This window comes from Pagrus pagrus (genome assembly GCF_965226575.1).
Source record: "Pagrus pagrus genome assembly, chromosome: 19".
Classification (NCBI taxonomy): Eukaryota; Metazoa; Chordata; class Actinopteri; order Spariformes; family Sparidae; genus Pagrus; species Pagrus pagrus.
In genome coordinates, this window is record NC_140203.1 from 26,143,556 (window position 1) to 26,210,422 (window position 66,867).

General features: G+C 39.5%; 1 protein-coding gene across 3 annotated transcripts; it reads left to right on the top strand.

Annotated features, from left to right (window-relative positions):
• The first annotated feature begins 3,320 nt into the window (after positions 1–3,320).
• syk (spleen tyrosine kinase) lies at positions 3,321–54,662 on the top strand. 3 transcript variants are annotated; one of them, XM_084339752.1, is made up of 15 exons: positions 3,321–3,524; positions 13,256–13,382; positions 25,872–26,331; positions 27,973–28,133; positions 33,128–33,266; positions 33,883–33,964; positions 34,813–34,868; positions 36,119–36,181; positions 37,299–37,380; positions 41,869–42,025; positions 44,303–44,512; positions 45,194–45,383; positions 50,241–50,381; positions 52,564–52,676; positions 54,307–54,662. In XM_084339752.1, the coding sequence occupies exons 3-15, from the start codon at positions 25,930–25,932 to the stop codon at positions 54,377–54,379; spliced, it is 1,869 nt and encodes a 622-aa protein (XP_084195878.1). In that variant the 5' UTR covers positions 3,321–3,524; positions 13,256–13,382; positions 25,872–25,929; the 3' UTR covers positions 54,380–54,662. The 3 variants fall into 3 exon arrangements, with proteins under 3 accessions (XP_084195878.1, XP_084195876.1, XP_084195877.1); XM_084339750.1 differs by having other exon boundaries at positions 3,322–3,524; positions 41,866–42,025; XM_084339751.1 differs by lacking the exon at positions 3,321–3,524 and adding an exon at positions 13,167–13,201 and having other exon boundaries at positions 13,295–13,382; positions 41,866–42,025.
• Positions 54,663–66,867: the final 12,205 nt, after the last annotated feature.

Here is a 66,867-nt window from a genome sequence, read left to right on the forward strand (position 1 = left end):
TTCAAACTTTTCTAAACTAATGAACTAGCATCTTGTGGGTCGACAGAATTCAGACTAAAGAAGTATAGTTGTGTAGCACTCTAGTAAGTAACAAATCCAAGAGCGTTTCCGTGTTTTTATTTCAGATGTAACTAAGAAATTAAGAATCAATTATTTAAACATTAGCCAAATGTCTTTAGTGCCAGTGGTTCCATCATGCTTACTCTCTCAAGCGATGATAGATTTTTTCATGCTGGATCAAGTGCATTCAAGAAGAAATGAATTTTCCCATGTGTTCTCCCCATCTCCCTCATGTCTCCTTCTCCTGTCTGTCTGTCTGTCTGTCTGTCTGTCTGTCTCTGTATCTTTGTGTGTGTCTGTGGGCACTTGGCTAATTCTCCACATGCCTTCAATGAACTCTGCAGTTGTCCTTCCACTCTTAGCCACATTGTTCTGCCTTCTCAGTGATGGGCCCTCTCTTGTCTGCTTAGTATTGTGCATACTTGAGTTTGTTTCTTCGTGTAATTTTTCTTGTGCCTGTTTGCACAGAAGCTTTTTTAATATAATTTTATTTTGTTTGCTCAATATGCAATTTATACTTTGACATCAACATAACACATCAAACAAACAAGGGCAACTCAACCTCAGTATGTCATATCTGGTCCACCTAAATGAAATATGTTAATTGTAAATTAACATACACATACATCGTATATAACTTAAATATCATTGCCCTTTTTTAATCTTTTACCAACTGAAACTTCAGCTAGGTACAATATCATTTAGATTCGGATCACTCAATTGTGATAGAGTAAAACAGATCAAAACCCAAATTCCAACCAAGTTTGGATATAAAGGCCCATTTTATGTACTCAGTCTGTTATACCCTCGGTATGATTTCAAATTGACTTTGTTCTTTTCAATAGTATTTTGTATTGTGTTTTTTCCCTGATCTGTGTCCCCCCTCCTCTCTCCCTCACCTGCTCCTTCCTGTGTGTGTGTGTGTGTGTGTGTGTGTGTGTGTGTGTGTGTGTGTGTGTGTGTGTGTGTGTGTGTGTGTGTGTGTGTGTGTGTGTGTGTGTGTGTGTGTGTGTGTGTGTGTGTGTGTGTGTGTGTGTGTGTGTGTGTGTGTGTGTGTGTGTGTGTGTGTGTGTGTGTGTGTGTGTGTGTGTGTGTGTGTGTGTGTGTGTGTGTGTGTGTGTGCCTGGCTACTGGTTCCTGCTGCAGCAGAGAGACACACCTGAAGTTCATCAGCTCATCACCTCTGGCTATAATACCCTGGTCTCTTCACTCCTGTGCCAGATTGATACCTGTGATCTTGCTAAACCTCAGTGTATTATCTCAGCGTCACCTTGTGGCAGTACTGGCAGTAAAATGCTTACAAGCCAGCCCCAAGCTACTTAAAAATATAAACAAAAACATGAAAATCTAGAGGGGATGCCCAATGTCAGCTACTTGGACAATAAACCAATAAACAAATGCCTCTTCAGGGGATCATCGAAATGTGCCCCAGTCAAATAAAATGTTAAAACTGAAGGTGTATAGGGGCTTGGGTTTCAAGGGGTTCAAGAATGAATGATGTGGGCAGCCAAGAGAACATGAAAGGGCCTAAACAGAGCAGAGTTTCTGGTTGGCAATCTAATGGGATAAGGTTCTCAGTGAGTCAGGGACAGATTCAGAATGAGTGTGAGAGCCACCTGGGTGCCATTCCCCACCTCCTTTAAGCCTTCACAAAAGAGCGTTGCCACACCATGACTGGCTGGGATCCCCACCCTGTGCACAGGTGATTTGAATCCCCTGCAATTAGTCCAGAGGGATTTAGAAAATCAGCACAAAACAAAGAAAGATAGCAAGTCTTAAACAATGGGACTGCTACAACCTAGTGTTTTGTTTGCTATGTGCTTTTTGCTCTAGTGTTTTTTCTATGACTGGACTCCATCTCATGCGTGTGTTTTTCCCTCTCCATATGTGCAGATCCTCAGCGTCTCTCTGCTCAGCGCGTAGCTTCACCTGCCTGCCTGCCCTCCTCGCTCCCACCATCTAACGTGTTTGCCTACACAAATCACTTTTGGAGTTTTCTTCATCTCCAGTCTCTGCATTTTGGGTCCAACAACAACTTCAACCCTTACACCTTTTGTCTTTTCCCTGTTCAAATAATAACACACTTCTTTTTTCAGTGTTCTAGTGTAGGTGGAAATGTGGATTTCCAGTATTTGAGTATTAGTTAATTTATACAGTATACCTGTGATAGCCATGCATGGGTCACTGAATATAGTTCCACATCTGAGACTGTTCCTCCTGTCATTAACTAACATTCTCTTGATCAGTGAGTTCTGTACATTATTTCATATTGGATTTAATGCAAATTCTCATCGACCTTAATATCTGGTTACATTTCTACATTCCCATTTCAGTTAGGATGTTATTTTTAATCTTTTTATTTATAAGAATCACACACATCCATGGAATATTAATGTTTACATTTGGTTTGTGGGCTATCTGGAAATGTTGTTATTTGTGCCTTTATCATGAAGAAACAATGTCAGAACTCAGCTGCAATTTATGGATGAATGGGCAGTTAGAAACATTTAAACTTGTATATGAAAAAAAAAAAAAAAAAAAAAAAAAAAATATATATATATATATATATATATATATATATATATATATATATATATATATATATCCTTAACAACTCTGTAAGGACACTCACACAGAGTTTAAAAGCCTGCCCACTCCCCTCCAGTTAGTTAGAACTGAAGAAGCCTCTTGGATGAGAGGTGAAACATCTTCAAGAAGCTGAAACGAGTCCAGTTGCCTACGATACAGCACAGAGTTACTCTGACCTGGATGACTGAGAACCTTCATCAACATGTGAAAATTGTATTTCTTCTTTTCTTATCATGTGCATTTAGGTGTACTGTTGATGTGGTGTTTGATCGACGTTTTATGTAGGCTGTTTATGTCATCTGAGATGAAGTGAACTGGACTGAAAGGAAAGATTTCAAAGCTACAGTAATCTCCTTGATTTATTAAATGACTGCTTATATAGCAGCACCGCCATCTGCTGGGGATGTATGCTTAACGCATGATGAAGGCTATGTTGATTTTAAATCGGGTGTTATATAATAAATGTATTTATCTGTTTTGACCACAGATAATTAATATTGATGAAAAACAACCAAGAATATGTACAGTAATGAAAATGGACAACATTTAGGCCCTTTTTAGATTAAAAGTACAACAACATGGTGATTTGTTTGGCGAGCGTCATTGGCCGGCTGAATTTGCCCGTCGTTATGGACCAATCGGAAGACACTCAGGAAATTCAGCCACTCCGGAACGGAAGCACCTATCCTGCATCCATAAACCTCTCAGAGGTTTGGTGCCATGATGCTGCTGCAGACTGCTGTCCGTCCTGTTCGTAGAGCGAAGTCAGACTCACCGCGCAGAAATGATGTTAAAGTTTTAAACGACCTTACAGAATAATAACAGTTGTGGGACAGAGACCGGCAGCCTGGATGAAATGAGCCGCAGTCCAGAGGGTGAGTGAACGTTAACGTCGATTCATTTAACCAACAGTTTCATGGAGCGTTTATCTGACATATCATCTGGGCGTACTTCGCATTAAATGGAAACAGACAGTGTAAATGGGACGCTCAGTGTTAATGTCTCATTGGAGAAACTGACGACGTAGGTAATGCGGAGATATGAGACAAACGATATTAAGTAGTAGTGGCGGTGTAGTGGGTAATAAAATACGTCTGCTGACTAAACTGTCCAACGTCCAGTAATGAAAAACTTTATCTGCGTGTACAGCCCTGAATATAAATACTGTGTGTGTGAAAAATACATGAAATGTAGATCCCCCCCCCCCTTTTTTTTTTTTTTGAAATATATGCATCATGTAACAACATTTTCTTCTGAAATGATAAAGTTGTGGATGTTATGACACTGGGCCCCTCCACAAGACAGGGCAGTTAAAGGTGCACTATGTAGTTTTGGAGAAGAAATTCTAATCAGATGACCGTCATTGATTTTCATGCCTTAACAAACTCTCTTTGTTTTCTTGACTGAATAAACAAACTGACCTTGACTGAATGACAACACAAGTTCATACATTTTTACTTTTACTAAGGTGGCAGAGTCTGGGAAAAAAAGTGTTTTGTAGATCTTACTTTATTCTGAGAACAGATAGGGGAATTCAGTTAGGGGGAAAAAAATACAAAAAATTCTGAGCATGATTACCTCATTAATATTGTAAATATGAAAATTCTGAGTTTGAATTACTTATCCAAAACTACATAGTGCCCCTTTAAGATCAGGTATAATGCATGGGCCACCTTCTTCTGCGATTCTGTCGTGCACACCCAGCGCTCAACCGAAAAACCACCATAGAGGAAAAACACACAGTGGGGCATCAGTTCTGCCTCGACTGGAACACACTCTCCATCAGGAAGACCTTTTTTTTTACTTGCCCATGTGACAATTCAAAATAAGGGCTCATTTCCATAATATGTAGGCTATATGTCACACCCCCATTTGCTCTCACATTGTAATCTGCTTTAAAAAAGAAAGGAACATCATAAGGCTCTCTACCTTGCGTGGGGTTGTATGAGGTACTTATACCTTGTCAGTGTATGCATGTTTCCCACTGGACATTTTGGCCATAGATATCTTCATCTGCTGGCCAAAAGTCGGCATATGCCGCCTAAAGTAAACCCTGATCTCACTATCCCTGCTCTATATGCAAATAAAGGCATACATCACTGCGACAAATGGACACAATGTTCTTTACACAATGTTCTCAAAGTTTCCTCTCAACTCAAGAGCTCTCAAAATTTTGCAGTTCATAAGGGAGGCTGGTGATAATGTGGTTCACTGGTTCGACTGGCTGAAACAGTGTGTTCAGAAACATCTGCTAACAGTGGCAGGTTTATAGAGCCCAAACAGGAAATCTCTGTAATCCATTCTGCCTGTTGTTGTTACTTCTTCTTGTTTCACAGCAGCGTTCATTTTGGCAGCTATTATAGATTTAGTCTTATTCTTTAAATGAAAATGCTAATTAGTTTTAGAAACATTTTAGTCATTTCTATCCTTTTATAGTTTTTGTCTAGTTTAACTTGACAAAAACTCATACACATTGTAGTAACTTTTTGTCAAAATGTTTTCTCTCTTTAAATTCATTCAATTGGGCTAATAAGCCTCTGCATAATCAGCAGCCTCATGTTTGCAGATTTCTTTTCGAAACATGCTGACAGTCTCTTCAGGTAGTTTTGTAGGCTGTACTGAGAAATACTACCAACAAAACAATTAGTCGATTAATATTCCCACCTGGCCTTAGAGCTTAGAAATCTTACACAAATATCTTCCAAATAAGATCTTCCTAACCCAGAAACAACACTTTGACTAGATAGGTGCTGCAATACCATCTTCAGAGCTGCCATTCTGATAAGGACAAGTAAGTGAAAACACATTGAGCATAAAAACAAGCTGCTTGTCCAAATATGTAAACAAACCTGCCGGCTATAAGCGTACAGCAGCAACATGTGATGCACACATCAGTTGAGTAGCCAGTCCTTTAATTTGGCCCAGGACACGTGCACACCCACTGCTAAAATAATGTGATCATATGTGGCCCAGCCCGCCCATGAATGTGGCCTGAGTGGTCGGATTGGTTCTCTCTGCATCCTTAATGTGTATTGGGAATGTTCACACAGGTACTTAGAGCTGTCCACTTGTGATAAGATCACTCGGGATGGATGATGATACCAAATCTGAACAGGGCCTCTGTTGTATTGGTGCCAACGCGAAGGTCCTGCTACACTATCTAGAGGGTAATATTATGTCAGTGCCTAACTATCACTAACAAATTATAATGTGTATCCAGTTTGCATATCCATCCCGGACACCTACCACCCATCTCACCAGCAGTCCTGAATGGGCGAGTTTACCCAAAACACAATCTGGTGGCTATTTGATGGTAGTTCCGCTTTGGCACCTCATAACCCTGTCATTCAGGTGGATGACTGCAATTTTTGAGTGAAAGGGGAGAAAAGGAGTAAAAATGTAACATTAAAAATGGTGTGATTGTAGCTGTGGTTAATACTACTGTGATAGTCTCACAGTGGCGAACCAGTATTTAGGCTTGTTGTTAACTACAGATGGAACTAAACAAAACTGACTCATCTCAAGCAAACTGTTTTTGACATGTTTGTGTGTGGGCACTCATGTGCATCAGAGAACATTTGTCATGGTTTGTTCCCCCCCTTATCATTGGACACAGCATTCACCCCCCCCCCCACCCCCCATTTTTTTTTCTCTCACATCATTCACACACAATATAAATTGATCCTGGTATGTTGACATTTAAGAGCTAAAAACTGACTACAAGGAAGCAAGTTGGAACATTAATGGTCCATTTAATCATAAAAACATATTGAGCAGTTTTTATTTTACCATTTAGTTCATGTGCATGGAAATAAATTAGCTTTATATACCGTCTGAGCAGTGTTGTTGACGTTTACTGTATATATGAATCCTTATGCACAGGCTGATGACATACATCAGTGTAGTAATTGTCCAGAACTGTCTGTACAGCGAAAGAAGTCAGTTCAATAAAATATGAACATGAAACTGATCTCACTTGTCATTTGTCATTTTTGATTTTCTCATATTTGATACCTCCTTGTTTATGTTTCTTTTCATGAAATGTTTTACAAAACCAACCACCCTTATGAAATTGAGTGTCGTCCTGTCACGTTTACAGCTCGTATGTTCTGTGCTTTATCAGGTTTTATGTTTTCAATAGGCTATATTAGACAATATCGATAGGGCTGTCAAGTGATTAAAAAAAATAATTAATTAATTACAAGCATTGTGATTAATTGATTGAAAATAATCGCATATGCCAATATTTGGCGTAAGCATTTATTTTGGTAGATGAGTGAATCAATGCATAAGTTTCACAAAACAGTGCTCCTGTCAAAAGTTCCATCTAGGCGTTTTTTGAAGCCCCACTCCAGTGTGTTTTGGTATTTTTATGATCTTTCCTGGCAATGTTTTACAATTTTTGACCAATTAATTTTGTGCTTAAACTAAAAGAAAATTAAGCTGTCACTAAAATGAAATGGTAAACGTTTGACAGTTAGAAACACTAGCTGGAGTAGGACTTTTGCATTCAGTATGCTCAGCAGCGTTAGGTATCGCCACGCAGGGGCACTGAAGGTGAGCTTCGCCCAGGGCGTCATGCAAGCTAGGGTGTGCTAGCTGTGGAACGTGTTCAGTGAAGTAATGTCAAGGGGTGTCATAGAGCACAATTAATCTGCATTATTTTTATTAACTACGGTAATTTGTTGTTTGTTGTTGTTAATTTTGACAACCCTAAATATCGAATATCAAGATATTTGCCGTCATGCAATATTTTTCCCAATATCAAATATCCAACAGCCGTTGTAGAAAAATGCACATGGAGCCGTTGTGGCAGGTTTGGGAGGTTACTACAGGTTAATTGGTGTTACGTAGGCATGCACGCAGGCCTTTAACATACAGACATGGAGGACTTTGTTTCGAAGAAGAATGCCCGCTCGCCAATTTGGCAGTATTGCAGGTTTAATGCGAGATACAATGAGAGCCAAGAGACTACAGGTTTTCTTTGCTGTAGGCAGTTGTTAACTAAACAGGGCAAATTTGCGGATTGATCTCCGTGTCCATTTCCCATTGGCGTTCGATTGGCTGGACTTGCAGAGTGAACAACCAATGATAATACTGTCTATCACAATATTAAGGCAGGACAATATCGTAATATAACATTTTGGATATCACCTAAGCCTATTTTACAAGGTAATAACTTGAACTGCCTTCGGTGGGTAGCAAACTGATATTAGTTGAAGGGGATATAGGGATCATAAAATGGGTTAAGAATAAATTACTTCCTACTGTTCACTGGAGACAGCACTTCTGATCTTAATAGTGAAAGGACTATAAGAAACAAAATTAAATAGTAGATAACAATAATTTAAGTATGCAACATTAAAATTTCCACCCAGTAAAATAGAGGAAATATCTTTAAGGAATGCATCAACACAACATTTTGACAATCATTTTTTAGATCTCAAGAATGCTTCATTGTTAATTAGATTAAAAACGTTTAGCTAAGAATTGAATGGTCCATTTATATTTTCCTCATTAGAAATGTTATTGGCTTATAGCATCCAATGCTGTAATAATTTCCTGAAAATGTAGTTATGCCAGACAATGTAATCAAATTTACATAAAAAATGTAACAAAATGTCCTGACTAATTACATTTTTAACAAATTCCTTATTACATATTTGAGAATTTATTACATTTTAGGAAATTGTTTTGCTCTCCATTTTGTGTTTTAAGAATGTTATATACTTTGACTTTAAAATGAAATAATGACTTTTAGATTAAAGTGCAGACTTTGAGCACTACACAGCCATATGCACATGGACAGAAACTCAGGGACATGTAACCAGACCCTGGTCGTATTGAGTGAGTGATGGGCTACTTCTTCGGGAGATCTCCATTCATGGATTCACAATTTTCAGGTCAGATAAGCTTCTAAACTGTACCCCAAACCTTCCCCTTCATTCTCTATACTATTTATTTCCAACAAGAAACTGCCTAATGAAAATAACCATTCAACAAATAGCTTTTTGCACTTCATTTTAAGGCAGCATACGTAAGCATTATTAGCACTTAGCTACGTACACAATGTGTGACCTCTGACATAAACATACATAAGCAGTCATAAGTATTTGTTCCACCTTGTCATAAAGATGATCAGATGAGGCAAAGGAGAAACTTGATTCAATAACAATCTCTTTTGTCTCTGATGGAAAAGAATATTCCATGGGAATTTAATTGTATTGTCTTCATTGCTCACTTGTGTAATGTGAGCCATCCTCTGCAGCTTTTGCCATCTTGTGATTGTGGCTAATCTCAGATCAACTCTGGTCAATTGGATGACCAGTCAGCATGGGTATGGAGGGCTCATTTCTCATTGATAGATATTTTAGTTGCATCTTAGCCTGATAACAATGAACCACTTGCCATCTGTTGTAAATTTCAAAATGTACATAAAAACAAGGGTTTACATTTCAAATGTCAAATGTTAGTGTTGCCAGAAGGGTGACACCAACAGTGTTATACATTTTGTATTCTTGGACACTATACATTTCAAAGAAAAAAAGCAATAACAATATCAGTCAGGACATTTTATTTCATTGGTAGTCAAGTTATTATGTTATTGGGTTTATTTTATTTTTCAATCAAGTTAAATGCAAATTGTGTGACATTTTCGGGCATTGTTACATTATTGGGGGTTACATGGCAGTGTTGTCTAAAATATCAAATACATACAATCACAATATATCGATGTATTGAATATTTGAAATGGTTTCAACAGTCATATTTCACAGTATCAACACACCTGTACCAGCTGCGTATTTTTGTTCTCCTCTCCAACACTGAGTTGACACATGCACCGCTGCAGTGCCCACATAGCACTACCTCTTCCAGAAGTACATAAACTTAAATCAAGCCCCGGGGAGAAGCGCCAGGCTCTGAAGCCAGTTTTCGTAGTGGCCACATTGTGTAATGACATCGTCACGTGATGCACTGCAGCCCAAAAAGGCTTTTTCCTATAAGCTAACATGGTGAAAGAAGGGGCTGTAAGACGGAGGATACATTTTTTTGAGTGACAAAACCCCCACGAAATGATTCATTTCACTGTCATAATTTAAGCCATTCGGTCCAATAACATTTGGAAAGTCTAGGAGAGCAGCACGATTCAATTATTCTATCCTCATTCAAGTTAGCTGAGCACTAAACAGGAACATAGCTGGTGGAAGTCTCTAGTATTCACGCTCTATGGACTGCACAATGTGGAAGCTATTGGGAAGAACCCCGGCCAGAGCATGGCTGGAAGTCGAGTGTTTTTGGCTTCATGCGCCACTGATAGCAGTTTTCATAGGAATGAACGGGGCTCCGCCTCGAGGGCTGTGTCCAGTAATAATAGGTCCATGACTTAAATGCTGTTGTTTTTAACACAAAGCACAAGCCTTGTTATATTTATATGTGAATAGAAATCTAAAATATCATGCCCTTAATGTTATCTCAGTGTTCCCCATGGGACAGAACCTAGTATTGAATTTCGATATTTTTCAAGGTGTTGTATACAGGCTAGAAATCTTAGTGTTGTAACAACACTACTGCATGACTCCTCTCCACAAAGTACACCTTGTACCAAGTACTGTATCTACACTGATTAGCCACAACAGTAACACTCCTGACAGGTGATGTGAATAATAGGCTTTATACGATGAGGATTTTTGGGGCCGATCACCGATCACCGATTACTGAGTTTAAATAAACCGATCACCGATCTGATCACGTGAGGGAGCAATATGTATATTTAAATAACTTGTTAATTTACTGTATATACTTATGTACTGTTTACTGAGTATCAACAAAAGTATTCTCAAGCATTTTTGCCAATGTTTAACAATCTTTGCCATGCCCCAAACTGACAGAGATGCAAGGGTAAAACATCAATGACCTCTAGAGGGCATTCAAGGACTGGCCAGACATAAGTTCAAAGTTCAGTCAGGTCAAACCAAAATAACTTGAGACAGAAATAATGGGCGCAAGTTTAAGTAAGTTTCCTTGTGCCACCCCTTGCCTTCTCACTGTCACAGCAATAGGGACGGGTACTGTAGTTTTAAGTAGTTTGCTTTAGCATCCGTTTCGGTGTTTGTTTTTCTTTTTCCACGCTCTGTTTCTCGAACTCGGCATGCTCCTCCTTGTGTTCCTTATCCAGGTGCCTGATTAAATTTGTCGTGTTGAAACATGTTGCAGATGCTCCCCCATGAGGTACTCTAGTGGTGTACAGATTGCAAATAGCTTGAGTTGTATCTGTCTCATTCACTTTGAAGAAGTCCCACACCATCTGACAGCTAATGTCGGACCATGTCGGTGGTGTGGAACTTATTCGGAGTAAATGAGACAGATAAAACACAAGCCATCTGCAATCTATGCAACAGGAGCATCTGCAATAGTTGCAACACAACAATGACGTCATTGATTGGATCGGCAAATAAAGACATTACAGCCGATCTCACAAATTGCATAAAATGCAAAATATCGGCCGATCCGATATAGCCGATCAAATCGGCGGAAAACCTAGTGAATAAGATTGATCATCTCATTAAAATGCAATGTTCTGCTGGGAAGCCACTTGTCACGAACCACCCATCCAAACACTGTTGTCGACCAAGTGCAGCCCCTCATGGGCTCCACAACGACAGTATAGAAGAAACTATACTTATGGGTAAATGTAATCTTACAGGGAAGTTTTGTAATGGGAAAATCACGTCTTTAAAAAAAAAAAAAGAACTCCATCTCTAAAATTTCTGCAGAAAGTAAAACTGCTGAATGTAGAACTAGGAGTCAACAAAGTCATAAAATTTCTCATACCTGGATGTACTAGTATGGCTCTAAACAACTGCAAGAGACCCCTAATATGATTTTTTAAAATTGAGACCTACATAGCCCTTTAAGGCCGCATTTCATGAGGTTAAGAACAGCTGAGGAAGTGAAGATAGCTGACTTCCTTCTGTGTGAAGAGACGTGAGCAGTTTGACATAGTTACAGAAAGGTGACAGTACAAAGACCACAAAGTATGAAGTAGAAATCATTTGGGGAGATTTTCCATTCCCCAGTGCATCAACTCCAAACAAACCTGAGCGTCCTCACCTTATTTAGTTTGAAATGTCACAGTGTTGCAATCTCTTTCATGTTGTGTTATAGATAGCACTGCTGTTCTCCTTTTCAGTTTTACTCTTACACTCATATCATTAAGGTATACATTTTACATTTACATAAAAATAGAATGGTGAATTGAATTGAACTAAACTGAAACTACATTTAAGGATACAAATAGCAGTTGCCCAAAAGCTGCAGCTTTTGGGCTGGTGCATGTGTTTTATTTACGGTATGTTGTGAGTGTGAAACACACCAACGCCAGATGGCACTTCCTGAGTGGTAAACATGTTCTGCTTGTGACACATGACTGACTATCTGCCCCTGCTAATGCTGTGAAGTGCTAACACTCCAACACACACACACACACACACACACACACACACACACACACACACACACACACACACACACACACACACACACACACACTCATAATTAATAGCTTGTAGTCCTCATTTAAAGACCTGTCAAAACAAGTTGAAACTGTTGTTTTTTGTATTGCCTTGTCAGCCAACAATGGTTGATGAAAAAACTTGATCGAATAAAGAAAAAAAAAAGAATCATGGAGGAGAAATACAATTACTCCAGTAATTCCAGTACAAATTTGAGTCTAGTTGAATTCAACTTCCTCTTCATTTAAGAGGTGATTATTGTACATTATACTACACTACAGTTGTCTGACAGCTACTGTATAGTTTTAAGTTACTTTTCAGATTCACATTTTTCATTCAAAACATTAAAAGCTTAAATTATGTATTACATATTATGTGTGCACTTTAGAGTACCCAACTGTTTGTAAAAATAGTGCCATGTTGAGCAGCTACTACATGGAAAAACAGCTTATTGATGCGTCAGGAATATTAATAAGTCGTTGTGTACCATCTGTGCCATTTCATTCACATAAAACAGTAAATTAGGAAAATAGGTAACAACAACTTTCAGCAAAGTTAAATGACAAAAATACAATAATAGTATGTACATCATACCTTTGAACCAATATGGAACCAGTTGACAGACGTTTTGACAGGGAAAAAAATCATTAACAACATCTCAGCATTTTATTGGAGCTTCAACTGTGTGTTGAACTTCCTCAGTCTTTTTTTCTGACGATATCTTTTTGTCCAGCCCCTGTTTTCAAGGTCAACAATAAACTTTCTTTTAGCATTTTAAAAATATGATGAAACTCATCTAAATGATCATTGAGTTGGTGCCGTTACTGAAATAATTAGCAGTGCCACTTGTGTCATTGCAGTTGTCATTTCCTGCACACATGCTGGTCAGTGTTCAGATAAAAAAAAAGGAAGTTAAAGACTTAAAATGTCAAGGAAGTAGTTGAAATGAGGAAGCTTAGGTGCTCCACCACCTCACTGTGTGTCAGTGCATAGACTGACTGTTAATCTGCTTCATCTGGAAAACACAACTGGGATCAGATGTGGGTGATTAACTGTTTTAATGTGGTTTTGACGGCACATTTTTTGTTCGTCAGGAGCTGGCTGAATTTCTGACGACCTGTTCACATGTTCAGACTGCTGGCAGCTGATATGCTCAAGTCCTGAAAGAACAGAGCTAGAAGAGGATCAACACTCCGGAACTACTTCACCACACTGTGTACAGTAAGTGTTACCAAGTTATTTATTCTGTCACTTTGATGACCTATTTTTGATAAAACCAATAAACAAACAAAAAAATGAATTATCTAAAAGATAAACATAGATGACAGAATCAGTTAATGTGTGTCCATGACAGATTAATTGCCCTAGTTTTTTTCTTGTATAGTCTTTTCTTAGAATATAATATGATATATTTTTGGACTCAGATGACTAGAAGACACTTTTTGTCTCCAGGTCTTTATTGCAGAACATATCAGATTATATAAAAATAGGGTTAAAAAAAGAACTTTAGTTTTTCCCTTTTCTGTTACTAAACATCTACCTAACCACACTTAAGGGGACAATGTTGTACTTTTTACTCCACTACATTTTTGATAGCTGTAGATTATGAGATACAATGCAACATATAAGACTGAGTCAGAGTTGTTAACCCTTACAACAAAAGTGTCTACGTATGTCACATTTAAGATGTCCTTCAGTTGTTAGCAGTTCCACCAAAGAGACATTTCCCCTAAACCCATGTTCAAAGCTTTTGATCATATTCCTTAATATTCCTCTGTAGATAGAATTGCCAAGTTGTGATGAAATTATGGATGTTCAAATTTGTATATTTCTGCACTTTCTGGACAGTTTTTGTCCTACTTAGAAATATCAACATTTTTCCAGTCTATGAATATCAATTTTCTTGTATTTATTATTATTATTGGAATTGGAATTTTATTGGATATAATGTATACATGTATATAATATAGCTGAATGATATATACTGTCTATGAGGACCAGGGTAAATAACTTTTAAATGATCAAAAATCTGACTGTAATCTTACAATGTTAAAATTTAATAGCAAAACGATAAAACAGATTCAATAAATCTGAAAATCATTGTGGAACTACAAATAGTATGATTTATTTTTATACATTAAAGACTGTGTTGTGCTTTCTTAAAAACAAATTCTAACTTCAGAAAAGTCAAGTCAATTTTATTTTTATAGCGCCAAATCATAACAGAAGTTATCTCACAGCAGTTTTTACATACAGAGCAGGTGTAGACCATACTCTTTATATTATTATTTACAATATTATTATTATTTATTGAGCAAGCACTTGGTGTAAGTGCTAAAGAAAACCTCGATTTTAAGAGAAAGAGAGAGGCAGAGAGAGACGTAAATTGAAAGGGAAGACAGAAAAAAATATGTTGTCACTGTTCAACAGGTATAGTTGAGACAAGGATGCAGCCTCCGACAATGTTGAACATTCATTGAAATAAGGAACATTTACTTTAACAATTTGTTTTTAATATAAATAAAACATAAATAAAAATATTTCAATGCAAATGGATTTTGGGTAGATGAGTGAATCAATGAACAAATGGACATTCTAAAATTTAAAAGGAGGTGAGATTGGTATGGTATGAAAGCTTCTTGCTGCAAAATAGTGCTCCTGTCAACAGTTCCATCTGGGTATTTTTGTAAGGCCCCACTCCAGAGTATTTTGATATTTTTATGATTCTTTCCTGACAATGTTTTATTATTTTTTTGACAAATACCTTCATTTTGTGCTTAACCTTAAAAAAAATGAAGCCGTTGCAATAATGGAATGGACCACAGTAGAATCTGGGACTTTTATGTCATCCAACAAGCTTGGCTTCTGGTATTATAAATGGGACCTGGCTCCTTTTAAGAATAAGGCAGTTTGTAGCGTGTGAGTGGAGAGCGACGTGTGGCTGTGGCTGAGCTATGAATAGACAGCTGATAGCCACCAGAGCAGACAGAGAGTTTAGCAGTAAAGTTGTCTAGTGACAGTAAATGTACAGTACAGGTTACAGTTTGCCCATGAATAAACCCTGCAGCTCCTTAATACATACTTAATACATTCCGACTATTAACCAGACCCCATTCTCGGTTTGGAAAAAAAAAAGTTAACCGTTAGAAAGGGAGAAACACTGGCTCGATAGGGACTTCTCCATTCAGTAGGGCTATGCTCAGCAGCGTTTAGTCATCTGCCTCCATCATGTTAACAGAGCTACTGTGGAGCGTGAAGGGAACATGTTCAGTGACAAACAGGGTAAAGAGGCGTCTTAGATTCCATAATCTGCAACCTTTGTATTCTACAAATTTACTAGCATTAAGTCCAGCAGTGAAGGCGGCCTCTCTGCTGCACTGCTTCAGGGGTCCACAATTGTACAAGACGCTGAGCAGGTGCAGAGTTTTTGAGCTAAAACAGACTAAGCACCAGACTAAGCAGCAGTTATTTTTCTTACCCATAGAGTTTAACTAAGTTGTTCAATGCTGCAGTGTGTGTTGATCAGCTGGTCTCGTGGACTGCTGCTTTGCCCAACAGGAGAGGGCAATCCACTGCTTTCCAGCAGAGAATCATCACACTCGGCTGCAAACTGCCCAGTGGCTGCTGGAGGTCACGGACAGAAGAAGCCAACAATGGCGCCCAACAATGTCCAGAGCCTTCAGCATCTCAGGGTGAATCTCATCCGCCCTTGGTGCCTTGGCACTGGGGAGCTTCTTAACTATCTCAGTGACCTCTTCTAGGGATATGACAAAGATCAGGAGCTCCTCAAAGTGCTCCTTACACTGCCCAATAATATTCCTGAGTCCGGTTCAGCAGTTCTCATCGCTGACTGACAACAGCCTGGGCTAAGCCCCTTTCCCCTTGCACTTAAAATTTGAAACAAATGCAAAATAGATGCATTTTCACAAGCGGTCTCAGACTTTCCGACCCTATGGTATGTGTGCATGTGTATGAAAAATGTATTAATTGAGTTGTGGATGGTCTCATCTGAAATGTTAATATAATGTGACCTAACAGAGGGAAGAAATATGGAAAATGTGATAATTGGACTAACAGCAACATGCTATCCAATTGTCCTGCTCTATTCATTGAATAACATCAGTGGAAGTAATAAGGTGAGATCGATATCATTTATTTGTTATGTTAAAACCCCAGGATGGCACAATAAAATCTAAGTCATAGCCCCTTTATGCTCCTCACATACTGTAGAACAAATGTACAAACATTTTAATAAGAATAAATTAAAAATAAAACAATATATACAGCTATTTAAATACATACAGTGCATTCAGAAATGTCTAAAATTCTGTTTCTGCTTTGTCATTAATGGTGTATTGAGTGTATATTGATAAAAAAGAAATAATTCAAATGATTTTAGCACAAGGCTGCAACATAACAAAATGTGAAAAACGTGAAGGGGTCTGAATACTTTCTGAATGCACTGTATATTAACATACATATATACCTATACACCCAGATAGGATACAGTATGTGTAATATCAGTGTTAAGTAGGGCTACAGGACATAGAATGTATGATGTCGGGAAATTAACTCAAACGCGTCCTGCTACAACTTTTTTAGCTGCTTGATACAAAAGGAAAAGGAACACAATTATAATTTTCCATAAATAATCTACAGGAAGTCTGTTTAATACAACATACTTTTGCAGTATGCAGGCGAGATGTTTTACTTCTAAGGTTCTTGAATCATCATATCTGGAAAAAAATGTGTCTAATTCAGAATTTTATTAAATAATAATAATAATTATTAATTATTATTAATTAAAAAAAAGAAAGTTTTCTGGATGTTGTCTGGTAAGGTATATGATCTGCTTTCTATTGTAACCTGATTTTCTTGCACATTTGTGACATCAAACATGTCACAGGAAAACATACACAAAAGGACGTGCACATTAATTTTGGTATAAAATGGTATATGATGCTGATTCCCGGGAACCTAGAACTGTTCACTTGCTTTACCCCAGCTCCGCTGTAGACAGGGTGTGCCTTTGCCTCCCTTTACCTAAAATCAATGATCAGATCATTGGTTTTGCTTACGTTAAGCAAAATTATCTCTGCATCACCCTACCGAACTGTTAATTTCCACCAGATATGAATTCCCATATTGTTTGAAATCTGGAACAACAGGATACTCTCTCTCCAGGGAACCCAGCCCTGGAGGTCTCTAGTATTGAGTGGAGGCGATATTACTGCCAATCCAAATTGTCTGGAGTCTGTGAGGAAATCCAATATCCAGTTAGAAAACCCTGATTCCAAAAAGGTTATGGCACTGTGTAAAATGTTAATTAAAACAGAGTACATGGGGTGCCCTGAAGCTCAGTTGGTAGAGCACTTGTCCCCTGTACGGAGGCTTTGTCCTCACTGCAGTGGCCCAGGGTGAACCAGTGAACTGTGGCCAAAATAAACAAAACCCAGCTATCTTCCCATTAACAATCCTCGTAACCCGAAAGGAGCAAAGAAAAGAAACGAAGAGACATCCACTGAACAGTGCTCAAAGAAAATGTCAGTTCACCCCTATTCTTTGTGCTAAATATGCATCTTTATAATGTGATTACTATTTACAACATGTTCAAAAGAACTGTTTGTGTAACTAGTTACATTATGATGATATAACGACAAGCACAATTGCAGCAGTTTATTATCTATACAGGAACAGAACATGTACCAGTCAGTGATAAAGTTGACTCTCTAAGGGAGCTCACACACAGCACACTACAGTGGCTAACTAGCTAACTCAGAAAGTGCATTTTGCCCTTAATTGAATATTTCCATTCTTGAAAAGTACAGTGACCCACTCGAAACATGTATCATAAACTGCACTGGACAACTCACCTCAAGCATGTCTCTCATTAACTGGCTTACAACCTCTGAGGGAGGGCGCCATTGAGCCAACATTTCTTCACAAATACATCCTTATCAGAATATGATAATAATGGCAAGTGGAATGGTATACCCTCCAAACACTCCCCCCTACTAAATTCCACTTGCACCAAAAATGACAAGATGCTCAAAAGGGAAATAAAGAAAGAGAAAAAAAATGACCACTACAACATACAAGGTACAAAAATCACGATTGTTCGATCCTTTCTCTCTTTTCCTGCGTCAATGATGAGGCCACAATTACAGTCACAAGCACCCAGTCCAAAGACCACTTTTTCAGGAACAGTATGGGAAGGAGTTGGCCAGACCCTATCACCACACACGGGGAAAAATATGCCTGTTACATATTCCATATACACCGATCAGGCATAACATTATGACCACCTGCCTAATATTGTGAAGGTTCCCCTTGTGCAGCCAAAACAGCTCTGACCTGTCAAGACATGGACTTAAGACCTCTGAGGGTGTCCTGTGGTGTCTGGCACCAGGGCGTTTTATAGTGGATCCTTTGGGTCCTGTATGTTGGGGGTGGGGCCTCAGACCTGCTCCAGCACGTCTTACAGATGCTCAATCAAATTGGGATCTGGGGAATTTGGAGGCCCGGTCAACACCTTGGGCCCTTTATTGTGTTCCTCGAGCTGTTCCTGAGCATTGTTTGCGATTTGTCAGGGCACATTGTCCTACTGGGGGGCCACTGCCATCGGGTAGTGTTGTTGTGATGAGGGGGTGTACTTGGTCCACAACAGTGTTTGGATGGGTCGTGCGTGTCAAGTGGCATTCACATGAAGGCCAGCAGAACATCGCATTGTGATGAGATGATCAATGTTATTCACGTCGCCTGTCAGTGGTTTTAATGTTGTGGCTGATCAGTGTATGTCATGACTATAAATTACCTCAGTACAAAAATAAAAACAAAAGATATTCACTCAAAACTCATCTCTCACTGACAAATGTTTGGTACGAATAAACAAAAATATCCATATCAACGCTCCAACAAAAAAAGAAATCAATACTCAGAAAAGTCTTTAAAATACCACCTCTGTTGTCTGATGCATGAGTTCAATAAGTCTGGTAACCCGGTTTCAACAATGTCCCTGCTCTGGACCTGGCTTGGCTCCTAATCTCCTTGACTCTAACAGAAGCTCTAGTGCTGTGCAGAGTAGTGTCAGCTGGGCTTTGTATGCCTGTGCATGGAGGAGGATCACAGACCTCTTCCATTGGGGGATCAGGCAGTGATGGGCTATAAGATGTCTGGCTCAGTGTCTCAGGCAAAGTGGTGTCAGTAGATAGGACAGGTGCATCATCAAACTGCTGTTCAAACCCAATGTTCTCTGACTGATCAACATCCTTCGGGTCTGCCTTACTGGAAGTCTCAGATGGCAAGATAGACACCCACACCCTAGTCCTGTACTCTGCAGAGGCCACAGAGACATCAGCAGCTGCCTCCCCTCTTGGCATCAAGAACCACAGAGCTGGACAAAGAGGACACTTCCTCCTTATCCAGGGGAGCAGCATCAGGCAGAGGGAGAAAGTTCACTGGCAATATTATGTTTCTATGTACCATGTCTCCTGCTCAGTGGAGGCATGCTGGATCTTAAAGGTGTGGCTCTCCTCGCTCTTTCTAACCAGGACATAGACAGCATTCTCCCAGCAGTCAGCGAGTTTCCTCTTGTTGGCTAGCAACACATGGTCACCTACATCCACCAGCACTCCACATACCTTTTGGTTATATAGGTCAGTGTGTTGCTGCAACTGCTGGGATGCCACAGCTTGAGCTATGTCCATGATCTCTGAAAAGTCCCTCCGCAGTGACTGGATCAACTGATCATAGTCTGCAGCCTCTTTGTTGTCAAGGACAAAGCTGAAGATGATGACAATGGGAAGTCTTGGCACTCTTCCAAACATGAGTAGGAATGGGGCATAGCCTGTTGTTTCATGGACTGTGTAGTTGTAGGCAGACATCATGAACATCTTTAACTCTGTAAGAACACACCCACGCAGAGTTTCAAAGTCAGCCTACTCCTCTCCAGTTAGTTAGAACTGAGGAAGCCTCTTGGTTGAGAGGTGAAACGTCTTCAAGAAACTGAAACAAGTCCAGTTGCCTACGATACAGCACCTAGATTTACCATGACCTGGATGACTGAGAACCTTCATCAACATCATGAACATGTTTTCCAGTGTCCTGTTCATCTTCTCACAGGGGCCATGTCCCATCGGATGATAGGGCGTTGTATGGGACTTTTTGAAACCTGCCACACGGGGAGCTCTCAAAGTTGGCCTCTTGGTCAGAGTGTAGATGTTTGGGAAAGCCATAGATGCAGAAGTAGTTATGCCACAGCTGATCTGCAACTGCTTTAGTAGATTGGTTGGGGCACAAAAAGGCGTGCGCCATCTTTGTATTGGTCTGTGACAATAAGCACATCCAGTGACCTATTAGGAGAATCTTCAGCTGTCCAGAAGTCAATGCACAACAGCTCAAGAAGCTCCAATGTTCTGATGTTTTCAAAGGTGCCCTTGCTTCAGGTTCTGGCAATTTGCTCACAATGTTCAGTGTTCACTGAACAATGTTCACTGTTGCCCCTGGTGGCCAGCCTCATCATGGACACCTTTCAACACCTTGGAACGCAGCTGCCACTTCATGTAATGTCAGGCTGACAGTGGAGAAAGAAATGACAGGCTGGCTGCCCTCTGGGTTCTTATAGATTGGGTGAACAGACCAGAGGAAATCCTCTTGCACTCCGTGTGCACACACTAGCTGCATTCACACTGCCCTTTGAGTGCGGGGAACCTGCGCCAATCCTCCGCATCCTCCTTTGTGTGAAAGTCTCAGATGCGGCGAGGGGTGAAATTTCGCTGCGGCGCTGATGCACCTCGGGAGGTAGTATCAGAGGTGCAGCAGAGGCGAACCGGCGTCTGTGTGAATGGATAAGCCGGCGGCGCGGAGCGGGGGCGTGTTGATCTGATGGTGTTCACAATCTAATAACTAAACAGATTCAAATAAACGAGAAATGACCCCCAAAGCAACATTACAGGACCAAACAACAGTAACGTAGTAACTGATCGTGTCTTTGGCAACTTATACGAGGAAAAAAATACAGCAGTTATACTTGGAGAAGTGTCTGTCATCCTGTCTGTCCTACTCTCGTCACATTTCTGCCCGAAAAACAACTGCAAGTGTTTGCCTCCTTCCACTATTGTGTTGTTGTATTTAATGTATTGAAAAAAATCACCGCGACGGTCAGCCCTCCCCACCGAGACTTCGGTGAACTTTCCCCCTGAAAACAGCATCCCTCCCTGCGAGTGAGTCAGACAGCGTCCTGTTTACTGATGCCGATTATGTAATTATGTAATTTAGAGCAAAAGATGTAACTTTGTCACTTTCCAGGATGCATGGTGGGTCAGGATCTCAATCCCAGCACATTATAACATCATCCATATGATTATAAACAGTTAGCAGGTACATGTTTAGATTAACAGGAGGACACTGGGGGAAACACGTTGAAAAAAACACACAGACATCATCATCATGACGTGTACCATCACGTCTCTTTTGGATCCGCAGCACCGCTTTCTGTATGAATTACACACTGGTGCAGCTTGGTTCTGTGTGAACAAACAAAGGAAGAGAATTGGCGAAACGCCACTGCGGAGATAATGCAGAGTCTCTGTGTGGAAAGGGCTCCTGCTGCAGCCTCAGCCAAGGTCCTCAGAGGCAATGTTGGGGGTGACTTGTTACAAAGTAATCTTTGTAATGGTCTCTGGCAGTGACAGAGCTATAATAACTTCATCCAATCAATTTTAGCAGCCCGAAGGTATTGTCGGGACAACTTACCTGTCTATCAATCTGTCCTTACCTGCCCACCCTGTGCTGACTCCACCCACCACTCACTGCACGTGACCGGAGTCTATGCAACGCACTGCTGGAGCTGTGGCGGAGTGAGCTCATTCTTTACAGACAAGAAAGACGAAGAAAGTACAGCTGCACTTTTCATTACCAGCTGTACCTACAGCAGCTTGTACTGCCAAACAGAGCAAGAAAAGAAAGAACGAACTGGAGAAGGCGACAAACAAAAAGAAGTTGGAGAGCTCAAGAGGTGAAACGAGAGTCAATATTGGAGTGGCTGTTCAACGATGGAGACAACTGATGGAGACGAAGGCCTGAAAATGGATGCCATGTTAGCTGTGTCTCTGTTGGACAGGTAATGAGCTGGTTTGTTATGGTTGGGGAAATGTATTATTACTCTGCATTATGTAGTCAATGCAGCTAACGTTAGCTCCTTATGTTGCTGTCGTATGTATTAGCCCAACACTAGTATTAGCAGCTTGTAGCTAATGTTAGCTAGCTAGCTATGATAGACTACTGCCATATGAAACATATTTACATGTAACATCATCGTTTACACGCAGGCCAACGTTTATATGTACTGTGGATCTGATCCATACAGCAGTGGTCACACATGCACTGCTACCCTGGGCTGTTTGGACATTAGCCAGACGAGCTGTATGTGAGGGGCGCACTAATTCTTGTGTGCTACACGTGTGAAAGGCCAATTCCACTGTTTGGATGTCATGGGAAGATTGCGTAGTGAATATGGTTTACATTGTAGTTGTGAGCAGATGTTGTTAGATGGTATTTATATGACATTCATTCATATAGACTTTGAACTGGACGTTTTACAAATGTGCTGATGTATCCTATTTCTGTGTTCCATAGTTATGAGGGACGCATCAACTTTCTAAGTGTCAGCCTTCTAAGTGTCAGTTCACAGCAGAACCATGCCCTGATGTTTCCACTGCAGTCTCTCTCTGACAGGTGAGTGCAACTTGATGATGATAGCAACATGGATCAGACCACTGTTATTCATGTGATATGTGTCTTTGATGGATACATTTCATATATATGTGTCCTTATTTCATATCAAGTTGGTTTGCTTTATGTGCATGAATGTGCTCCTTAGCACAGATACAATACAAAAATAAATGGTATCATTTCATTAGCTGCACCAGGAAAATGCTTCAAGTACTGGTCCTAGCAGTCACATGGTAGCCTACCGTCTGATACTATTACATCTTAGTAAGACATTCTTTGAGAAAATAGACTTTGCATTTCAAGCAGACCACAGTAGAATGTGGGAAACACTGACAATAATTGCTGCGTACAATGCACCCACCATCCCTTTAAATAATCGCTTGCCACCTATCACATTAGCTTCCCATCACCCACCTAACCCCACCTAAACATTTTTTTGTTTACATAGCAACAGTCCTGTGTTGTCTTTGAGAGAATCAATAAAATGTTCTATAACCCATAAACACATTCAGATGTAACTTTATGTCCTGTACATACATTTAGTTCTCCATCCTCATCCAGTTTTCTGTAATTATTATGATTTTTGCAGAGATGATGACGATTTTTCAGTCACAGGAGTTGGACAAGTAAAGTTGTAATATTTAATGTTTCACTAAGCTGGAACTCCTTTCTCTTATGCCAGGTACTACAAGATGTAAAACAAAAAGTGCAGAAAACAGAGCTTGTACACATTATTGTCAAGAATAAAAGCAATAAAAATATGATACTAATTTCTCTGAAAGTGACATTTTGCTAACACCCCCCAAATAGTAGAATCGGTAAATATGAAATGAACGTAAATGTCACAATTCTGATGTGAAAGAGGCAACTTCTGGTTGTTGTCTGGAATATTTGTTACTGCATAAAATGCATCCAAAGTTGTGGTGTAATTTCAAGGTCCTTGAAAAAGCTGTATTTACTGTCAGATAAGTAATTGTGCTATTCTTTCTACAGGACAATCACTGCCAGAAGAGTAGAGGATTAAGACAGCACAGACATCAACAGCCTCACCTGTTGGCCAACACTGATCTGTGTTTATAATCAGTCAAGAAACCTCTGGGTGTCCTTCCTGTATAGAGTTGTTTATGCTAACTGTACTGTATATTGTTTAAATGATAAAATGCATTCTATTTTTGTGGTGTTATTTATTTACATGTGTTCCAAAAAATCTAATAAGCAAGAGTCTTACCTAATTCAGTTGTTATTATTAGTGCATAGGGGTGTGCAGAGCAGCCGATATTTGTATCTGTATTTGTATTTGTTGAGGGGGGGAAAGTATTTGTATTTGTATTTGTATTCGAGTAAAATTCAAAATAGGCGTAAAAATATATTTTTTTTTGAGTTACATGTACACTTCTAATTTTCGTTACAGTGTAAGTATTCTTTAATTATCCATTATAATAATTATGGATATGCAATATTGGTTGATGTTTTTCTATAAATCCAGCAATGAACATATAACAAGGAATGTGATTGAAAAGAAAAAACATAACAGCCATTACCTCATCCATGGTTAAACCAACAACTAAAACAATATCATTGTGAACATTATGAACCCCACCACCACCCGTCCTTGCTGGAGGACGTTGAACAGACAGAATAAAAACAAATAATACTTAAAAGAACTGTTCTTTCTAATGCACAGAGCTCCAAGAACTAAACTTGATCTGTAAATAATATGACATAGTAGCCTATAGCTAACGGTCATTATGCTTCTGGCCTCTACCTGGTCTTTTTACTAAACTTAACCAACTCCTTTCTTCATTGCCTAAACCACAAATAAACAGGTGTCAGGCAGAGTTCCAGCACTTGTGTGATGTGATTGCTCCAAATGTAGTCATTGAATTCTGGCCTGCAAAGCAACAGATGAGCAACATGATTAGATATTTTTATGGAACAGAGCTCGACTGTCCTCAGCATACTGTGAACATATACACTTTCAATGGTCAATACTTTATACATTTAATATTCAATTAAATATATATCCAGTTAATATTCAATTTTTTTCATTTTATCTATTCGTGCTTTTGACTTTAAGTACCAGCCCTTTATTATTCTTTTTTCATTTTTCTACTTACTGTGTTTATTGTTATGCACCAAAACAAAAACAAAAAAAGTGAAAAAAATTGGCAAAAAATGTGATTCTGATTAGGGGACTTGTGTGTCCAAGTTACATGCCTGGTCAATATACTGTACAAACACAAATAGTGTGTGGTGTTTATCAGAAAAAAGCACCAGTAATGTTCTACTTTAGATGCTGACCTGCTCATGTGCAATCCTTTGAGCTTGAAGATCTTCTACTCAACGTATGAACATCTGCTCCTTGACCTTGTCCTCTCTGACGTGATGATGTGCTTCGCTCTGGATGTACTTGTCACGAGTCCAATACAATATTCACGTTTGTCTGTGAATCACTGAGGGAAATAAAACAAAATAAAACATGTAGCAGGCCCACCTCTAATCTTGATGTTTTACCTTTGCCATTTCTAATGTTACCATAGCCAGCTGCTGCTAGCTAACCAGCAATAAGTTACAACATTAAAATACACTTTCAAAACAATGTCTGAATGCTAACAAAGCTAGCTTTACAGCTATCAGTACAAGCAATGGCTATGTTGGTTGTTTACGTTAAATAAGATAATAGTAGGTGTTTACTTACAGGTGATTGAGACATGAGGTAGCTACTTGTTGTTAGATGTTGTGATGACAACGATGCATCGATACACTCTCCTTCCCACCACTCGTGAGGACTTTGGACTCCATCAGCGGTATTCGCCAGTCGTCAGACAGTGCGCGTTCATGGTTTGGGGGCTTAGGAGAGAGGCCTGAGTGCAGAGGGTGGGGTTTACTGGCTGGATACTTTAAAGATCTAGCAAAAAAATAGTTATTTTTTCAGTTATTAACCTTGATTCTTATTTGGTTCTATATTTTTTCTCTTAGGTCTATTGCATCCTGTTGGCTGAACTTTGTGAGGGGACATTTCCTTAAGGGAGACAACATGGCTGACAATGTGAATACATTGCCATTTTTCTATGGCAACATCACCAGGGAGGAGGCCGAGGACTACCTGCGGCAGGCTGGCATGGGCAATGGCTTGTACCTGCTACGGCAAAGCCGAAACTATCTCGGGGGCTTTGCACTGTCTGTGTCATATTCAGGGCGCTGCTACCACTACACCATTGAAAAAGATCCCAATGAAACATATGCTATTGCTGGTGGTAAGAGCCACAGGATCCCTGTGGATGTGATTGATTACCATTCACAGGAAATGGATGGCCTTGTGTGTCTGCTAAAGAAGCCCTGTAACAGGCCCAAGAACATGCAGCCAAAGGTGGGGCCGTTTGAGGACCTCAAGGAAAAACTGATCCGAGAGTATGTAAAGCAGACCTGGAACCTGCAGGTTAGTTTCAACTGTATCCTCCAAGTACAAGGAAGGTCATTTATATATCTAAAATATGAAGTTGGTAGAGTAGGAATTTAAAAAGCAATACAGGTTTAGAAGCACAATAAGCACAGTAGATCATCATTGAAGCAGGAATGGTGGATGCTTACAATGTACTATTTTGGTTAAAATGTTAGTAATGTGTTTCTTGATCCATCTGACTTCTTTTTAGTGTTGCTGCTGTGCTCCCAGATCTCAGTAATTACTTTGGTTATTCCAACTTTGGTTATTTTTTGCTTTATTTAAGAACAATAGTCATATACAAAAGAGAAAGGGAGACAGGTCTCTTAAATGAACACTAATTGGTTTTCCTAGTTTTATTGCCTAAATTGTGATATCTGTCACTGCAATGTTTTAAATATTACTATATTGTTTCTAGAGCAGCAACAGTAATATACAATAGCAAAATCACTATAAACTCAATAATATATGTAAACAGACCAAAACTGAATTGATTGATCAAAAGGCAGTGCTTTTATGTGTTGTTTTGTTATCTAGAAAATAACTTGCTCCAGAGCAGGTTAGATGTACAGCATAAGTTACCATTGCAATGTACCCTGGTAAGAAGTGAATTGCCACTAAGCCCTAAGGTAACCCTGAAGTTGCCTCACTAACCACAAATCCTGCTTTGTAGTAGATGTCTCTGGTCGCTAGTGGTGCGAACCTAGACAACCTAGTTGCTCTTACCTTTTCTTTTGTGCAAATTTAGCCATTTTAATGCCAGGACTTGTCTCCCCACATGCAAAACAAGTTACCCCACTGTTTTGTGGGCACTTTTAGCACAAGACAATGGTGATTTGTTTTATAGAAATACAAACACACCTCAGGATTTCCCTCACATACCAAAATGAGAGACTGACACAGCACTGTGGAAATAGGTCTGGCCATGCAAGACTAGACCGAACTCTTCCTGCTTCATGTTAGCATTCATGTAACAACCAACAACAGTTAACACAACTGCTTGTGGCTTGCAAAGGTGTGTTTTTCCCCATTTTCTTATCCCCTGCTGTCCATGCACAGATCTTTTATCAACATAAATTGATCACTCTTACAGTATGTCTACACAAGTAAAACACATTCTTAACACACAGAAATACAGTTAGCCCCTCTGCAGAGAATTATGTATGCCTCAATACTTGTGAGAGGATCTTTATTTTTCATATGTTACAAGCATACAAACAATTGTGTTACTGGTCTTTTTATGTGATTAATTTAGGTTTGCAGGTAAACATGAACAAGTGACTTCTTTCAATAACATAACATATAGCTGTGACGGATACACAAATACACAAGTATAGATATTAATCATATTAATCAAAGTAAATACTTTTCTTTTCTCTTAATAAATTCATAACTCAATTTGATTGCAAAACAGCTGTACCATTATGATATAGAACTACCACACACTGGTAGGATATTTCTGATCAGTCCATTGCAAAGTAAACAAGAAAAAAAGTCATCATGGTTTTAGCTGTGTTAACTGCTTCCTTCCTGTGTGTGTGTGTGTGTGTGTGTGTGTGTGTGTGTGTGTGTGTGTGTGTGTGTCTGTGTGTGTGTGTGTGTGTGTGTGTGTGTGTGTGTGTGTGTGTGTGTGTATAGGGAGCAGCTCTAGAGCAGGCCATCATCAGCCAAAGGCCTCAGCTAGAGAAGCTCATTGCCACCACTGCACATGAGAAAATGCCCTGGTTCCATGGAGCAATAGCAAGAGAAGACTCCGAGTCCAGGCTTCAAAATGGCTCCCGTACAAGTGGAAAATTTCTGTAAGTTAAATTTAAGTTAAAGTTTTTACAAGTGTTTTTGAATAGCTTTTGGCTGTTATTGTTTTAAATGGTGTTAAATAAATTGTAAAATATATCCAAATTTTAGGGCTAAGCGAGTACTTGGCTGAAATGAGTATCTGGTACATAGATAATGATAGATAGCTAATGTACAAGTATGAGTATCATAAGAGTAAAATTTGTAAGTATCCATGTGTGATGAAGGAAAGTCTTCATTGGGCATAGTGACAAAAGTTTATTTATTGAAGTTTATAAAAAGCTTGTTCCGTAAATAGTTCTATTACTATTGTGATTAAGACCATTCATCTGAAGCTTAATACTGAGGCTGTTTTGTAAATAGCGTTCTCATGAATAATACATTTTGCTACTTCTGATCAACGCTCATCAATTTCAGGCTTAAATTACCAACGTCTGGGTCGTCCGATTTTGAGTGCAGATATGAATACAGATTATTTTGTTGATTAAACAAATCCAGATAGTGGTGTATTTGACCAATTATTTAAATATTTTTTTGCATCCTGGAAATTTCTCCAGAGCTCACATTATCCAGAATATTGTCAGAGAATATACAGATCACCATTCTCCCTACTCCCATTACTCCCAAGCAGTATAAGTTTCCCAACAACTTTCAGTAATTCAAATAACAGCAAACCATTTGCCTCAACCCGTTACCTCAACTGAACATCTGAAGAACATCCATCCTGGCTTGTAAGAAAACATGTGGATTTGGGTTATCAAAAAATAAATTAATAATAATAATTTTTATGTGAAATGAAATCATCAGCTACCACTCAAATGTTTGTGCTCATTTAGACAGAAGTGGATTTTCTCAGGGTGCACAGGACATGGCCAACCATTTGCTGCTCCCAATCCAGAAGAGAGATCTCTGTTTCCCATGAGCCTTTTTTATTTGCTGTGTACGAGGCAGCTCTCAAGCCTGCATGCACACCCTACTCTGATGACAGTGCACTCAAAAGTCTGGTTACAGATACTGAGTGACATCATTCTCGTATGTTAACCTACTTACAGTATGTTACATAAATTAAAAACAAATCATGCTTGACTCTTGGTCACAAATGGGAAGCAAACCCTGGTCTTTGAAGGGAAAGTGAATTACCCACCCAACCACTCCAGCAAGAATTTTGGAACCAACATTTTTATTGTTGTAAACATTTTAAGATTGAAAGTTTGTTGCCCCAGTTTTGCACATGGGATGTCCTTGTCTAAACTTGTGAGAATGAGTGTATGTCACTTCTGTGGATACGATGATCCAAGTTTAAATCACCAGTTAGCCAAGTCCAACACTGTGGCAATTTATGACTGAAAGCCACTTGTCGCTACTCAGTGCCAAAGGACTTGAACCCACAAAACTGCTGCTTCCAGCAGTATTTTTTCTTTGAAATATAGCTGGTCACGATTTGACCAAATTAACACTGGTGTAGTGTAGAGTTAGAGCTGGCTCCACACATTAGAGAGCCAAACAGTTGTTTTTAGTAAATATTTAGCTTTCTTGGTAGTGAATTCATATTGACAGACTTTATTTTATCACATGAATGTTTCAGCTTTAGTTCAGCCATTTAAAAAGAAAGAAAAAAAAAAGAAATGTCTCAAATTCTGTGTCAATAAGAAATATATTTCAAAAACATATACTGGAAAAAGTACTTTGTACAGGTTTGTTTTTGATGAGGACAGTGACATTCTGTCCAGGCCCACAAACACAAACATTTATTATTTATATTATACAAATTTACTATAGTGACTCATTAAAGTGAAGAAAATGGCGACAGTACACCTAGAGTTACAACTCTATCAGTGCTTGAGAGTGTTGCATGCTCTGGCTCCCCATGCATTTCTGTTTTATTCAGAATATGTTTCAGCCCTCAGGCCTTCTGTAGGATCAACATAGTGTTCCTTCAATGCTGTCATGTATATCTGCTTTGTAACTGTGCGAGTCAACAAATAAACAACTAGAGTAGTACAATATTGCTTTATAATATATTTATTTAAATATATTAAATGTTCAAAATGTGTACGGTGTAGGCCTTCATGAGAAAAATTGTATTGTGATTTGATGCTATAGCAATAAAATTGACTATACTTGACTCTTTTGCTTTGTGCGTTTAAACAAAGCAGGAGTAGAATATTTATAGCAGCAGACGCTTCAGTTGAGAAGCAGTGGTTTCGGCTGAAGGAACACACACACATACTGTGGCTTCCGCTCTGACAGTTTGCGAAGGGCTTCCTGAAGTGGCCGAATAAGAGGAAGAATGACAGTAGAGCGAGATGTGACGGTTCTGTCCCTTTTCTCACGAAGCACTTAGAGGAGACGTTGTATTTGCACTGAAACGCAGCCTCAGCGATACGTTTTATCTTTATAGTAATTTTTCTGAAAATATTCCTAACACTCTGTATCCATGGTTAGAATATGCAAGAGTCTCCTGCAAGGTTAGGCTCTGGCTCCCAAGAGTGGATAGACAATTTTAGCAATTTTTAGAAATATTGGAAAATATCTCTAAAAACGCACAGCAGATCTGGCGTTTAGGTACAGTTACAAGGGGTTACACAGGGTTCAGAGGGTACTATACCAAGTACCTCAATTGGAAACGCAGCTTAAGTGTATGATTACTTAAAGCTGTGACATCTGTATGCTAACCTTTATTCATGTAGAAGCAGATTTCACTTCTCCTGGTCTTTACTGATAGTTCCTTGTTGTGCGATCCAATCAGAGGATGTTTTTCATGTAATTTGTGTTTTTACTAATCCAGTATCACACCAAAGCCTGTAACAGACCCACCAGTACACCATGTGAGTATCATGATTTGCTTTGCATAGGCAAAGTCCACATCCTCATTCTGCGGTCAAGTTATCAAAAATAAATATGCAACAGCTGGTTAGACTTTCAAAATAGATCTTGCTGAAAAACATTTCAGCTGGCAGTTGCAGTTGGGTTAGGTTTAGGCACCAAAGCTATGAGGTAAAGTTTTGAAAAGATGATGGTATGTGACATAAGTTAAATATGTTGTATACGTTTATGGTGTTAAGTTTGTACATGACGTGCATCAACCACACTGTGTAGGTTAACTTACATATGCATGTTCATTTTTTACTTGTGGGTTCACAGTCCTATACAGACTTTCTCACTCTTTATACTATGTTCTATACTGCACCTTCATACACCTATGAACTTTTCACACCGAGGCAAGGCAGAACGTAGCACTGACATGGTATCCTCTTGTGGATCGGTGGGTCCATTTCACACTTTAAGACTGGGCTGGTTTTTGCATGTCATGTCTTACATTTCCCACATGAAATATCTTAAAGTCACATACATACATATACACACGCTTATAAAAGACCCAGCAATCCCCGAGATGATAGCATGTGAATGTCATGGTTTTCCTGGCCTAACTGTGAAAAGTATGAAGGCACAACACCAACAGGGGGTGATAATGACAGGATCAATGGAGAAACGTATTAAAAGCCAAAAGGTCAGTGTAGAGAGGAGGTTGGAGTGGATGGGTGAGTCAGTGACATGACCTTCACACAGGACACCAGGGTTTCAATCCTGTGTGTGGCCAATAGAGAATGGTGATTTTTTTTAGGGAGTAATTATCCTATCTCCTGTCTTTCCTCAGTCTAACCAAGTAGTTTTGATGCCTTTATTTTCAAAGTGTTTCAGAAGTTGATATGTATCATTGCTAAAATGGCCATGTAACATAAATTACCAGCCATGGGACAATTCAGATGTTGTGAATTGCCACTCGCATTTCAGTTCAGTGCAATTAACTGGTAATAAACATCTTATTTCAAGATCTTAATTATTAATCATGATATTTTCAAGCCGTGATAAATGGCTTCACAAAAGTAATTTTCAAATTATTTTGGCAAATCCAGCTTGGGATGTTGTTGCAAAAACTCCATGGGGAGAGACCTAACAGAGGGAGAACTTACTTTCTCTAATAACTTCCTTGAAGAAAACCTGCCTGCATCCTACTGACTTTTCTTTACTAACACACAATTTGCGGTTGTTTGGATGACGGGTCAGTAGAATGTTATCCAGATTAGCAGCAACACTCTGCGCACCACAAACTCAATTCCACTGACCACTTATGTAATGGAGTCGGAAATCTCAGTGACAGATATTTCAATAACAGGATGACATCACATCCCACTACAGTGAAGTAAGAAAATATGTTTTTCGTCATTTTGAAGAAGTTCAGTTTCTACACGTGTTGACATTTTCTTGACTTACCATGACATCACAGTTACATTTGCACTACTCATATAAACCATGTGGATGTTTATTGGCTCAGCTGTGATGGAAACACAACACCCAGGTGGACACGCTAGTTCTATATAAAAATAGTAAGCACCATTACATTATCAGTGGCCTTCGTGTCACTACTCAGATCTTGCCAGCTGATTGATTGGTACTGCACATGTGCAGGCTGTGTTTCAGTGCAAATACAACGTGTCCTCTCAGTGCTACATTTGTACTTGTTTGTAGTAGATTGTGGATTGAGAAGACAGAAAGGATATCTGACTCATAGTTTGCATTTCTAAATATGGTCATGTGAACAGGGTTTGCATTTTACTAAGGTATGTTTTGCACCTCCAGAACATCATTCACATCTATAAAGGAGAGATTCACCATACTGACATTTCATTATTTTGTTATCTAACCTTTATTTTACCAGGAATACGCCCATTGAGATCCCTCTTTTACAAGGGAGTCCTGGCCAAGACAGCAGCACAAAAGGTTTCACATAAAGGAACAAGCAACAGCTTAAAATTAACAACATACATGTTTTACATAAAAGAAAAAAAGCAATACAAACTTAACAATATAAAAAGGCTTATTTGCAAACTAAATGTAGAAGTTGTCTTCTCCAGTGCCAAGATCCTCATCATCCTCCTTCTACTTTGTGACTTTTGTCCTATTTTTTTCTCTTCATTTCTCCGTCTTGTCTGTACAGGATCCGACAGAGAGATCTTAATGGATCCTATGCTCTGTGTCTACTACATGAAGGACAAGTCATGCATTATCGCATTGACAGGGACGGGATTGGCAAGCTCTCTATTCCAGATGGCAAGAAGTTTGACACCCTGTGGCAGGTTAAAACACAATTATTGTCATATTTCTGGATATTTTCATGTTGGTCTACAACTATGACTCTCAAAATTATATTGATGGTTTCTTCACAGGTGTCTGAACCTTTACTCAGTGACTGTAACCTTTTCTATTCTCTCAGAAATAATATTATCATGTATTTTATGGTTGATACCGTTAAATGGACATCCATTATGCACAGGGCTGTGACCAGAAATGTAGAAATAGGAGGTTAAATTCAGGAGTCCAAATTCCCCCAGCTCATTCTTAAATAAATTAATATACATGTCAATTAGTGAGCTTTGGAGGCTGCAGTAATTGTATTTCTGAACGTTGGAAATGGCTGCGTGAGCTGTTTCCCCCTCCTGTCTTTATGCTAAACTAGGCTCACCATGTACTGATTCCAGATCTGTGCTTAACACAAAGACATGATATTAATATACATCTCACTCTCAGAAAGAAAGTAAACATATCATGCCACATGAACTTGACGTCCTTAATTATAGTTACAGCAGCTTTCGGCTTCTGAGAATGCTGTGAAATACATTTCAGTTATTTTTAATGCATATACAGTCCTCACCATCTTGACGTCTCATATGTGAACTTCTCTCTTTATCACAGCTGGTGGAGCACTACTCATATAAACCAGACGGCCTGCTGCGAGTGTTAACCGATCCCTGTCCAAGACCTGATGGAGAAATTGGTAAAATTGAACAAAACTAATCTAATTGACTGAGATTAATCTTAGACCCTTTTCACACTGCACAAAAAACCCACCAACAGCCACTAACATCTGACTTTTGTGTTAAATGTGAATGGGCACAATCGGCATTCACTCCTGCATCAGATGACTCTGCAGTAGTCATGGATGTTTATTGGCTCAGCTGTGATGAAAACACAACACCCAGGTGGACATGCTAGTTTTATATAAAAATAGTAAGCACCATTACATTATCAGTGGCCTTCGTGTCACTACCCAGGTCTTGCCAGCTGATTGATTGGTACTGCGCATGTGCAACTAACGGCAAAGATGAATTTGAAGTCACCCTAGCTACTTCAATCATCAGCTACAGAAAAACAAATGTGTCCAATTCAGCATGTTATTGATTAAGCCTTTTTAAAACAATTTTAACGTCATCTGGATGTAGTCTGACCTGCTGTTTTCTGCTGTTCCCTGTTTTTCCAGCGTGGTCGTGATGATGAAAGTGACACACAAGAAAAAAAAGAAAGAAATGAACTAGTCTCCTGGTAATAGGAAAGGAGCCTGTAGCTTTTTTAGTGGATTTACCTGCGTTTAAAAAATGTAAAAAAAGTTATTCAAACTTCATTCAAATCCACTGCATATTCTTTACAATCTAATAATGGAAAGTCTAAGAATATGCTCAAATCTGATCCACATTTGTTTTCATATTCTATCTGATGTCGGTCCCATAACTATGTTGCAGTGTATAACATATTTATGTATCAACGTATTTTGTGAGTTTCTGTACGGACATTTTGTACGGACATTTCCTTGGAAGAGGACTGTAAAGAATCTATCTGTCCTCATAGGGCTGATAGGACGGCCAGCACTCCCACGTGACCATCCTGGAATAAGTTCTGCCCTTGTAAGTTCTGTGTGTGTGTGTGTGTGTGTGTGTGTGTGTGTGTGTGTGCGTGCGTGTGTGTGTGTGTGAGTGGTGTCATTTGCATATTCTCATGCTGCTTTGCCATATGTCCAAAAAACAGAAAGTAAGGTTATCAACTTACTTTTATGTCCCATATGATTAATGAAAGGAAGGAGGATGCTGCTTGTATGAATCTTTATTGTTTGGATTTTTTGTAAATCACAAATTTGTGTCTGAGATGGTTTTAAATCATTTAGCTGGATATTCTATGTTTTCTGATTTCAATATTGACATAATTACATAATTATGAGTAAGAATTTCATAGAAAGGTTGAAACATGTCTGTTCTCCTTCTTGCATGTTATTTATTCATGCAGATAGTTTTGGGTTTATGTTTATTCACATTAATTACTTAGGATCATTAGCTGGTAGCGCAAGAATACAATTTAGTGATTCAAGAACATGAATTATTCATATTAGAGCAGGGATGATTGATTTTTGTGAACTAATTATGTATTTAAACACTAATTTAAAGATAATTAATAAGTTACTCAAATGACCAAATAAGTTATTTAAGTGCCGAATTTATCCTTTTAAAACACACAAATAATCTTTTTTCCAAACACCTGCCAGACCCTGCACAGTGCAGTGGAGGCAAACAGAATCTTTTATGATGCTCAAAGCATTGAAAAATGATTATTGAATATGAATGTATATTTAAAGCTCAGCATCAACATGTCTTTCCAAACTCTGATCTCTGGATCACCTACACAGAATGGACTGTAAGCAGTTTTCAGTGGAAATACTTTCTACCAAAGAAATAGTTCTCATGACAGACTTGGGATGGAGGCAGAAATCTCAAAGATGAATATCTCAGAACCTGGGTGAATATTCTATCCACATGGATAGATACCACTAGGGGGAGGTCAGCAAAAATATTGTTTTTTTAGCAATTTGTGGGAGCAACCTCCAAAACCTTATTTTTATCTTCTACCTATTAGGCATACTGTTAATGAACATGGAAAAGTTTGATACTTACTGTAGTTCATGCAGTGTCTCTGTGCTTCCTGTAGTCTGGAGCTAAATGAGTCAGTAGGATGACTCAGTGTACTGTATATTCTAAAAGATAAAGTTGACAAATCTTTGTTTGGAGCCTCTCCCCTTAATCTGTCTATACTGTAATGATCACATGCATGACTCTCTCATTACCAGCTCACCGTCTGATAACCTCTCTGACATTTTGGTTTCTAGCAAAATGCTGCGGGTGGAATTCTCTCCAGACTCAAAACTGTCCCCATACCTGGCCGAAAAAAGGTGCATTGCTACTCCTCCTGTGCTTTGTATAAACTCATTGGTCACAGTACTGGGCAACTGGCCCTTAACCCTTCCCTGTGTGTGATTTTGCTTCAGTGTGGATTGCTACTCTTTAACAGGCTCCATTTGATCTTTGTCATTTGCTTTATATTCTTTCTCCCCGACAAACCCCAGATCAGAGCTGATAGTTTCACATTTGTTTGACACCACAGTAGTTGCCCTACTTGTGATTACAATCTAACACCCCAGAGATGTTACTCACTGCAGTTACATTCTGAACAACAGCCCGAATACTGTGTCCTTTTCTGCAGCTCCCTCATCATGTCATGATGGTTCAACATGTCCTATACCAAAGTCTTCTCCCCAAGTTATATTTACGTATAAAGATTTGGAATTTGTTGGAATTCTAGTACCTGCTGTGGCCACAGGCAGACTATACATGACTAATATGGCAGGTCTGGATGACTCATGATTTTCTTTAGCTCCAAACAGAAAATTCTAATCACAAGAAAATAGGTGAATTTCACCAGTTCTCCCCTTCTACAGTATGTTCCACTTAAAGTGGAAACAGACAACTAGAGATGGGCAGATGATACAGAAGCTCTGAAGCTTGTTTCACTCCTGTGAAGCGCACTACTTTAATACATTGTGCCAGAGCTACGGTCAAATGAAGACTCTCACATGACTGATGATATCCTAAGCTTAAAACATCACTGGTGGTTTGGAAAGCTACTTCATTCAGATTTGACAGTTTTGAAAGTTTATAGCTAAACGTTGGGGTTGGCACAATAGTGGGATAAGAAGAGAGGAGAGAAATTGAAAAAATGTTGGAATGTACTCCTTTGGATGAATGAATTAATGAGAAGAACTTCACATCAAATTCTTATATTTGAAAGAATCTATCTTCAATGGACCTAAACATTCTGAGGGAAAGTCTATCACTGTAATACAGGTTCCAAAAAAAAGAGTGGCACGCTGCTACATAAAAGTACTGAGTACTGAATTAATTTACTCATTGCAGATTACATTTTAGCAGTGTGCCCAGTGAAATAGGCATTCTGAGTTTTCTACCTTTATGTTCCCTCAAACATTGCCTTCTTTTATGTACTGATAATAGAGCCGCGGATCTCGACACAACACCACGGATGTTCTCAATCCTTATGAAACCAGAGTGCCCAATAATCAAGCAGGCATCAGAGGTAAGTTCTTTCAAACATAAACCTGTAAGTACACCCTGTGTTTAACGGAAATGTGCGTATGCTGTTGTTCAGTTGCTATTGCTAACTTGCTCGCACAGGACAAGCTTCCATACACACTCATTTTAGTTTCTGCTATTACATAGATTTTTGTCCAAATGTACTGATACATATTCTCTTCCCCATTCAACCTTCCTTTAAAGAGTCAGTCTACCAAAATTAGAACACATTGGCTTTCTTACTCCTTGTAGTTTAATTTGTTTAAATTTCAGTTTGAGCACCACAACTGTGGAGCCAGATCAAGGCCAAAAGGTTTGTTAATTTGAAAACAATTTTGATTGAATAAAATAAAATTTGATTCGAAAGATCAAGTTTTGATCTTGAATTATAAAGAAAATGAAAACATTTTCAAATAAAAAATAAGTGTAGGAGAAGGTTCATTTCAATCTAAATGTAATTTTGATTTAATTCTGATATTCATTTGAATAACTTATTTATTTTAAAATTTCATATTTGAGGTCTTATTTTTGTCATTTGCAGATCTTTTTTTTTTTCATATTCAATCAAATTTTTTTGGTCGCAGATTTTTTTTTCACTTTCAGATCCTATTTTTTCAAGTTTCAGAGTTTTGGCCCTGATATGATGTGGCATCAACTGAGGGGGGCGTGGGATTGTGAGTGACAGCATAATAAAGAACGCTCAGGGCCGTCCCCGATTATGTTGCCTTCAGCTAATGTGGGTACTTTGAGAAATATGACTCAACGCTTTCTATACACTGTATTCACCTGATTAGCAGTGAATTAAGTGATGCTCAGGACAAAGTTACATTTAACAAGCTGTTTTAGACCACTCTTGGCAATTATCAGTAGATAACAGTAGAACAATAGAACAGTAAAATTTGCCAGATTGTGAAGTGTAACAGCCATGCTTTAGAAATGGATGGTCCCATTTGCACATAAGACTGTGAACGCAGCGCAGTATCATGGATTACAATGGCGTCCTCCTCACCAGGATAACCTGCTGGTGCAGGCACACAGGTATGAAATGCTATTGTTAGAAAAGGGACTGGAAAATTATATGAAATATTGTGATACTGGGTAATTTTTGAAACATAGCGACATACAGAAAGACGTCTTTATGTCAATCAATCAATCAAACTTTATTTATATAGCACTTTTCATACACGGCTGTGCAGCACAAAGTGCTTTACACATAAAAGACACAACAGTGGGGAGTTTGTCAAAGCTGTAAGCTAAGCAATTGTTTTTACATTTATTAACCATATCTATAACATAGATCTGGGATCTAACACTCACAAAAAATGTATTAAAGCTATTTATCACATCGTCCATATTATAATTTTCATTATCATTATCAATAAAATACTATGGATAACTTATTTGTTTAGAAACATTTCTAATAATACTATTTAATAGATTCCATATGCCTTTAACATTATTTTTATTATCATCTAATATGTTACTGTAGCAGTCCTACCTACATCTCCTTGTAATATTAGTTTACTTATTCTTATATTTTTTGTATTTATTTTCTGCCCTTTTAGTTCTCTGTCTTATGAAATCTTTGTATAGTGTATTTTTCTTCTTGCAGGCGTTTTGTAATCCCCTGGTGATCCATGGATGATTTCTATATTTAGGTTTTCTGCAATATTGTTTTATGGGACAATTTAAATCATATAATGATCTGAATATTCTTAAGAATGTTTCATATGCACTGTCAATATCCTTTTCCTTGTATAATATTTCCCAATTTTGTGCCAGTAAATTGTCCTTTAGTGAGTTCATTAATTCCACTGTCTGCATTTGTCTGTATTCTGGTTTTCGTTAATTAATAGTCTGCTCATTGTATGGCTTTCTTTGTCATGAGTGAATATGTGATCTATCAAAGTGGCACAGTGGGAGGTTACTCTACTGGGTCTGTTCCTTTTTGGAAATTGGCTCATACTCTACATTGTGTTAATGAATTCTTCAGTCATTTTTTGTTTATTTGGATTCAACAGATCAATATTGAACTCCCAACAAATGAAAAGTAATTTCCGACTTATTTTTTAAAACATTCCCTCCATCCAGCCCCTGAAAGATTCAATACTAGACCCTGGTGCCCTGTACATACTTAACTAATTATTATATTTTTGTTTTTCTCTATGCAGATTTCAATTGTTATACTCTGATAAGTTGTCCACCACAATTGCATTCTAACACTATATAATTCAGATTTTTGTCTACATTCATAGCCACTCCTCCTTCACTCTTATTTTTTCTATTTATATAACTGAATTCTTATCAGTCTTATTCAAAATTTCTTTCTTTATCAGGGTTGAGCCAACTCTCAGACATGGAAATTACATGGAACGTTTGTGTAAATTGACTTCAGTATTCCTTGATGTTGTTGAAGTTTGCATACAGGCTTTTGTGGATTACTGATCATCTGTTAACTATCTTAATGGTTTCATTATACTGTTCCTCAGTGTAGTAGCAGCTATTATCATTAATGTTACAGAGGAAATTATTGTCCAGATCGATATCAATTTCCATGGTCTGTAAATTGTGGTGACTATTTAAGAACGCATTTTATTAATCTAGAAAAATAACATAATTCATATGAAAATGAGATGGTTACCCAATGTTTGACCTTCTGCTTCAGTTGAAAGACAGTCATTATTCAGCTCACAATATTTTTTGAATGACGGTGTGAAGATGCTCAATTGCATGAGTCTCACGGTCAATGCGTGAGACCTCGCAGCTCTGGTGCTCACACAGAATCTCAATACTTATAACCACTGCAATAATTTAAAGTATATTAAGGACCGTAACATTCATAAACAGCAGCTAACAGCATAAAGCTAGTTAATTCTAACCATATGCTTAGCTGACAACCTTTGACAAACTCCCTACATAAAGACATCTTTCTGTATGTCCCCATGATTCTAGCATTACAATATTTAGAAACATTTTCCACAATACCTCTTCTAAAAATAGCATTTCTTAGCTGCATGCCTGTCTAAAAGTAAAGAGGCGATCTGTGATTTCTGTTCATGTGTTCATGGAACAACCTCCATTATACATAAACTTTCACATAAATCAGCATCATATCATTTTACTGCTGTTCATAAATCATTTGAGCAGACCTGTCCCTCTCAGACGACATTAATAAAAGGAATACATTAAAAGTCACACACAAAGGAAAAAAAAAATACAAGACAATAGCTTTCATTATAGATCTGTCACATATTTATATTGTCGAGGCTTCACATCTGAATCCTCAAAAGTCAGACACAAATCTAACCATCATGATTTGTGCGGCAATCATGGACCTATTATAGCGGCAATCACCGCTGATCAATTCTGCGCAGGCTGACCTAGCTGATCTCAATACTGCGCTGTGTTCACAGTCTTATGTGCAAATGGGAAACATCATTTTTTAAAGCATGGCTGTTAAACTTCACAATCTGCCACGAGTGGTCTAAAACAGCTTGTTAAATGTAACTTTGTCCTGAGCATCAGTTCATTTACTGCTAATCAGGAGAATACAATGTATAGAAAGCGTCATATTGAGTCATTCTCAAAGTACCCCGATTCCTGAAGGCAACATAATTGGGGACGGCCCTGAGCCATCTTTATTATGCTGTCACTCACAATCCCACGCCCCTCTGTTGATGTCACGTCCTCCACACCCTCCACGCCACATCAGGGCCAAATCAGTGTGTGTGTGTGTGGGGGGAAATGCTTTTTTCAAACTGTTTCAGATCATAGACCATAGCTTCAAATCGAAATTGACTTTTTCCTTCATTTATTTTTATTTTGAAAATGTTTTTCTTATGATTCAAGATCAGATCTTGAACTTTCAGTGTCAAATTGTATTGTATTTGTTTTTCAAATTAACAAACCTGTTGGCCTTGATCTGACTCCATACACAACCACTGTACTGTGGTGATCACAGAGATCTGAAAGGAAGTTCAACACCTCTGCAAATTAAACAGAATGTGACTGCAGAGTGTGACTGCAGAGCGTCTTTATTTGATGATTTGGGAATTAAGCTAAAAAATCTCCTTTTCTTACAAATAGCACCTTTAAAAGACTGACCAGACATTTTAACTCCTGATTACACAGTTGTATAGCACCGGTTTTTATTTTATTTTTATGTATTAAAAAAAGATATAGGCATATTTTTTTTTAGGAAATAATTACCCAGGTCCAGGCCTCTCCTGTACCACTGCACAACCCTACAGGTGATCTCTGCAATGCCTGATTTGATCTCAATGATGCATCAGGCTTAATTTAGACCAAATCAGGTGTAGCAGCGAAAACGCCGGTCCTCACAATCATTTTGAGAGACATGGTAGTGCATTTAATTTTATAAAACGGACGGCCCATGCAAACTTCGTAGATTGACAATTTTGTAGGGTGCGCCATCAACACCCTACAAACATAACAGTAACAATAATAATAATAATAATTTCTCCATCAGAAGCAATGCCAATGGACACGGAGGTATATGAGAGTCCATACGCAGACCCAGATGAACTGAGGAGCGCCACAGTGAATCGCGAACAGCTGTACCTGGAGGATGGAGAACTAGGCTCTGGGAACTTTGGTACAGTCATGAAGGGCATCTACAAGATGAGAAAGTACGCTAAATCACATCACACTACCTTACATCTTGCAACAGTATTAACTAACAACTAACAAAATACAAAATGACAAAATGACAAAAAACAATATGTTAATATAAAACTTGTACAATCTCCTAAGATCCTAACATAAAAGATCAACCATATGCTAGACGCTATCTTTGGGTTGACACACATGCATTCTATAAACAGACAGAATAATCAGTCTTACCTGAGATGTGCTGCTTAGTGGGAAACAATTGTATCCAAGGACTGATAGACTTCTTTAATGAAAGACAATTTACTGTAAAACTGTCTCACTATCTTACCTTAACCTTGGTTTCCACAAAAACAGGGCTTGTTTGTTTTAGGCCATTAACTGTGAAGGAAAATTCCTTTACATAAGTGATGGTGGACAAAATCCACAGTCTTTGTTTATACAAATGTCTCTCTTTTCATACAATGTGTTAGCCGCCGTTACCGCGGTGACGTTGCAACGGTAAAAGGGGAGGGGCTGCACTTGATAACTGTAGACACTAGGTGGCAGCAAAGTGCTTGAATCCTGATGATGACAGTAAAATCCTCATGACAGCATTTTACTTTATACCCCTTTTGACCACAATATGCTCAGCAATGGCAGAATGGCGCTGTCCGTATTTCGGCTGGTTGACTCCACAGGACGTGGATGTATGTAGTGTAACAATATGTTAATATGACTGCTTCGGCTGATATTTAACTTTAACAGCTCTTCTGTAAACTAAGTTCAATAAAATAAGAATCTCAATATCACTATCGCCGTGCTGATCAATGAGAAAAGGGCACAGATTGTGAATCTGAGAGCACTGTTTGCAAATCTGGATTTCCACATCCCATTTTTTTTCCTACCATGTGACCCTAGAGGGGCTCTATAGATATGGAGTAAGTCAATGAGGAAATAAAACAGCGCGTCTGGTTCGAGAGGGAGGAGAGAGAAGCTCAGGGTCCTCGTGTTCACTGAAATCTGGATTGCTCACATGTTCCATCTGGTGGTTGTTGGTGCACACTGCAGCTAATGAAAAATCAGCTGGATAAAATCAAAGTTCCCCCTCTCTTTTACTGCCATGTCGCGGCACCTTTAACACTGTGGTAATGGTGTCATCTGAAAGGAGAGACATCTGTTAGATGCTTCAACAGTACAGTAAGAGTTGACCAAATCCAGTGGAAATCTTCCAGAGTTAAAGGATAACTACCGTTTTTTACAACCTGGACCTTATTTCTAGCAAACTATATGGTCATTTACTCACCCAGATAACTTTGGTGTCATTTGAAGTCGTTCGGACGAAATTAGATCCAGCGTAGCGCCGATATATCCATATAATGCGAGTAACGGGGCATCAACACACAGCCTCTATAACGCATTATCTGCCACGAAACTAGTTCATTTCACCAATATTTTGTTACGATATGCTAGTGCTATTCCCCTCTGAGTCCGGGCCCGTCCGTTATCAACATCCGGGGTCAAACTAGCAGTAGCAGCTACAGGTAAACAAGCCGGGCTGTCGCGGGTGCGCGCGCAGCTCAGAGACGACATCTTCCAGGTCAGAGGTAGTAGGTCAACCTACAGACCCCGGATGTTGACAACAGACGAGCCCGGACTCAGAGGGGAATAGCACTAGCATATCGTAACAAAATATTGGTGAAATGAACTAGTTTCGTGGTAGATAATGCGTTATATAGAGGCTGTGTGTCGATGCCCCGTTACTCGCATTATATGGATATATCGGCGCTACACTGGATCTAATTTCGTCCGAACGACGCCGAATGACACCAAAGTTATCTGGGTGAGTACATGACCATATATTTTGCTGGAAATAAGGTCCAGATTGTAAAAAACGGTAGTTATCCTTTAATCTTTTTATTAAAAAAAATATATCTCTTTGTGTTTCCTGGTAGCATACACAGAACACTTAAAAACTTTTAAAAAGGCATGGTTTGTCCACTCTGCCATCACAGTTCCAATATTCCATTGTAATCACAAGAATCTATCCATTTAAAAAACAAACAGCAACTATGCCAGACAAACTCAAAGTATATTGTACCAAGAGATGTTGTCTTTATTGTGCCAGCGGTTTCCTCTTACTGCTTCTTCTATCATCATCACTCCACAATATCAAAGCAGTAACACACCCCAAAATGTAAATCTGCTCAAACAGCCATTACCTATCTTGTCCACTCTGCAGCATAAATGTCTGGAAAGCGCATTTATGAGTGTCCATATGCACAATCATCCTAACACTAATCCTCCCAATATATTAGGACAGAGAAGCCAGTTGCAGTCAAAATCCTGAAGAATGATGATAACAACCCATCAGTGCGTGAGGAAATGCTGCGAGAAGCCAATGTCATGCAGCAGCTGGACAATCCTTATATTGTCCGGATGATTGGTATCTGTGAGGCAGAGAACCTCATGCTGGTCATGGAGCTGGCTGAGCTGGGACCGCTCAACAAGTTCCTGCAGAAAAACAAGTATGTACTTCAACTGGATCCTGAACACTTGTACATACTGTACATCAGTATGATAAAAAATACCTAAAATGCCAGAAACTATCTTTGGGAAAAATGTATTTGACATCTACTCTTAGTTTTTAGTTTGGCCCATGTTCTATCTGCTTACATGGATAAGGAGGTGTTAATGACTTATACTGCAATCAGCAACCAGGGGGCAATCAATTATTTGGCTTTACTTACGTGGAGCGGTCATCTCATCCATCTTTATACACAGTCAATGGTCAGCACATATGCCTTACAGCCATAGGTCCTACAGTCCATGCAGGTCAAGTGGATTGGTAACTATAAATGATCTGTCAATGTGTGGTCTTTCTATAAGTGATAAACTTGTGACAGACTGATTACCTGCCCATGTTTAATGGAGCCCTCCACAGATTAACAGTAGAGTTAGCAGTGACAGGAACTGCAGTAAGAATTCCAAATTGGGAGAGAATAGGAAAACAACAAGAGATTTGTTTAGAAATGTAAGTTTCATTGTAGTTATAGTTCATCTTAAGATGGTGGTGGAGCAAACATTTCAAGTTCAAAATGATATTATTATTTGCACACGATCAGCCAGTGCTTTATATCACTGAGGTTTACAGTTAAACTAGAATAACAGTGACTTCCATAGGTAAAATAACAATTTATCAACAACAGGCAAACAGCCATAAAGAACATCACAGAGCTGGTCCACCAGGTGTCTATGGGGATGAAGTACCTGGAGGAGCATAACTTTGTCCACAGAGACCTTGCTGCCAGGAACGTGCTGTTGGTCACACAGCACTACGCCAAGATCAGTGACTTCGGCCTGTCCAAAGCTGTCGCTGAGGAGCAAAATTACTACAAGGTAACTGCTGACCTTCATGGATACAGTTTATTTGTTATAGATTGTTGTGGCATTTCTTGTGAACAGAGGACTGATCACAGGAGAGAGTAGTCTTTGTTTATTCACACTTGCAAGTGGATGCTACAACCATCAACATGCAATGTTTCTGGCTGAAGGCGCAAAACATCCTCTTGTGGGTTTTCTTATATACATGCACACAACCCAAAATTAAACCCACATCTGGAGTCCATACATCAACACACACAGTAATTATCTTTTGAGGTTCCAAGCCAAGGATGAGACAAGGGGGGTTGGTAACATAAGAAACACAAAACCAGGCATAACTCCTTACCACTGTCCATATTGCCACCAGGATTATGTCCAAAACAACATTTCTGGCATGACAGGTGATGAAGAGTAAGTCGCTTTAAAGATGTCCCATGTGCAGTATTTTTCTACTACATATATCAAGCATGAAGCATCCAGGCCCATGGTGCACGGCTGCATATTTAATTAATTACTATGACTAAAGAATATCCCAATATTTATTAACCTCAACAAAATATATTTTTTAAACAGATTTTATGCCTCCATGCCGGCAATAACTGTCACAGGAGACATTATGTTTTCTATTTGTCCTCCCATACATCCACACAGATGTACATCCCAAGTACATCTGTATGCCCATTCTTGTGAACAAGGATATTTCAGAAATGCCTCCAGGAAATTTCCTCAAATTTGGCATAAGTGTCCAATTGTATTCAAGAATGACATGCTTCAATTTTGGTGGTGAAAGGTCAAGTTCACTCTGACCTCACATCGTTCCAATTCTAGTGAATGCAATATCCATAAATATAGGCTATGGCAAACCTTTTTAACATTTATTAACAAAATCTGACTATCTGGAATTAAGAATACATATATCAACGTCATTTTGACTAGTTGTTAATACATTATCACTAGTCAAAATTATTATTCAAGATATCTATGACGTCACTTTGACTAGTCAAAACAACAGAGATTTCAAATTGAGTTTTGACTTGTCTACTACTTTGATAAAAGTAGCAGATATTTCAAACTTCATTATAACTATTCTTCCCATTTGATACTGGCCCAGAGAAAACATTTAACAGTATAAGCAGAAGAAATGCTGGTTCCAGATAAGATAGTAAGAAAATGCCATGAAATAAAAAGAGCTTGTAATCAAGGAATTTGTACCAAATGAGAGCTTTGTTCATTCACACACAAGGGTTGTGGTAGAAATGTACTGCATATTGCAAATGTTTTGTCTCCAGAAACACTTGAGGACCTGCACCACAGCTTGGATAGTCTGAGTACACTGATCTCTCGGTCTTGAGTAACAATAACTGAAAATATATGGTTTACAGCCCATTGAATTAATTAATGCTATTTCACGGGCTGCAGCATTAAAAACCTTGTCAAAAATACTCAGTGTGCTCTGACATCCCACTACAATGGCTTGCCATCGCAGTACCATTTACAATATAGTACCATAGACTGTTAAGCTACCCAGTCCCCAGTGTTGCCAGATTGGTCTGATGTTTTCCGGTCCAATAATGGCTCAAAGTCCGCCCAAATTAATAAAAAAAAAGTCCAAATATTTGAAATAGTAAATAACGGAAATGAATTCATAAACAATAGCAACAGTATTGTTGTTCATCACAAGTTTTCAATATGAAATAATAAAATAACGACTTAGGAGGCTATATTGTACAATGCACCAATTGAACTATTTTCCATTTCTTCCCTCTGCCTTCAAGATAAAGGGACAGCTCAAACTACAACAAATAGGCTTTATCTAACTTGATAAACTGCAACAAGCCTTGACAGTAAGTTCACTTAAAGTGTCCCCCCCCACACACAAACACACAAAAAAAGGAAGAATAAAGAGGAAGCAAGCTACACGCAATCCCATGATATGCCATGATTTCAGAAAGCAATACAAATAAACAAGCACAGAGGTTTATGTTACAATGAAAATACAGATTTGCAAAATCTAAGCTACTGGTTCCACCTCCCCTGCTGTAGCTTCTTACATCACTACAGATATCTGTCATCCGTCATTTCACCTAGTCAAAATTCCCATTCGAGATATCTATAATTACATTTTGACTAGACAGAATTAAAGAATGAAACTTTTCTCTTGATTAAAGATATCTCTCTGATCAAAATTAATTTCAAGATATCTATAACTTGATAATAATAATCTACTATTGCTAATTCTAGGTTGAGATATCTACAACATCATTCCGACTACTCAAAACCTAATTTAAGATAAAAAGGACCACGCAGATATCTTGAATTGAGAGAAATTAAAGATACCTTGGACAGGAATAATTGATAGGCAGAAATCAATTGTAGATACTGTATCTGAAACTGAAATTATAACACGTCTAAATTCAGTTGCAGATAACCGTAATTCACACTGGATGGACTATAATCATTTAGTGACCCTGGATCAATGTGAGGTTTCTTAAGTAGTGGCTTAACCACAGCGGTCTTAAAGCTAGTAGCGATGGTCCTGGTCATAAATGAGACCAATATTCGGCATTGTTGGTCTCAATGATGGCCAGAGATACTTTAACAGTTTTGCCGGCAGGGGCTCCAGGAGGCGGGTAGTTGATTTTGAGGCTGGGACCAGATTAGACAATGTCTCAAGAAAGATACTTTCAACATTTTTAAGAACTGAGACTCACTGGGAATCAGCATAGGATGTTTTACAAACAAATTAGCAAAACAAGGTGGCCAGCATGGAGTAGCCACACTTTTCACACTGCCACAACATTCATTGTTACTACTTAGCTTTGTCCAGCTCCAAGGTATAATTTGATATAACTGAACAAACACACTGTGTAACTATCTGACAAAGAAAAATGACTTCCAAGTCCAGTAAAGGTGAGCAAAGGAAGGAAGACATGACAGGCAACATGGACATGATGGTTCTAGCCGCAATGCTAACACAGTGTAAGGCCTTGCTCTCAGCAGAGTTCAACTTCAACAGATTTTATCTGCAATTGCATGTCAACACGACTAGTAAAAGTGTGCAGGCCTTGGAGACAACGCCAACTACTCTGACCTAAGACAACGCTTTGCGAATGACCAAAATCACTGACCTGGAGGGCAAAAGTTAATTCATATCATTGGCCTCCCAGAAGACATCAAGGGTCCTTGCCCAACACCATTTTTTTCACAGCGTCTGGTGGAAGTCCTAGACGAACAGATGTTCACTTCACCCCCATTGCTCGACCGCGCTCACTGTGCCTTGACCTAAGTCCAAACCCCAGAAAGAAACCCAGATCTGCCGTGATGTTTCATAAGTTTCAGATTCAAGAGGTGATAGTGCGTGAAGCTTGCAAACTGAGGGGTACACTCGGGACACCCCGATCCACATCTTTGAAGACTACAGCACACTGCAGTTCTGAAGCATTCACATCTTATGTTCTTCTATGCACGGAATTCGTTATTATCATTCTGCTGCTTTTTTTGGTTTGCAACTCCTTCCACTTTTTCCAACAGAAATGTCAATAGAAACATCATTCAAACATCAAAATGTTCAGCTCAACTAGGACATTAACTTTATCATTCAAAATTTGTAAATCTTTTATACTTTCAGAAACATTCAATGTTTTCTCCGAGTTTTTCCCCATTAAAATGAACGGCGGAATTTCAGAAATCCCACATTTTCACACTTTCTCAAGCATTTTCAAAACTTAACTCATTCACGCTTTCAGCTACAAACTAATTTTAAACCTTGAAAAATCATTTTCAAACCCTTCCCACTCCTTCATACATTCACATAGAAACCCCATTCAAACTTTGAAACGTGATGAACATGAACAAGATTAGGACTCTGCCATATCAATTCAGCTTATTCATATCATTCATACTTGTAGCACAGTCACAGTTAAATAAATAAATAAATAATAAATAATCTTTTTTTGAGCCATTATCAGATTTTTACATTGGTGTGTATAGGACAGAATGTTGACAGCCAGAGTGGAGGACTCAGCTGAGAGGAGCTCCAAAAACTTCTAAAAACCTTGTCTTCAATTCACTCCCATTCCCACAATGTTAAGACCACCATGGTCAACTTGTAGAAAAATGTGTGCTGGTTGCACACGTGCCTCTGGCAGACCAACACTTTTGGCTCTGTGGGCTTTGAAATGACTGGAGCACTGACCAACTGCCAAGTCCCTTTAAACCGAGAGGAAAAATATCTGGAGGTATGCAAACACATCCCCTTTTCTTAACTGCTCCACTAGCCACATTTTTCACATAAAATTTCACAGTTCCATTTAAGTGAGCAGTTACTGTATTTCAGGGATATGAATAACACATGATAATGTGAGGCTAAAAACACAATTAAATCAACTTTCTTAGTTAGTTACAAAGACCAACTTAGTTACCATCACCATGGCAACCTTTGATTCCAACTGGGGACCTGAGACAGATTTGCCATCGAGTGCATTGAGATTAACACACAGGTGCACACACAAGCACATGTGTGACTCATTGACTCATTCTCACTATAAATTCTCTTCATACTCCATCAGCTGCTTCTCAACACAAATTCAAGCCAGCATTGCACACAGCATATAGTATATTTTTGAATCCATCATTCTCACCCCACTAGTATGACTCTTTATACTCTTCAGACACGACTTCAAATATGTTAAAGCCAGCAGTTCAGTTTGGCGTCTGCTTTCCAACAAACCTTAAAAAAATTCCACTCATCAGAAAAGAAGAAAGAGAATAACTGACGGAATCCCCTCTGCGTAATCAGGCAACTCTGATTCTGCAAAATGACCAACATAATATATTATCACACCTGCTGATGTTTCGTGTCTCCTCTTCCAGGCTAAGGGTCATGGGAAGTGGCCCGTGAAATGGTACGCTCCTGAGTGTATAAACTACTTCAAATTCTCATCCAAAAGTGATGTGTGGAGCTTTGGGGTGCTCATGTGGGAGGCCTACTCATATGGCCAAAAACCATACAAGGTAAGAACGATCTCTTACCAACCACAGACATGATGACACTTAATTCAATCATTGAGTCATTCACTCAAGTGCAAACTAATGGGGTTTTATTTCCTTGTACAATTTAGAGGTAAAAGCTGCTACATAAAGGCACACCTTACATCAAAACACTTGATGAACATCTTTATATTTGTATTTCACTAGTAGAACCCAATCACCAGTCAATATTAGCAATGCATGTTTCTGCAAACCACAGATATGTTAAAACTTTATATTTGATATGTTGATAGGAACTTTCCATTTCTTTATGTTCAATTTTCAATTTCATGTTACAATACACAATACACGCTCATTTTTGTTGCTTCTAACACGGCTGGAAAATGTCCTGCAGCTCATAAAAAATATTCAGTGGTTACGCACTTACCAGGTTTGAAATGCCTTCTCAGACAGTGGCACTAAAATGGCAGCCATCTCGCCCAGCTGTCTTGCACTACCAGCTCCTCCTCCTTCTGACATGATAGTCAGCTCTAACATGATATACTTGAATACGAATACTTGAACGAATAGTATAAATGTTGATATAATACAAATTTACAGAGTCTGTAGAAACTTTTTTTATTATATTTGTATACAATCTCATCCAGACATCAAGATATACAATTATCTTGGAAAAAAAGGAAAACAATCCGTCATCTCTGGCAGCGACAGGGCTGTAAAAACTTCATCCAGTCAATTTTAGTGACCGAAGATAGTGTATGGATAGCCTATCTGTCTATCAATCTGTCCTTACATGTCCACCCTCCACGGACTCCACCCATCACTCACTGCGCGTGACTGGAGTCTGTTCACCACACTGCTGGAGTTGTTCACAGGCAAGAATGGCAGAGAAAGTACAGCCACACTTTTCATTACCAGCTGTACCCTACAGCAGCTTGTACTGCCAAACAGAGCAAGAAAAGAAAGACTGAACTTGAGAAGGTCACAAACAAAAAGAAGTTGGAGAGCTCAAGAGGTGAAACGAACTTCAACATTGGAGCAATGTCCCAGTTCATATACATTTTTTTTAGTGTACCAGCCCTTTATCTTTCTTTACATTTTTCTACAGACTGTGTTTATTGTTATGCACAAAAACACAAATTGAAATGGTGAAAAACTACTTGGCAAAAAATGTGATTCTGATTAGGGCACTTGTCGGTCCAAGTTACATGCCTGGTCAATATACTGTACAAACACAAATAGTTGTAGGTGGTGTTTATCAGGAAAAAGCACCAGTAATGTTCTACTTTAGGTGCTGACCTGCTCATGTGCAATCCTTTGAGCTTGAAGATCTTCTACTTGACATATGAACATCTGCTCCTTGACCTGTCGCCCTCCCACGTCCACGGCCTCTTCCTTCACTTCATCGGACACTGCTGGTTGCCCTCCTGTCGTCCTCTCTGACGTGATGATGTGCTTCGCTCTGGCATGTCTTCGTCATTAGAGTCAACGATGCTCTCATCGTGTAACATGCAAAACATCGTATCATCATGAGTCCAATGCAATATTCATGTTCGTCTGTGAATCACTGAGGGAAACAAAAAAAACGTGTAGCAGGCCCACCACTAATCTTGATGTATTAGTTTTTCCATTTCTAATGTTACCATAGCCAGCTGTTGCTAGCTAACCAGCAATAAGTTACATCATCAAAATACACTTTCAAAACAATGTCTGAATGCTAACAAAGCTAGCTTGACAGCTATCAGTAATAGCAATTATAGCAATAATATTAGGTGTTTACTTACAGGTGAATGAGACATAAGGTAGCTACTTGTTGTTAGATGTTGTGATGAAAATGATGCACTGGTACTCTTCTTCCCGCTGCTCGTGAGGACTTGGACTCCGTTGGCGGTATTCGGCAGTTGTCGGACAGTGTGCGTTCATGGTTTGGGGGGAGCGGCTTTGGAGAGAGGCCTGAGTGCAGGGGGCGGAGTTTACCGGCTGGGTACTTTCAAAATCTAACCTGGGCTTGACGGTTTTCCAACTTACCGACCCCAGCTTTAAAGGTTATATAATGAGCAACCTTCTCGAATACTGACAAAAAAAACAAACCCACAACATACAGTATAAGAAAACTTCCAGAGAAACTATTTGATATCAGTTCAACCATTTTTCCTTTCAGAGGTACTCAGTAATAGCTTCCTGATGTATGTATCACTGTCTACAGGGAATGAAAGGAAATGATGTCATGCAGATGATTGAAGGTGGACAGCGTATGGATGCCCCAGTGAACTGTCCACTAGAGATGTATGACCTCATGAGAACCTGCTGGACATACAAGTAAGTGACAAGTTGTCTCTAAGTCATTACAAGGTTGGATCATCAACAGACCGTCTTACACTAGATAGTAGGGGTGTGACCTGCCACGTGTGTCGCAATATTAAAATCTAACGATATTTCTCGTCGAGGTGAAAAGCTGTCTCGCGATATCAGTACATAACAGAGGCAGAGCAACAACCAGCATGATGGACTCTGACATTGAACCGATATAATATTACGTCCTTGCATTGAACTCAAAATTAGCATAGAAGATGCCCCCGCAACTTTTAAATTGTTTGTATGGTAGCATTTTGGGGACCGGTAAATAAAGGGTGACAGACTGACAGACGAGACATGAACAATATGTAAGCACTGAAAGAAAATAGTGGCGTACACTGTGGCTAACAGGAGCACTATGCAAAGACACCCACAGAACCACCACAGCTCTCTACTAAAGTCAACCGTGGCTGTGAAGAAAACACGGAAAGGTCAGACAATGCTGACAAATGCTTGGGAAATGGTAAATGTTGTACTTTAGACTCGCCTATTTTCAAGTCCCACACAGGGGCAAACATAGCCGAAGTTATCCAAGCAGCTGTCACCGACAGAGAGCTTAAACAGGCAAACCATGGCATCGCTATTGTGACTGACAATGCCTGTAATAGCCCAGAATATCTCAGGCTAGGCCTTGTAGTTGTATCAAGCTCTTAGCTCTGTATCATGCTTGAAGAAAAAATTTGTCAGTCTCTGTTTGTACTGTAAGTGTTGAGAGTACTACTTTGATTATTGTTTGCACTTAAAAAAAAAACAAGTCAAAGAAAAACTTGTTATTTATTTTTGTTTATTTATACTGTTTTTATTTTTTACTTTTTATTTGTGGAAAGGAGTTCACAGCTTCAATTAGAAGTTAGAAGCTCACGCATAGTTCATGCACACTTATCAGGTCTGAAGAGACTCATGAGAAATCAGACAGGAGAGAAGCCACTCAGTTGAGTTTGTGGCAAAACCTTTTACATTGCTTACCTATTGTTTGTGTCTTTTACTTTATATGATAATTCATACTCAGTCAGAAAGTAGAACTGAAGTGACATTGATTACAAGATGATTACTAGTGTTGCGCTTTATGCAACCTTATTAGGGAATTTGGGTCAAATTTGGCTATCAATAATAATAAATGATTATCACGGATAATTATTAACTATGATAAATAATAAGATCCAATTTACATTAGATCACCTCAAGGGCACCACCCTTGGAGAAGGACCAATTCATCAAATCTGTCACCCTGACCAATGTTAGCTCAAAGCTGGGACTCTTGGCAGTCTTTGCACCTAGGTGTGTGTGTCCATTTTGAAATCAATGAATGACTTCATCTGTGGGTTCCAACACTAGTTAAAACATTTCAAAATGGACCTGCTTTGTTTTGCATTTTATGACTTTAGATTGAATAAAAGACTATTTTTCCAGTCACATATTTTCGTCATTTGAAGTTTTCTTGAAAATAGTGTTAAAATGTTGTCTCTTCTCGTTCTCGTGAACCCAATATCGAGCTGAGTGTATCATCACACCCCTACTAGATAGGAATAATAAGGGTAGTGCATGTTGGGATACCCCATTTCTAATTACTACTTGTGGTTTTCATGTCTCACAGGGCAGCTGAAAGGCCTGGATTTTCTGTTGTTGAGCCAAGACTACGGGATTACTATTACGACATTTCACAGTGATTCTTCACATTGATGTTATGAGACATCAACTATTGGTTGATGAGAAATTTGCATTTAATCATGTATGAATGACTGGAGATGGTTATGATTATAAATGCTGTTGTAATATCTGGACTTAGTATTATTCAAACTTTTAAACATATGAACAAACAATTATGTAACAGCTAACAAACTACACAACTGATTTGTTTGGTAGATGTCTTTTATACTGCAAGTGCATTATATGTGTTATAACTCCACAATTGCAATGTCATTATAGCTAAACCAAAGATTCTTGAATGACGGTCTGTTGTTTGTGACTGATTGTTTCAGTATAATGGACTGATAGGACAGTCTTCTGTCGTAAAGGTCCTGGGGTTATCAGTAGTAAGTGTTTCTGTAGCCTACTCACATATGAATAAATTTGGTCACTGTGACAAATAATTAATGGTACAACCTGTCAGAATTATGCAATTTATGGACAAAGTTGGTTTCCAGAACATCTGCTGATATTTTAAACAAGAGTAAAGTTACTTCAACAAAGGAGGCCTTGTTAATGTTTCAAGCTTTCGGGTTACCAGGATACAGCCCTATTAAAGGAATAGTTCACTCTAGAATGAAATTCAATCACTATTGACTGACCCTCATGCTGATGAGAAGTCCAGTGTAGTTTCTTATTCCTCAAAGTGCAGCTGGAGACCCGCGGGGGTACCCTCCTGCAGCAATAATCCATATAACAGGCGTGAATGGCGTCCGAGACGAAAAGGTCCATAAAACTACACAAAAACTTTGTAATATTCCTCCAAGTGAAGTGAAAGTTTACTATCAGATATTATAATGTAGTTTAATGTCCACATACAGAAAACTCTTTCCAGTGTCAACATTCTTCCTGGTGTGGTTGGTTGAATACAGAAAACAGATTTCAGTGTAGAGGAACCTGTTAACCTGACTGTGATGGCTATATATGATCTGAATATTCTTAGGAATAATAATAATGTGATCTCAGACAGAATTGAATTTGGCCTATTGTTAAATTTTTGTCGCATTTGTCCGATAGACTGATTCATTCAACTGAGTCTCTGAGAATTCAGGCTGGAATATTGTTCACACCACAGACTTCATTGTCTGTTAAAAGTAAGGGAGCCAGGTTGAATTCCATTTAGGTAATAATAAATACTAATAATACATTCTTTAACTTGATTATTAATGCAGTACTGATGCTGGAGACAATATCATTTTCCTACTGTTTATCAGCTAGCACAGAAGACCAAAACAATTTTGCTACGCAAAAAGTGACATAGTTCAAAGTTTCTGATGTTGCTGTTACTGCATGTTTTATTCTGACTATCACGTTCTGCTTGTAGGGCAGACAACTTTTATCATTTGTTAAAGTTGGCTCAACATGTCTGTATTTGTGCCGTGTATTATAATGAAAAAAGCAAAAAATTTGAACAGGTAGATTGTTTTGTTAACATGTTAGATACCATTTCAATAATGAGAGACTGGTATGTAGTTAAGAAAATGTTTTTTACGACAGATAACATGTGGCAATGAGTCTTGTCAGAAAGTCATGTGCACTGGAGGCGCAGCAAAACTGTTCCCCCCTCTCCGCACAGTTTTGTTGCGGCTCTGATGCGCCTCCGGAGAGGTCTGTGTGAATGGAAAAGCCGGAGCGCGGATCAGGGGTGTGTCTGTCTGATGGTGTTCACAGTCTGACAGCTAAACAGATCCTTCACTCATCAACTAAAAGAAAAAATGACCCGCAAAGCAACGTTACAGGACCAAACAACAGTAATATGGTAACTGGTAGTGTCTTTGGCAACTTATATGAGGAACGAAATACCCCAGTTATACATGGACAGATGTCATCCTGTCTGTCCTACCGACTCTTTTTCTGCCCGAAAAACAGCGTCTGTCCCCGTCACCAACTCACCATGTGTTTGTTTCCTTCCACTATTGTGTTGCTGTAGTTACTGTCTTGAAAAAAAACCACAACGTCAGCCCTCCGGACTGAGACTTCAGTGAACTTTCCCCCAGAAAACAGCATCCCTCCCCGAGAGTGATGGAGCCAGACCGGGTCCGCTGTTTACTGAGGTTGATTGTGTTATTATGTCATTTAGAGCAAAAAACACAACTTTGTCACTTCCAGGATGCATGGTGGGTCAGGATCTCAATCACAACACATTTTAACAGCATCCATATGATTATAAACAGTCAGCGGTACATGTTTAGATTAACAGGAAGACACCGGGGAAACAAACAAAAAACAAAAAACACATAGATCTCAACGTCATGACGTGTACTGTCAGGCCTCTTTTGGATCCGTAGCGCCGGAGTCCTGTATGAATTGACACACTGGTGCAGCTTTACGCTGGAGGTGCGTGGTTCAGTGTGAACAAACAAAGGTGGAGAAATGGCGAACCTCTGCTGCGGAGATAATGCTCTGTGTGAAAAGGGCTTCAGACTTTTAGGGAGATTTTGTGATTTAAGGGGCGTCTGCAAGTGACGGCTCGTCAACAGGGCGCCACCCCACCTGTCTCACATGAAGAAGAATTATATAGACCTTTGTTGAATAAGACTTTATATTTTCAAATGAGCAACCTAAATATATAGAGTTTGTGAGTAAAGATTAAAAATGTTTTACTGGAATCAATGAAATCTCCTTGCACAGCCACAGGTAGTCAGGTGCTGGTAGGCAGCAGGAATGTGTGTAATAAGCTTGACAAACAAATCCTCCGCATAGACTTTACTATATCAAATCAAATCAAATCAAATCAAATTTTATTTGTATAGCCCAAATTCACAAATCACAGTTTGCCTCAGAGGGCTTTACAATCTGTACAGAGACGACACCCTCTGTCCTTCGACCCTCGATTCGAGTGAGGAAAAACTTGCCCCAAAAAAACGGCCCTTTTAACAGGGAAAAAAAATGCGGAAGAAACCTCAGGGAGAGCCACAGAGGAGGGATCCCTCTCCCAGGACGGACAGACGTGCAATAGATGTCGCATGTACAGAGCAGATCAACGAGATCACAATGTATTCAATTATAAGCGATGGTTGACAGGAGTGAAAGTACATAAAGATGTATTACAGCAATAATGATGAAATGCACATGGAAATGTGATTACTAGTGATAACAGTAGTAGTGATTAATGGTAAGGATGGTATGTAGTAATGCAGTACGATAATAGTAGTGTAACGTATGTAACAGAAATGTGACTAATATTAGCGACAGTAGTGGTGGGTGTTAGGCAGGGCCATGGCAGTAGGCGCATCCATGATCAGGCAGGGCCATAGCAGTAGGCGCATCCACGATCAGGCAGGGCCATAGCAGTAGGCGCATTCAGGGCCTGAATCCTGTCCTGGACCAGCCCTAACTATAAGCTCTATCGAAGAGGAAGGTCTTAAGTCTACTCTTAAAGGTAGAGAGGGTGTCCGCCTCCCGGACCAAAACAGGAAGATGGTTCCACAGAAGAGGAGCTTGATAGCTGAAGGCTCTGGCTCCCATTCTACTTTTGGAGACTTTAGGAACTACAAGTAATCCTGCGTTCTGGGAGCGTAATGCTCTAGTTGGGTGATAGGGTAGTATGAGCTCCAGGAGATATGATGGTGCCTGACCATTAACAGCTTTGTAAGTGAGGAGAAGGATTTTAAACTCTATTCTTGATTTTACAGGGAGCCAGTGCAGAGAGGCCAATACAGGAGTAATATGATCTCTTTTCTTAGTTCCTGTCAGTACACGTGCTGCAGCATTCTGGACCAGCTGGAGACTCTTTAGAGACTTGTTAGGGCAGCCTGATAATAGAGAATTACAGTAGTCCAGTCTGGAAGTAACAAATGCATGGACTAGCTTTTCTGCGTCTTTTTGAGACAGGATGGGCCTGATTTTTGCAATGTTACGTAGATGAAAAAATGCAGACCTTGAAACTATAGTACTTTATTAAAGGGAACAACGCGTTTTGCGTTCAGCGTCATCAGGTTCACCTTAGGTCTAACCTGAGCATTCACAGGTGTGTTTAAATGCTTGCTAGTCACATGACCAATTTAATATTTTTCTTTCTCTTTTTTTTTTTTCTAAGCAGGACTCAAACAGTAAACACATCACAGTATACAAAAACAATACAATTACATCAATCATGAAGTTGAAAAATATGTATCAACCATGGTATAAGGTTTAAAACTTTATACTAAAATTTTTCCTCGTTTTGTGTATTATTTTTTGCTTATATGTAAGTAGATTTTGCTATAATATTCATGCATTGAAATTTTTAAGTTTTTAACTTTATACCATGGTTGATACATATTTTTTGGCAGAGGTGGACAGAGTACACAACTTCACTACTTGAGTAAAAGTACAGATACTCCTTGTCAAATATTACTCCAATACAAGTAAAAGTAGCTTAGTCAAAATATTACTTAAGTAAAAGTACTAAAGTATTTGTTTAAAAAACTACTTAAGTAAAAGTATTTAAAAAATAAATCAGGAAATACAGGAAAGGAAAGACACATGAAACACATGAAATATATTGCAGACAGCTGCGGTCAGTTCAGTATATTTTTGCATCTGACATCCATGCTTTCTCTACATAAAAAAGATGTAGATGCAGGCACTACAAGAACTGATATTGACATTTACAGATAAACAACTTATTGGCTAGTTTACTTTACTTATATCATACATCATAGCCAAAAATGAGCCGGATAACCCACATCAAAGACAGCCGCACCTCACTAACGCGCGCACACCCACTCTCTCTCTCTCTCTCTCTCACACACACACACACACACACACACACACAGACACACGCGCGTGCGCACACACACACACACACACACACACACACACTCTCTCTCTTTCACAAACATTAAGCTAGCTAACGTTAGTAGCTACTTTACATACCGCGACGTGCTTTTTCAGGTTGGAAGCCGAGTCTTTGTAGTCCGTGGTATAATTAGTCCGCGGTAAGCACAACAAACATTTAAACTGAAACGAATCAGTTTTTGTGACATAAATCTCAAACATGGGTTTGAGATAAGGCGACGGGTGCTCATGACGTAGTACAGGTACGGCAATACGACTAAGACAAACCATACGCGAATCAGCAGAAACAGTTTATTTTCTCTGAATTTTGCACAAAAAAAAAATCATCAGCTGACGTAAGATCAAAAGTAGCGAGTAACGAGAGCATCAATAGAAATGTAGTGGAGTAAAAAGTAAAATATTTGCCCTTCAAATGTAGTGGAGTGAAAGTAAAAGTATCCCCCCAAAATAATACTCAAGTAAAGTACAGATACTCAAAAACTGTACTTAAGTACAGTACTCAAGTAAATTTACTTCGTTACTGTCCACCACTGTTTTTTGGCCATAGCTCCTTGTTATAAGTTGTACATGCGCACTTCACTTGCTGTAATACAAGCGATAGAAGCTTGCTGGACACTGACTTTCACCGCCCCAAGGCCGTGCTAAAGCGAGCAAAAAAGGAGTTGACGTAGGAGCAGATGATGTAGAAGTTCAGCACAGAGCAGACAGGAAGTCAGACACCAGAACACCCGGTTGATTTCATAGTAAAACACTACGTGTTGACGCCAGCACAAAAATCTCAAAAAAGAGACAAATCCAAGCACTTCTTCTAATCCTTCGGTTGGGAACACTAACCTGTTTGTTGTTGTGTTTATAACACATACGTATAACTCCAGTCGCGATTGGATCTGTAATTATCGCGGGAACTCGGTCTCGCAACTCCAGCTGTCCGGCAGTGCTGCGCTCTGCTGCACTCAACCAGGTGAAAGAGCTCGGACCTGACCAGCCGGACATCGTAATAAAACAACAAGCGCAAGACAGAGGAAGACAGTACATCCCGCCTTTTTCATGAAACTGGTTTGCTTGTGGCTAACTGCATGCAGTGAGGTCGGCTTTATTTTTCTTTCCTGCCTCCGTTTTCAAACAGCTGGAACCGAACCAGCATGGATGTCAGGTATGACCGCTTTAAAGTGTTGCGACCTAGAAATATGTGTACTTGGAAAAAAAAGAATAGATCAGACCTTTTACTGAGTAACATCATTTTATTTCTAATTTGTACATTATTTAGCAATTATCTTTGGTCAATACAGTTTTTATTTATAGTAGTGCTTATACAAAAGAATGTGTTTAATACGTCATCAGCGTGCGTGCGGGGCGAGAGTCTGAAAAAACAAACATAGAAAAGGGCAGCGCCGGGTAGAATAAAGTTGCCAAACTAAAGACGGAGTCCTGTCTGCTTTAAGGGTGCAACATAAAATTGGTGTCTCCACCCTGTTGAGTTTGTCTTTTTCCACAACGGAGGAGCAGCTTATAGCGACAAGCAGTAATCAATGTGGCCACTAGCCGCGCATGCTAACGCTGCAAGACTGCATCGTGCTGAGAAGACGGTGAAGGTAAATAAGAAGAAAAAGTGTGCTATCATGACCAGTACACCAAAACTATCACCTGTTTGGGAGAGTGTCCTGGAGGAGATAGAAGAAAAGTTGCCTTCACTGTCGGCACTGCAGTTAAATAATGTCTGTACAGCATGATGACGCAATCTACCTGCGAAATTTAGCCACGAGCTGCAACCGGCTGCAACGCATCATCATCGTCTTGAGTAAACATGGCTGAAAGTGAAACGGAGGAGCTGGTGAAAAAGACCGGTGCAACATCCATTATTTGGATGTGGTTCGGATTTAAGCTGTCCGATGAGCAGCAGCAAACTATACTCTGTAGAGTGTGTGGGGCAACACTTCCGGCTAAGAGAGATAACACAACTACTCTGTTCTACCATCTCAAAACGAAACATGTCACTGAATACCAGCATTGCCAGGCAATGCAACCAACCCCAAGATCCAGTCTGAAGAACGCAGGACAGAAAAAACAGGAACTGATCCAGACCTCCATCCAACTGTCATTTTCAGAAGGTACTACTTACAGAAGGAAGAGCCCGCAATGGATTGAAATTACCAGGGCCATAATTGTTTACTTGTGTAAGGACATGGTCCCTTTTCAAATGGTAGAGAGACACGGCTTTAAAGCCATGATCAGAGCTATTGATCCACGATACGAGGTGCCAAGCAGCAATACTTTACAGAAACAGAGATTCTAAATTGTACGCCGAGCTCCGTGACAAGGTTGAAAAGGAGCTGTGTGACTTGAAATACTTTGCCACTACAACGGACCTGTGGTCGAGCCGTACCATGAAGCCTTTCAATAGCCTGACCATTCACTATATAACGGATGATTGGAATCTTGGCAGCCGGTGTTTGCAGACGTCGTACTTCCCCGCTGAACATACGGCCGAGGCACAAGGACTCAAGGAAGCGCTTGAGTCATGGGGTTTTAAAGAAGAATGCGAAGTGTGCATCAATACTGATAATGGAACGAATGTGGTCAAACACTTTGTGCATAATATTATAATATTTTAACATTACACTGTAATATTTGCCTATATTACTGCATAGTAATGCATTTGTGTTTAGAGATGTTCATTCAATCCTAATCAAGCATTTCAGTAGTTGTTGTTGGTGTGTGTGTGTGTGTGTGTGTGTGTGTGTGGAGAAAGAGAGAGATATGAAGATTATAGATGAAATGAACTAATAATACCTCACAAATGTGTCAACACCGTGCTGTTGCCTAATGCAAGAAGATTGTGAGTGCCTTTTCACACTCTTGGAAAAGAAGAAAAGAGTTGAAGAAAGCCCAGACAGAGCACCATCTTCCCTTTCATCGGCTCATCACAGATACACCAACAAGGTGGGGGTCACGCCAGATAATGATCCAGAGGGTGCTTGAACAAGAGAAGGCCCTATCACAGTTACTGAAAGCAAACAGGGAAACCAGACACCTGGTACCCATTTGGCAAGATACAGATGTCCTGGAATCTATAAGCAAGACCCTCAGCCCACTGCTGGAATTCACAGACGCACTGTCTGGAGAAAAATATGTCAGTGTGTCGTACATCAAACATGTTCTCCATCTTTTCAACAACACTGTTCTTGCTGCAGCTGATGATGACACAGAGCTGACCAAGGACATGAAAAGAGTCATCCTAGAGTACTTAAACAAGAAGTACTCAGACCCAGAAATGGTTGACCTGCTGGATATGGCCTCCTTGGTCGACCCACGGTTTAAAGCTACATATATAGCTTATGACCGCCAGGAGTTCATCAAGACCAGAGCGGTAGCAGAGCAAGCTGCAACGGTCACAGAGCCACACACAAGCACAGAAGCTGTGGCTGATGGTGCTGATGGTGCTGAAGCTGCTGAAGTAGCTGTTGAGAGGCAATCCAAAAAAGCCTCCGATGGCACAGCCGCTCTCGCTGACAGAGAGGCCATTGAAGTGGAGCTAAAAAGTTACCTGCAGACAATGCGGGTTGATGGAGAGACTGACCCACTGGACTGGTGGCGGCTGTACCAAGCTAATTTTCGAAAGGTGGCAAGACTGGCCCAGAAATATCTCTGTATCCCGGCCACAAGTGTTCATTCAGAAAGGGCATTTAGCATCGGTGGCAACATTGTTACATGCCACCCGTCTCTCTTGAAGCCAGAGACTGTGGACAAGCTTGTGTTCCTGGTGAATAATCTTTAGGGCCTAACAAATGACAAATGGTGTAAACACAAAATCCAACCACCTTACCACTCAAATTGCAGGTCTCAATCAGGTTCCTAGACACCATACACAGGGAGTGGATGAACGGCCAAATAGGAGGTATTGACCACAGCCTGGGGCAGCACACACCAGACGATGTCAGCAGTGTGAGATGTCAAACCAGGAAGGAAAAGGTGGCCATTGCTACAAATGTGGCAGCACAGAACACTGGGCAGCGGGCTATCGTAAGAGAGAGCAAACACAGCCACTGTAAATAAAATTGAAATCCCTCTCCATTGTGAAGAAAACACAGACAAAATGGGTCAGTTCAACCTGAAAACATCTTTCACTAGCAAGCAACAGCAAGCTGCTAGACTGGTAGGCAGAAGATGTCTGGTTCAAGCCTCCCTTGGTGGTGTGAGTACCACAGTGCTATGGGACACCGGTTCACAAGTGTCAATTGTAGGAGTGAAGTGGAAAAGAAAATACCTGCCTGATGTTGAAGTGAGACCAGTAGAGGAGCTGCTTGAGGAAGGTGAGCTTGATCTCTCAGCTGCCAATGGAACAGGTATTCCTTATGAAGGATGTGTCCAAAAATGCTGTCTCTGGGATGAGTGATAAATTGGTCCTGGTGCCAATTCTAGTTGCTAGCAGTGACTTCGAACGCCCCATCATCGGGTTCAATGTAATTGAGGGACTGGCACAAAGGGAGACCCCTGAAGACAGTGTCCCTCAGGTTACATGGTCCAGAGACTGTGCTCAGCACTGGAAGTGGGTCGAAAAACGGCACAAGCTGTTTTATCTGTCCTGAAGAAACAGAAGCCTGAAAGTGATTCCCACACAGCCAGAGTGGGCAGACGACCTGTCTCTATCCCAAAGAACAAAGTGATGAAAGTGGAATGTGGACAACTGAATAAAAGGGTTCTGAGCAGGTCACACGTAGTGCTGGATCCAGAAATCTCACTCTCCATACTCCTCACCTGTGGTGTGTGTTAGGAAGAAAGATGGGAGCCTTCGTCTGTGCATAGACTACAGGCAGCTGAATGGGAAAACGCTACCTGATCATCATCCAATCCCAAGGATACAAGAAATCCTGGATAACTGGGAAGGCAATTACTGGTTCACAGTGCTTGACCAAGGGAAGTCATATCATCAGGGCTTCATGAGCGAGGAAAGCAGACCCTGTACTGCATTCATTACTCCATGGGGGCTTAACGAATGGGTCAGAATTTCCTTCGGCCTGACCAATGCACCAGCTTCTTTCCAGCACTACATGGAAGGATGCCTGAGGGACCTGAGGGATGAAGTTTGTGTCCCTTACCTGGACGACATGCTGGTGTTCAACGACAACTTTGAGCAGCACGTCCAAAACATAAGGCAGGTTTTGCAGCGACAAAACAATGTGGTATCAAGTTAAGACCAAAAAAATGGGACTTTTTCAAAAGAGAGGTCTGTTATGTGGGCCGTGTGATTTCTGCAGAGGGATACAAAATGAACCACAAGGAGGTAGAAGCTGTTCAGGCCTTGAGACATGAGACACCAGCCACTGTGCGAGAGGTGAGAAAGCTGATGGGGTTTCTCAGTTATTATCGACTCTATATACCTGACTTCTCCAGGACAGCCAAACCCTTATATGAGTTGCTGGCCAAGCCAAAGTCTGGACAAAAGAAGGATCCGAAGAAAAAGAAAACAGGCCGTCAGTCTGCTCAACTACCACCATCCCATCCAGTCGATTGAAGTACAAATAGATGGGGATGGGATCCTCAGGAGAGAGACAGTGTCCAGAAATCAACTGGTTGTTCCTGAGTCACTGAAGCCCCTAATTTACAAACACATGCATGAGAAGATGGGACACTTGGGAGCAGATCGGATGGTTGTCCTTGCCAGAGAACGCTTTTTCTGGCCTAAGATGAGGCAAGAAATAGAGCACTATGTGACTACAGTGTGTTGTTGTGTGAAAAGGAAAAAACAGAGTAACAAGAACACCCATTCAGAGTATTGACACCTCTGCACCATTTGAGATGATCTCAATTGACTATGTACACAGAAAAGCAGGGGAGGGGAAGAATATATACTTGTGATAGTGGATCACTTCACCAAATATGCTCAGGCATACGCAACCAAAGACAAAACTGGGAAGACTGCAGCCAGAAAACTCTTTGATGACTTCATCATGCGCTTTGGATGTCCGTCAAAGATACACCATGACCAAGGAAGAGAGTTTGAAAATAACCTCTTTCATAAGCTCCAGAGCTACTGTGGGATCCACCATTCGCGCACTTCCCCTTACCATCCTCAAGCCAATCCTGCTGAACGCTTTAATAGGACTCTGCTGGGTATGCTGCACACACTTGAAGAGACTCAGAAATCTAACTGGAAAGAGCATCTCAACAAGGTGGTCCATGCATACAACTCGACTGCACACGAGTCAATAGGATTTTCGCTTTTTTTCCTTCTCTTCGGTCGTGAGCCAACCCTGCCAGTTGACTTAATGTTTCCAAAAAAAGAGCAAAGGGGAAGCCAATCACATACCAGCTATGCAGAGAAGTGGAGAGAAGCTATGCAAGAAGCCTACTCGATCGCCATGAAAAACATGAAGAAGGCTGCAAAGAGAGGACAGATGAACTACAACAAGCGCACATGGAGCTCCACACTTGAGCCCGGTGACAATGTCCTGGTAAGGAACCTGATGCCCAGAGGAGGGCCCGGAAAGCTGCGTAGTTACTGGGAGGATATGATTTATGTCGTCAGAGGAAGAAAAGACCCTGACAGTCAAATATACGTGGTTGAGCCATCACAGGGAGAAGGGAGAAAACATGTGCTACACCTTAACCTACTCCTACCGTGTCCATACCTGGTTGAAAGGTCAAAAGTCACGACTCCCAATCTGAAAGAGGGAGACAACAGGACTAAAGCAAAGAGAACAGCTAGAACAAGTCAAGAACCTAAATGTGATACTTACAGTTCCAGTGAAGATGAGCCGACCTACCAACTGCTGGAGACCTGCAGTAGCAGTGAGGGAAGGTCCCCAGCCATCAGCCATGACTCTTCCACCAGATCATCATTCATGTATCCTTTTCATTATAATAGATAGTGTAACAGAGGAAAAAAAAAAGTGACTGAAAAGGTTCAATTTAAAGAAGGCTAGTTGATATTATGGCCTATGTTTAATATAATTCATAGTCTATGTTGATATAGCAGAGTTAACACAAATACAAGAAACAGATTATCTGAGCATTTGTGGCTGTGACGTCATTGATTACTGGCCGAGACTGTATTGTTGTTGTGCATGTGTGAGCACCGGCGAGAGTCTGGAAAAACAAACATAAAAAAGTGCAGCGCCGGGGGGAATAAAGTTGCCAAACTGAAGACGGAGTCCTGTCTGCTTTAAGGGTGCAACAAAAGCACTTTGCAGAAAAACAGGACAGGACTTATTTATGTCCAACAAGGAGCACTTTAAACACCTTCAGTATCGGGACCACAGATACCTTTTCAAACATGTGTTTTTAACTTCTCCTAAAATATTTAACTACTATTGTTAATAAAGTTATTACTTGAGTGATGACATGAAATGTGTTTTTAACAATACAATCCATTCAATAACAAAATAAACACTCATATGGCATGGCCATAATGAAAGTGAACGCTCAGAAAATCCCGTTTTCAGAAGACTGGTGGATTTTGTAGCATCACTAGATGCAGCAGTACAAGAACATCTGCAGAGTGCTGCTGTGTTTAAAGGAACATCTAAGACGGTACAGAATGAACTCCTTGAAGAAATCAGGAGTGCTGACTTTGTGTCCATTTAGGGTGATGAAACGATGGTCATTTTTTTGTGCATTTATACCTCTACAGTGTGCCACGGCTGATTCGATTGCCACAGTGCTTTTGGATAGGTCCAGCTCCTTTCTC

Excerpts from the sequence above, each read along its gene's own strand:
- syk (XM_084339750.1), top strand. The coding sequence starts at position 25,930 with ATGGCTGACAATGTGAATACATTGCCATTTTTCTATGGCAACATCACC. Across the intron at positions 42,026-44,302 it reads GGCATCTACAAGATGAGAAA|GACAGAGAAGCCAGTTGCAG; the intron begins GTACGCTAAATC and ends CCAATATATTAG. Across the intron at positions 50,382-52,563 it reads ATGGCCAAAAACCATACAAG|GGAATGAAAGGAAATGATGT; the intron begins GTAAGAACGATC and ends CACTGTCTACAG.